This window comes from Thalassophryne amazonica, chromosome 4, assembly GCF_902500255.1.
Source record: "Thalassophryne amazonica chromosome 4, fThaAma1.1, whole genome shotgun sequence".
In the NCBI taxonomy this organism is placed as follows: Eukaryota; Metazoa; Chordata; class Actinopteri; order Batrachoidiformes; family Batrachoididae; genus Thalassophryne; species Thalassophryne amazonica.
In genome coordinates, this window is record NC_047106.1 from 118,637,561 (window position 1) to 118,709,649 (window position 72,089).

The window sequence follows — 72,089 nt, forward strand, 5'->3', positions numbered from 1 at the left end:
ATTTACACCTACTGAAACCTGAAACTCCTCCACGGGTGTCATGGGTGTCTTAGTGCCTTCACTCAGAAATCTGCATCATGCACAGTCAAGTTTATACAGAGAGCCTCCTCTAGGCTGCTTTACAATACAAAGCCGCACTCTTTCCATTCTTAAAACTGACTGAAACTCGACTCTAAAAGCAACTCTGACTCTGAATATGTTCAGTGATCCATCCCCCGAGCTGACTAATGTAATTAGTTGTAACAGGAATTATTTAGGTTGCGTTACACAGAAAAATTAAGGAATTACAAGCCGGCATTTGTGTTATATGTTTATTTAATTTAGGTAATGCTGTAGAGAGTTTCAGTATATAAAGGGGATATTTTTGAATTTGCTCTATAAAGGTTTTATGATTTTGATTTGCTGTTCACTAAAATAACATATTCTAGAGCACAATATTACACACAGAAAACAAACAGATATTATTGTTCTTTCCAAATGTTACGAAAATGAAAATTCCGATTAACCGATATTTGCTGATGATGTTCTGACACTACAGATGTACTTCATGTGTGCTCTCCAATCTGTGAGCACGGCAGCTCCCAAACATGTCAGACAGGACCTGTCACGTTCTATCTTCATCTTACCTCACCTAGGGCAAATTCCAACTGCATGGACAGAACTCAGACACACAGAGTCTCAGTGACATGTAAGAACTAGACTTGACTGCTCTGACATTTACTGTATCACTGAAATTCTACTGTATGCTGTGTGAAACTCAGAACCAGATTCTGAGCCCAAATGTTCGACCTGACTAAATTAAACACATGGTTTACTCATGGAAAAGTATCTACATTATGAAATTACTTGAAATACAGGCTTGGGGGTTCTTGATACTAAGAATGTAATGAACGAAATCAACAGTACACACCACTTGCAGGATTCATAAGGTTTGTTGCTGGACTGGCACAGTACTGGCCGGTGCGCTCTGGTTCATCTGGAGTAGGGTCTTGCGAGGATCCTGCCAAGTGGTGGTCTGATCAATGTGGCTGTGAAGAGACAATATAAACCAACAAGTTAGAAAAAGCATCAATGTACATACGTCAGGAAATGTTTGAAAATTCAAAACCTTGGGGCCATACTGTGGAAAACAACAGGACATATATGAGATGATCAGTGTTTTAATCGATGTGCGTTGTTTCCATAATTGGTACGAGAGGTTATATTACTTTAGGTCACACAGGCATTTATTTTATTGGTAAAGATTCAAAATGTAGTGCCTACGTTTTAAACAAGGGTGCATTTACTTGGATTTAAAAGACAATGGCACTCACTGGAGTCTGTATGGTACAAGGCCAGTACCTCCCCATCTTCAGCCCTGCTGACTATACAGACTCCAGGGTTCTCTCTGCTGGGGTTGAAAAACCTTGTCAGCTGTGTCAAAAGTGTCAGTTAGCCGCAATGGAATGAATAATTAACAACACATTGATTCAAAAGAACAAATGGAAATACGAGGTCTGTTAGAAAAGTATCCGACCTTTTTATTTTTTGCAAAAACCTGATGGATTTTGAATCATGTGTGCTTGCATCAGCCAACCTTGAACCTTCCGTGCGCATGCGTGAATTTTTTCATGCCTGTCGATTGCGTCAGTTGCTGGTAAGCAGACTTTGTGTGAGGACGTGTGCTGTGTGGTTGGCGGATTTTCATTGCAAGGAAAATGACGGAACAACTGGAGCAGCGCTACTGCATCAAATTTTGCCAGAAACTGGGTGACAGCCAGGTAGAACCCATTCAGAAGATTCAGACGGCTTTCGGTGGCTTTTCAGTCGTGTGACTATCCGAGAAATTGTGGAAGAGGTGGGCATCATTTTTCGGAGTCCAGCATGTCCTGAGAGACTTCAACACGAAGGCACTGTTGTATGGCTGGGGGGCCTGGCTGCCTTTTTGTTTCTGTCTTTTGTTTTTCCTTCCAGGTGGCTTGCATTTGGGACTGAGTGGCTGTGTTGCTGAGGTTATCAGGACCTCACCCTGATCACCTGCGGCTCGTCAGGACTCACAGCTGAGGTGCATCTATATGGATTGGAACATGGTGGCATTTAAGACTGGAGTATACAGTGTGTATTTGCCAGAGACTCGACCTTGTGACCAGACGGGTGAGATCGTCGTCTCGGGAGCCATCTCATCATCAGTGGATGCAGAGAACGTCCAGGGTTTGATGCACAGTCTGTGAAAGAGGAGGGGGTGAGGTCTCACGCTCGTCAGCACACTTCCTGAGGTACGTTAGATTTTGTGACTAACATTTATACAGTCAGTAAATGTGGTGTCCCTCACACCTTTTTATATTGAGCTGTATGTTAGTCATGTATCGGCTTCCACTGCAGTGGAGTTATGTGAACTGGATGTTCCATGCCTGCAGGTTGGGAAGTTGATTAGTAATCAAGCCAGGAAGTGTTTGCTGTTTGTACACCTTTAAGTGTTCTCTCTGTGTGTAGAGTGTGGACTCACATAATGGTTCCTTCTTTCACAGACTCGGTTTGTTGCGGCCACCTGGGGGGTGTCGGCGGGGTCCTTGGGTCCGAACAGCTTCTGGCTCCGGACCATTAGCGCTGCTGGGAGCGCACCACGCCAGACCGCACTTTCTGTTATTTTTGTATCACTGTTATGTATCAGTTAGCCTTTGTACCGTGCTCTGCTTATTTCATACTGGGTCCTTCAAACGCTGGTCGGTTCTCCGAGCTGCGTCCGACACATAACAGGCACTTTTGCTCCGCCGTCAGCAGCTTCGGCATGAATTTCACCGCCACTCTTTTCATGGCCAAATCTTCTGTCACAGTGGAATGTGCCAAAAAAGTGCTGATGTCCATCTCTTCCGCAATTTCTCGGATAGTCACACAGCGTTCACTTTGGAAATGATCTGGTCATTTCGGCATGCTGATGGCCGACTGGAGCGTGGCTCGCTCTCCACCGTTGTGCGGACATCTTAAACTGGTTGTCCGCTCCTTAATCTGTGTGATGCCATAGGATCATCACCGAAAGCCGTCTGAATCTTCCGAATGGTTTCCACCTGGCTGTCGCCCAGTTTCTGGCAAAATTTGATGCAGTAGCGCTGCTCCAGTCGTTCCGCCATTTTCCTTGCAATGAAAATCCGCTAAGAGCACTACACACACCTCACACAAAGGCTGCTTGCCAGCAAATGACGCAATCGACAGGCATGAAAAAATTCACGCATGCGCACGAAGGTTCAAGGTTGGCTCATGCAAGCACACATGATTCAAATCCATCAGGTTTTTGCAAAAAATAAAAAGGTCAGATACTTTTCTAACAGACCTCGTATGCACAGTCAAAATTTAACAATCCACAAATTCAAATGTAATCCACTTTAAAAAACAAAAAAACAACACTACAGCTGAAACACAGGTCTATTCTGTTTTCAGTACGGGATCAAACAGTATTGCCTGGTGTCTGCAGGCTACGCTCCACCTCTCTGTGACTGTCTGAACTCTGCTTTGCTTTAATACAGTCTATGTGGTAGGTGGACATTTATAATTGTTCATGTGGAGTTGTCAGGGGGCAGATTAAAGTGACCATCAATAGGACCTGGGCTCAAACTCTGTGTGGGCCGTTAAACCCCATTACAATCACAGAATGTAGGTAAACAGTGCTTGTTTAAATTGTTGCAAAGAGGACTTCCGACCATTTTTTATTTCTCCAAGTATGTTAAATCTCAATTGTATAAAGCACTGTTTTAAGGAGAGCCACAAAACATTGTGCATGATTTAAAAATTCTGCTTTAATAAAATATTAAAATAAAATAAAATACTGTCACATCTCGTGGTACATCGGATCCCATAATCCAGTCAGGCAGGATTCTGTGTTATTCATTGCGAGTGTAGGTATTTATTATTGTGTTATTTGTGTTCAAGTTATTATCCGTGTTTCTACAAAACATTTGCTGGACAATAACGTGGGACCTCATGTGATTTTGGGAAACTGGGAAGCCAGCAGAGGAAGATGGCGGGAGCTATGCAGCAGGTTCTCCCATCTGTGCTCCATGCAGAGGTCCGGAGTGAGTGAGAAAATATCAATATAACACGATTACTATGCGTGGACGAGATTTAATTTATTACATATTTATTTTATTGTTTATTTCTTTATTTTGAGCAGTTCATTAAATTACTTCCCACATTTGATTAGGTGGCGTACTGTGCTGAGTTGAGCACACACACTAACTGAGAATGACAGAGTGAAGACCTTTATTAATGTGTATGTGGACAATAACAAACACTGAAATACAATTTATTGAGCATAGAACAGATTTGTTTGCTCTGACAGATTTGTTTGCTCTGACGTATGTGTCAACAAAATTTTTGATTTATTCAGCGAAGAATTGACCAATCAAAGTACAATGTGGGAAGGGATTATATACAATACACACACAATAACATATCACACATATAACACATAAGTGCTTGAGGTTTTTCCCCTCTCCCTTTCCACTCCAGTGATCTTTGGTCCCTTAAAGACAAATATTTTCTGGTTTTGACTGCTCCTTGTCGAGGTTTCAATAACGGAAACATTCATCTCTGCCTCACACAAATTCATGAAGGAAGCTGGTAAGCCCCCTTTACACGGACAAAGGCCGTTGTGAGTCTGTCGTGAACATGCCCAATCCGCGGAGGTAAACAAAAAAAACACCTTTCTGTGTAACTGCTGTAGCGGCCCTTGTGCATGTTATTGTCCCACGTGGAGATTGAGTGTCAAAGATGGCATCATATTTCCACAAAGAACTGTTGCTTTTTTACATATATGCTGGATTTGGAGTGGGAGAGAGAGATGGATGTTTTGTCGTATGTTGTAATCATAACACTGATTGCTTGTCTGACATGTCTGACGTGATGTGCGCTTGCTTGTCTGACATGTCTGACGTGATGTGCGCTTTGATGACAGCTGAGCTCCATGTCCGCTTGTGCTGGATTGACAATGGAGCTTTCATAAGCTCAGAATGAACCATCAGCTGGAGGAAAACATAAGACAAATCTCTCCGCCTGATCTCTGCTCAGATTTGAACACGCACAAACGTTTCTGACAAACTCCACAGACATCATCTGACAAGGAAATCATTTTGTGCTTTATAAAATGAACTTTATTCATAAAAATCATGGCACACAGACCTGATCATTGCCCGCCTGTTGGCTGTGATATTGAAATGATATTGAGGTTTTTTTTCCAAGTCCAAACTCACATTACGCCGATTACGTTACAGCAGACGATCTGCTGTTGCCTCAGTCATTGGGTGCCCGTCTGGCAGTCATGGGGTGCTCTGTGAGCTTTTTGCATGGCCTGTGTGGTATTTGTGCATCTTCCAGGTTTTGCACTCTCCTGCTGAAATCAGCTGCAGCTTCATGGTTCACGGCGACCATTACAATCATGGAGGTTTGTGAGAGGATACCGAGAGGACCCTCTGAGGTCCTAGCAGCAGCTGAGCACCGCTTTGGCATCATACGGCATTCAACAGGATTTCATGACCACGCAAGGATGACTGGACAGATCTCGTCCCTGTGTAAAGGGAGTTGTAGACTTTTGCCACAGATGAATGTGATGAATGGTACTATTTTTACATTGTCACATATCATTAATGTAAAAACTACCAATGAAATATCATGATATCATTTTCAGTCTATATCACCGACACATAATGTAGATGTAAAAACACAACAGCTTAAAATAGTTGTTTTGGCTTCTCCCTTTTTGCTTGGGGTCACCACAGTAGATGTGATATGAATCTGCATGTTGATTAGGCAAATGTTTCAGACCGGATGCTCTTCCTGATGCACTTCAAAATTATATGGAGAACGGGCACGTACGCTCTTGAACAGGGAACTTTTTGTTCTGAGAACTAGTCGTTCAATCTTTTGTTGCAGAGCCACAAAAATTCTTGTTAATTCCACACTACACCCAACATTCTCACCACATTCAGTGTAAAACAGCTCATTAATCTAATTATAATAGTTCTTACAAGACAACTGACAAAGAGACGCAAGCAAAAACATAACCAACTTGACAGAGGTAATAATCAGTAAATAGCTAATTAGATTAAAATAAATTGGTCACATCTACCTGTATAACTTTTTAAAGTCTTGTTCCTGAAAGATGACTGCTTGCAAAACAACTATTGTAACATCAGACAATGTTGGTCCATCTATTTTATGGATCGTCTTTGCCGAGACGGGAGTGGAGAACAGGGGAGGGAGCATTGTGTTCCATTCTGTGAAGGCATTGATAATTAGTGCTTTGTTGGTACTTGTTGCTTGATTAAGATGGAAAGCTAATACAGGAAGCCCTCCTCTCCCAAGGAGGACCCTTTCTATTGAGGGAGGGTCAGTCCCAGGGCTCAATGCAGGGGGTCCTTTTTCCTGGAAGCAGCTCGGACACTGTGGAGTGTCAGGGGCTTTAACAATCTGGCGCCACATTTACAAAGCTTTCACCTGCTTGACAAAGGCACAGACTGAGCTACGACCTAAACTCCACAATTCAATTGTTCTTTTTTCCCAAGCCATCCATTTTCAGACACCCCCCCTCACCTCACACAAACACTAATCCGGGCATGTTTTTATGCAAAAATGTAACTTTAGATGTATGTTGTGTTATGTCATTTCATTATCTCATGCTGTTCACATTGGAGTCAATGTTTCGGACGTGCTGTATGGTAAAGTCGTCCAAACTTTGACTGGTATATATATTCTCTACCTGTTTTGCCATTTCCCTTTCAACACTGTATTGTATTTACCCATTTGTTGTAAATTCAATAAAATCATGAGCCCCCCACCCCCCCCGAAAAATACAATAATAATAATATAATAAAGGAGTTTGCATATTCACCCCGTGTTTGCGTGGGTTATCTCCAGGTGCTCCGGCTTCCTCCCACATCCAAAGACATGCAGATTAGGTGAACTGGCAACTTTTCATTGTCCGTAGGTGTGCATGCGGGTGTGAATGTGTGTGTTTGTCTATATGTGTCCCTGAAACAGACTGGTGTCCTGTCCAGGGTGTACCCCACCTCATGCCCCAAGACTGCTGAAATAGGTTCCAGCCCCCTTGTGACCCTTGACTGGAGTATCAGGAATAGAAAATGGATGGATGGACAATAATAAGAATAGAATACAGCTTTTATTATCATTGTACATACATACAACAACATTTGTCCTCTGCACTTAACCCATCCTAATTACAGTTAGACACAATCCAACCACTAGGAGCAGTGGGCAGCCACAGTCCAGTGCCTGGAGACCAACTCTAGATGTAGAGACCCTTCCTCGGTCAGGGGCAGAGAAAGGAGCAGACCCTAAATCAGGGGTGGGCATTGAGGGCTGAGACACTGCAGGTTTTCCATGCAACCATTCACCTCAGCAGGTGGGTTGCTGATGAGCTTCTCCTCTGAACATAAACACATGGTTGTCAATGAAATCACCTGCTGAGACACCTGATCATTAATGAAATCACCTGCTGAGGTGACTGGTTGCACGGAAAACCTGCAGTGTCTCGGCCCTTTATGGCACATGATTGCCCACCCCTGCCCTAAATAAATAAGCATGCTTTTTTTGCTTTTGCTTGTGGGAGGAAATCGGAGTGCCTGAAGGAAACCCATGCAAACACGGGGAGAACATGCAAACTCCACAAACAAAGGGCGGGAAGCGATCCCACGACTTTCTTGCTGTGAGGCACCAGTGCTAACCTCTAAGCCACCGTGCCGCTGATAATAATACAAGGGCTGTTGTGTCTGTCAGTTCTGCTGTACAGTAATCATGTTCTTCAGCATCCCAGCCACTGCACTTCTTCATAGCATGCTGTTAATTTGATCCCAAAGTGCCATGAGGCCATATTTTGGAACAGCTGGGTGAAGCGAGAGATTCGGCGAGTTTCTCTTGGCCTCTGCGGTAATCCCAGCCTGCCCGTCTGCACTGTGTCCCAGGCCGAAGAGCGAGAGGGCCTGACTCAGCACTCCCCCCTCCCACACAATGCGACCCATTTTGAAACCCCCTCTTGTTTATGCTTTACTGATCAAAGGAGCTGCCAAATCCCCCCCATCGACCCCTCCTCCTCGCCCCCCCTGCGCCCCCCCCAGCCCTCACACAAACACCACAAACCCAGCAAAATAGCTGGAACTGCTCAGACTGGAGTAGCCCCCTTAAGAAAGAGGGTCACAGGGAGCGGGGTGAGACAACGACAGAAAAGGAAAAAAGAGTGAAAGAGGAAAAAAAACAACTACGGAAGCAATCCCTCTTTATTTCATTGGCTGCCTGAGTTGCTGTGGTCCTGCTCCGCTCTGAACGCCCGCCCTGCCCCCTCTGCGGCCTTCTTCCCACTCTGGAAACTATGACATTTATTATAAAGGGGAGGGGAGAACAGGGGAGGAGAGACGTAACGGGGAGATGGAGAGAAGCACAGGGAGGGCTTATCGTAAATGAGAGGCCTGCACATCCCGGTACACCAAAACTGAACACAAACGCTTGTACTGGAGTACAGGAGTGGAAAGATACAACCTCAAAACGCCCACAGAGAGCTGATTATGAATACTTTACTTTCCACACCTTCATGTTTTAATGTTCAGAAAGAAGGACTATTGATTCTTGTGCCTCAGATTAAATACAAATATTGAATTTTCTAGCAAACACACCAAGAAAGGAAACTCTTCAGTTTAAAGAAACAACTGAGAATAATCAACAATGCGATAAGATCAGGTCTACGCCGCACTGTATTCAAAGTTAACTTTCATGGCTTTATGTGGGAAAACTGAGTGAACTGGTAAATGAGTTACCCAGAGCCAGTAATTAATCACCAGCTTTTAAAACTAAAAGATCATCCATTCCCTTATCCCCAAACGCTCTGTGGCCACAGCTATATAACCCCTCACGTAGGCCAAACATACAACACAATGTCATGGCAACTGTTGGGATGGCTGGGGGGCCACCAGTTGCTGTAAGGAACTGCTGATGATCTGTAACCTCCAGTCACAACTGCTTGGTGTTGTCTTTACATGTCTTTAACACCACAGCAAGCTCAGCAGGGCGATCACCTCACCCTCCCCCAACGCCCAATTTATGCTACTCTGTATCCGCAACTCCATATCCACATAGAGCCCTCGCGTCGTTGTGAAACCCCTCCGAGCCTCTCTTGTAGCATAATACGCACCTCCCACATCAAGATGAGGGTGACAGCAAGGGCTGTGATTGGTCCACTAACTGCATCATTTCCGGAATCTCACTTTACCAGTATCACAATCAACAACTTTCACGACCATAGACGTCACGGGATAGTAGGCCAGTCTCCATGAAAAACATCAAGCCCCTACTGTTCTGGTGGTGGATTGCATTGTGACACCAGCCAATACGTTAACCCTGACAAACATCTTCGAAAAGGTTTACAACTGCGTAGAAACCAAAATGTTGCTTCTTCAACAGCTTTCAATTCATCTGATGTTTATGTGTAGTATTGTCATTCAGAAAACATTATATAACAGCTGAGTAGATCCATGTCATTTGATTGGTGCTTTGTATTCTTAGGGGTGGTGATGGTCTAGTGGTTAAGGTGTTGGGCTTGAGACCAGAAGATCCTCAGTTCAAATCTTGGGCAAGGTCTTTAATCCCCTATTGCTCCCGGTGTGTAGTGGGCGCCTTGCATGGCAGCACCCTCACATGTGAGGGCATTATTTGTAAAGCGCTTTGAGCGTCTGATGCAGATGGAAAAGCGCTATATAAATGCAGTCCATTATTTGTAGGTCACATGACATGGATTATTCGTCCCAATGTGTTGCGTTGCATTTAGTGTGCAATTTAGTTCCATTTACTCCATACGTCCATATGTTTTATACCATTACACGTTGTGACCACCGCCCAATAGTGGGGGCAGCGTTTAGCTAAACACGGCGGAGTTTGTTTTGCTGACGGACGACAATTTGACTGACGGCGCTAATTCTTTTAACACATACAAAATAAATAAAGAAATTTGATATGCTGTAAGCTGTCTGGAGGCATGAGGAGCTGTTAGGATGAAAGCTGGACTAATTTCTGACATGATTTTCTCTGGACAGAAGAAATACACACAGTCTTTTTTTATTTTCGTTTGAAGTACACGAAGTCAGTGCACGACATCACGGACAACATCGGAATTATTTTTGAACTATCTAACTGTTTTTCCAAGTTGACTGAGAACAATTTTGGACTCCTATTTAAAAGTTCATATTGGATTGTTGACGTCACAACACCAGTGATGAACACCAAAATGTAAGTCCTTTTCTGTTGTTTATAAAATATCAAATGACAAGGATCTATTTAGCCGTTATATAAAACAAATAATGAATGTTTTTTTCATTCTTTCAATGGTACGAATATTTCATGAGCTGACAGCTGGAATGTTCCATTCAACGAGGCAATATTAATATTTCTTGAGCATGTTGCACTGAATTTAGTTATATTGTGCCAATTGTGAGTGTTTGAAAGATCTAAACATACATGCCAGGTGCATAATGCTGCATCCATCACCTCTCAAAACAGCTTTGGGTCTTTGTTGCCAATTACACAGGTCAACCTAGCTGCCAAAATAAAGTCCTGCATTCACTTTCTTGGATGTACATCCGGGAAGCTCACAGTGTGGATCTTTTCTTTTACAATAGAAAACTTAAGAAGTTCCATAAGGAGGCCCATGGTAAGCCAGGATATTCTGACACTGTATGTTTAACTGGTGCTGAATTTTCATCATATTCAAAAACCTTTTTTTGTTTTATTTTGTTTTTACACATGACCTTTCACATGCTTTAGTTATCCTTGTATTTTCATTGAGCCCATAACATTATTATATAGGCAGTGACATCATCGGGAGGTTTTCCATAGGTGTTATAGTTGTTCTAAAGCTATCATATGGCTGTGCTACTTTTACTTTAGAACAAATCACATGCTACAAGCCTGGCAAATTTCAATCTCAATCTGTGGAAAACTGTGACCTTCATACGCTGGTTTGTCATAGTTATAGACGATGACTTTCTAGGATGCAGGTTCATGACAACAAGAATGGTGTTTCAATGTCTCCCTGCCACAGCCAGGTCTTACAGGGATGTGACCTGGTCCAGTCACCTACATGAAGGAAAAAATGCCACATGGCTGTTGTGTTTTTCACTGTGCATGTAATTAGCCTCACCCTGCCATTCGTAAGTAACCACAAAGTGATTTCAGCAATATATAAGGATTCTAAGACATCCAGTCAACATCTTAGATCACTGTGTTAGCACGATATAAGACGATCACATTTAGACCTACGACTAGCATAATGTGAGGTGACGAGCATGCATATGGATGGAAAAAAAGGCCTGACAAGTTCCAATAGCACTTATCACAGTAGAGGTGCCTTGCATGAATTTGACCCACACACTTGCACACAATCTGCCGTGCAGGACAGTAAACTCATTGCAAACTGTTGTGAACCATTGTTAACTGTGCACAGCTTTGTGCAAGTGGGCAAAGAAAATTTTGAAATGTTAAAAATCTCTGTCAGGCATTAATTATGTGAACTTCACGTGAACATTGCGCAAAAATTTTTAAAAAACACTGTGTGAATGCGAGTGATTGCGTCAGCGCACCGCATCACAGCGCAGCTCATCTGATCGATTATAACAAAATGTTAAATCTATCATAAACATAGTTTTGCAGCTACTCATAAGAAGGAATTAACATGCAACTGTTTTACCAAGCCATGACAAATAATTACTTATCAGCAAGGTTGGGTAGGATTACTTTGAAATGTAATCCAAAAATAATCAGATTACAAGTAATCCAAATGTATGTACATACATACATGTAATCCACATGTATTCTTTCAAAATAATCCTACCCAACCTTGCCTATTAGACTATTCCAAGTGCATTCTCCACCTCATGAAGAGCAGGAAAGAGAGAGAGAAAAAAGTTGCTGTTGAAACAGTCCTCTGTGATTCTGGAAGTGATTAGAGGTGTTTTCATCAGCCAAATTTTGAGATAAAATGATTAATCCACTGCGAAATAATTATTTTATATACACATCATCCAGCAGCACAAAGCGCGGCATCCAGCTGGAAACACAGTGGGTGGCATTGTCACGACAAATTGTGCGGAAGTGCGGAGCCAAATGTGTGCAAGTGTCAAGGCACCTTTAGGGTCACAATGTGTTATGCGCATGCACTAACCTGGATATACGCGGATGTATAACAAGGAAGTCTGTTAATTTCATCATTAGCCAATCACAGTTTGTTTGTGAAAGGTCAGGTTTGCACACATTTGTGGCACAGAGGCAGCCACTGAAAGACATTCGCAGGTATGTGAATGACAGAATGATCATAGTAAGTCCCTTCGGCTGCTCCCTTGTTTGCACTCGGGGTCGCCACAGCAAATCCAAGGTGGATCTGCATGTTGATTTGGCACAGGTTTTACGCCGGATGCCCTTCCTGACGCAACTCCACATTACATGGAGAAATGTGGCAGGGGTAGGATTTGAACCCAGAACCTTCCGAACTGAAACCAAGCGCATTAACTACTTGGCCACCACCCCTGCTGAATGAAAGAATGATCATGACAAGTAAAAATAAAAATCTAATTTTTGCATGCCACTCATACATATAAGGCATTAGGTACTATCATCTCAGACAAAAGTATGCTAAGACAAAGTATTCTCAGACAAAAGCATGCTAAGTAGCCACAATACTTTTGCATTACGCCACCATCTGGCCGGGAGTCAACACTGAATCCATGTACCCAGTGTCACATACTGAGATGACCCCATACCAGATTTGTATATTCACTAGCTGCTCCTGCATGAAAACCGGGGAGTTTGTTTTCTGTGCACGGACAAAAATCAGGCTTACAGGCGGGTTATTTTTCTCCATAAATTGAAACCAGCTCTCAGTCCTTTCCACACACAGAAAGGGTAAACTCAGTACAGAACAAACTTCCTGTTTTTCATGCATGCGCAGATAGCATGTACATGTGCAGAAGCGAATGTGCAAATCTGGTATGAGGGTCATCTCAGTCCGTTTCAAGTAAACGGACTGAGACTATAAAAAAGTTCGGGAGTGTTAATAGCAGAGGTGGGACGAAGTCATTGTCAAGTCATTCTCAAATCATCAATCTGCAAATCCCAGTCCAGGCTCAAGTCAGCTTGCAAACAACTGGTGCTCATTATGACTTGACTTGAGACTTGCTAATTCATGACTTGAGAGTGACTTGATGGTGACTTCGTCCCACCTCTGGTTAATAGATACTGAACCTAAATACACAGCATTTCTCACAGTGAACAGACCGTTCAGCCGGGGCTGTGAGCATATAAAAATCTTTGTGAAGAACCGTAAAGACAAAGAGGAAATTTTATCAACAGCGTTGTGAACCCGGAGGTTCTGTGATCAGAGAGTGGAGTGTGGTAGAAGTGATAATAATATGGAAATAGCTGCATCAAAATGTATTACTTTTATATCACTGCATAAACATCAGTGATCAGTTCATGCTTTTAGAAAAGTTTAAAAAAAAAGAAACTTTGAAGTTTCAACAGATTTTTAGGTTCTTGAGCAGTTTATGGTTGATGAAAGGCCAGTCAAATAGAAATTAACAACTACTTTTCAAGGCTGTCCGCATTAACGTGCACACAAAATACAACCCAGCACTATCTTGTAAGATACTAGAAATTGCAAGATGGTTGAATAAATTAGAGCTTGTGATCCAAATGTAAGTTATTATATATATATATTACATTGTCTGCTGGGATATGGGGTTGAACATGGTTATTTTTTGCTAAGGCTGCCACCATAATTGACTGTGGTGCAGCAGAGCAGGACTCTCGATCCACCCACACCATGGCATCTCCTTGACTGATGGCCCAGTAATGAAGGTGGCGTTTATTGTGCCACTGTTATTTATAATGCTTCTTGCTGGGCGACAGAAGGAGTGGCTAAACTTGACTTTGCGTAAACATTTGAGGATACAATGTCTCAGTGTACGGTTAATCCCATGCAAGCTGGACCTTTCTGGCTACTTTTAAAGTAAGCATTCAAGATGCCACATGTGTAAATGACAAATATCTATTTTTAAAAGGCTTTGGCACAATCAAAATATTATTAGTCATGAACATCTGAGCAGAGTTTCTCCACCCTTCAGAATAAGTTATGCATTTAGTTCACAGGCCTCCTCTGATTGCACTTCTGTGACAAATTTTCTAATGTCGACACAGATTGTACAGGGCCTGTTTTCGGCAGCATTAACATCTGGTTTTGAGGAGAATGTTCCTGCCAAATCTGTGTCAGTTCTTTGCTTTTACGGTCTCTGAATAACCTCGACTACCTGCCAAAACAGCAGATCAAAGCAAGATGTGAGGCCAGCCTGACATTTAACCCACTGCAGTTGTCTCACTTCAAAGCCAGATGTCAAAACCTAAATCTCACTGATTTAAAACAGGGAAGTGAAGCTATGGTAGTGCAGAAATGAAACACACCCCACAGCTGAGTTGTAGAATGTTAAAGATGGGATCCTGAGGCCACAGGGGCTCCACCCTCGGAGTATATGCTTGAAAGGTGGTTGACGTCAATTACTAAAGAGTGCACTGAGGGAGGCCAGATGCAATCAGGCCTCTAAGATGAGGATGACCACCTCCACTTTGACTGAGTGGGGATGCCTGTCTGCCTCTCTATCAGCAGGACATCATCAAGAGAGATTATTGGGGTAACCTTTATGACCTCATTGTGGCTTTAGGTTTCTCTTTGATGGAGAATTCATATCACCATGCTTTCTATCTCAGCAGCAAATTTACAAACTTCCACTGGTCAATCCAACTACGCAGGTTCTAGATTACTTTTTCGATGGATTTCTTTTTTTGTTTGTTTTTTAAAGGAATGTTGATTCTTTTAATCCATCCATTTTCTATACCCGCTTACAGCAATTAAGGGTTATGGGGTGCTGTGATCCCTTTAATCGTCAAAGCTAATACATCCTTTTCTGGAATACTTTGGCGAAGAAGAGTTGAAACCATGACTTGATTTACACATTCAGAAATCAGCAACAAATTGGCTAGTGATTCTAGATTTTTGAATATGGAGATTTGCTGCCTTTCTTTTGTAATGTATATACTGACCAAAACATCCAGTGGAACACTAAGTCAATATTGGGTCAGGTGTATAATACATTGATTTGGGGTAGTTAAAGTTGTAATGTGTATTGACCAACCTGTTGTACAAAGAAGATACTCGTCACTAGACATGGGCCGATAACCGGTTTCACGGTATACCACGGTATGAAAAGCCACGGTATCAAAACCACTAAAATTTTCCGTTATACCGTTCCTACAGTATGAGCGGGTTATGAGAATTCTTGACAGGTAGAGTGGAGGCAACCGCTGCCACCCTTCCCTCTGGTGCGCACCTCTGTCTCTGTTTACAAACAGGCAGCTAACATTAGCTAGCTCTGCTTCATGGCTGAAGGAGGCGAAACCTGTACTGAACATTTCCCTCCATCTAAAAGTAAAAAGTTACCTTCTTTTTAGATTTTTTTTCCACAGAAAAGCCCTTCAAACCAAAAACAGTGGCAACAAATCACCGTAGCTATGGCCTGTGTCGGACTCGGAGCGATTCAAGAATCCCGCAAAGGATTACATGGAAGGAGTAAACTCTATCCCATCTTTGAAACCACTGAGAAGTACAAGCGGGGGCTCAAGCCGTGCTTGTGGTTGACTAAATTTCTCCCACAAACATGTCAAGAAGGACAAATACATCTATTCCAAGCACTTTGTTGGTGAAGTATTGAGCATCCGGAGTTCCGGACCTTATTCCAGCCACATTTCTCCCTAAGCAAGTAAGTCATGTTTCCCACGGGGCAGAAGCTACACGTCTAAAAGAGAGACTATCATTTTCGTATTTTCTCTAAAGTTATCAGTGGTATAGTGCTCGTAGTGGTAGAATCGCGTCAATCAGTGCACCTGAATCACGTGCACGTCATATGCAAATAGCCATAATGTTGTTAAAGCACATTTTAAAGCTATACATAATACCGTAAAACTGCGGTATTTTTGTCCACGGTTATCATACCGTCCAAATCTTATACCGGCCCATGCCTACTCATCACTATAGATTTGGCAATGCGCAAAACTTTTAGTTTTGTACATTGTAAGTTCAATCATTCAGTCATTCATTTTCTATACCTGCTTACTCCAATCAAGGATCACGGGGACTGGAACCTATCCCAGCAGTCATAGGACGTGAGGCGGGGTACACCCTAGCCAGGACGCTAGTCTATGTCAGGGCTATACACAGATGTACAAACACACTCACAATCGCATGCACACCTAGGGGCAATTTAGACTCACCAATTCACCTGACCTGCATCTCTTTGGAAGTGTGACGAAGCCAGACCACCCGGAGAAAACCCACGCAAACACAGGAAGGACATGCAAACACCACATAGAAAGGACCAGGTGGGACGGGATTCCATGACCTTCTTGCTGTGAGGCGACAGTGCTAACCACTAAACCACCATGTCACCGACACTGCAAGTTGTCCAAGCTTTTCAAATCTAGAAGATAAATAGTATCTATTTGCATCATCTTGATGCAAAAGTCTGATGATGGCACAGTTACATCCAAATAAATGAAAAAGAACAAATGTTTTGCTCATTGTTGGAATGTCACTTCACCAGGTTGCACAACCACTTGATGTTACTGTTTGGACTATTTCTCAGTTGTCACAGGCAGCAACATTAGAGCATGTGGACCTCAAACATGCGCACGTATGCCTCAACAACACCACCTGTTTCTGTCCTGCTGTGACTTCAGCACAAACCAGAGGAACCAAGTGACGTTGTTGATCCATAAGGATAGTTTAAGTTTGTGACTATGAAAACAGTCTGTGCAACAGTCATGTTCCTTCTCACAGGCTTTAGATTTGCAGTGAACAGTTGTGCTAGTTATACAAGTGACACGCACGTACATAAAGATGATAAAAATCACATCTTAGTCTTGTGTTGGACATTCTGCTCAGTATAATTATAACATGGGTGCATTCAGGTTTTGGTCACACAAAATAAGCAATATGAAAGTATCACCTTGGAGACATCAACCCACACAGTAAATTTTGCAGACTAAAATTTACTCTTTTGAGATAACATTTGGCCCCAGTCTAAATAGAGTTAAAAAAAAAACACTATTATAGAGTGAAATCAGCTCTACCGTTGTCACCGACCAAACGGCCCCCGCCTAAAAATTGGCCCACCCTGCCTCCACTGTGCATGCGTCATTTCGGAGCTCAGTAGCTCCTGTGGATGGACTCTCTTCACCCAAAGTGATCAAATGGATTAATGGGCTTATTAACCATCAGATGACAAGGTAAAACCTCTTAAATCATTCTAAAGTCAGTTTTAAGCAGGAACGAGGCGTTAATCCGTGACACTTTGAAATGGCAGATGCTCTGTGAATGCAACAGCTAGCAGCCAGTGTGGCTGTGGCTCTCTGTTCGCTTCCTCCGCCTTTTCTGATGAAATAATGCTGAATTTATGTGGAAGTGATTGTTGTACAAAAGCTTCAGATATCTATCGTTGAGATAGATGATGACTGGAGTGCAGTTTCAAGCAGAAATGAGATGATAATCGGTGAACCGTGGTTGATGACGCATGCGCAGTGAAGGAAGGGCAGACAGATCTTTTGGGGGGGACCATTCGGTCGGCGACACTGTCTAGTCAATGCAAGTGGTTCTATTCCAATAAGAGTTGATTTTACACCATGTTAAGTTGATTTAGCCCTGTGGTAGAGTATATTTAACTCTATTTAGACTGGGACCAAATGTTGTCCCAGCAGAGTAAATTTTACTCAGCAAAATTTACTGCACATCACTGAGCTATATATCCTTTAGCTGTTGAGGACTACAGCATCTAATTAAAGGATCAGATAAGAATGAAAATAAAGCATTTGTTAGTTTCAGACCTTCGGTATAACTACACTGACAACAATTTAGTTAAACCCCTCAGTATTGTCATGGTTTTTTAAATACAGACACAGAATAAACTATGAATTCTGCTGAGTGAAGCATCGCACAAATGTTTCTTTGTGTTGTTATCCATGTATTTAGTTGCTATGAGACAAGAGGATTTGAGCAGTTTTGGGAACTTTAAACCCCACCGGAGAAGATCCAATAGTCAGATACCACATGCCTGTGGAGATGCCCTCAGTGACAGTGGAGGCATTGTCGTCTGGAACAGAGGTGTTACATCAAGACTTTGGTAAACACTATGCTGACTTTCTCACAGTCCCATTTGTATTCTGAACTGACAGACCCCAGCAGGAAGGGTCTTTTCTGTGTGTGGTCAACAAACCAAAAGTTTGTCAAACACAAAGTTTCTCCAAATGAAGGCTTCACGCACACTTATAAATCAACCCTCCCAGCACCACATATGAAGCACCCAATGACCGCAATTCAAAACTGTTGAGTAAAAAATCTAATTTGTGTGCACATTACTTCACCTGATGATGATGTAAGAAACTTAGATAACATATGACGCACACAATAATAATGTATTAAGCAGGATGTTCACATAGAAAAATGAGTATGAAGTTAGTGTGCAATGCAAATGAATTTTTGAGAAAAGAGAAACTGTGTCACAAAATGTTTCACATGAATCTATGGGTTTAGGTGCAAAATCACTTCAGGATATAATCACACATGTATATAAATAATTACATTTAACATTGTGATATTATGTCCAGAATGTCACTATGACACAACTGCAAAGTACAACTAAACCATAGACAATTTTAAGTGTACACAAACATCCGCATCCAGATTAATGCAAATAAAGTAATTTTAACGACTGCTTTAAAAACACTGTTAATAACTACTGATAAAATAATACTCACCAAAAGCAATGAAATGAAAGTCTACTTTATCATGCTTGAATTGTACAGCTAACTAGCAGTATTGGTATATATATTTTTTTTCCATGGCTTTATCAAATGACTGTCTTTAGGAAAAAACACCAATAAATAAACAAAATTAAAAAAATAAATTAAAATGTAATTAAAGATTGTTTTTCCAATGTGGAAAAAAAAAATCAGATTTAATTATTTTTTTATTTTATTTTCTATTTTTAATTACTTAAAGAGGGCAACTCCGATTGGTTTTTCACTCATCTTTTTTTTTTTTGGTCATACTCTTGACAGAGCTCACCCTACAGCTCAGGAGTATATGTTGTACTGTCGTAAAAACTCAGGACCAGCTCTCCTCCCTCCCATCTTCCCGTCTGTTTTCATCGGAGCTGGTGAATGCAATCTGTGGAGCGATGCCAAGTAAGTGACAATACACAGAGAACAGAGAATTTATCTCAATATACTTACAAGTGCAACAGCAACAACACCAGGTCTGAATCTGTATTATACTCTTCTTTATGTTTTAGCTCTTACTATTCTGATAAAGCCCGAGCGAGGTTAGCTGTGTGTGACCCTTCCTCGGACAGCGAGGTTTTTTTTTTGTTTGTTTTTTTGCTTTTCCATCAGCTCTGCCACGACGATGAACATGTAAGAAATAAAGCCTTTGTTGCCAAGTTGTAAAAGCTGCTAGCTCTCTGGTGCCTTGAGAGGGGGTCGTGTATGTATTTTTGTAGTGCCGTAAAGTAGTTAGTGTTTGAGAGACCCAAAACTTTCATTCATAGGACACCGGATTGGCAGCCCTGAAGTTCTGAGCCACTTGAGAGAGCCCCCGTTATTCCAAAAACAAGTCATTTAGAGATTACAATTAGAAACTGTAAAATTAAAGTAAAAACAGTGCATAGTTCCTCTTTAAACATGGATCTGTTGATGAATCCAGTCAAACCAAAATCAACTTCCCATCATATAAAACCAGTTGGAACACTGAAGTCCAAGCATATGTGCTTTTTAATATCCATCGCCACATGGAATCGCGAGTATTTCACACAGACAGTAATTAGGTTGCAGGTTGTGTGTTGTATGCAGGTGGTGCTATTTAATTTTTCAAACTGTTGGGGCTGCAGGCCTAAAGTGGCTAAATTTCTTTATGTCATGATAGTTATTCCGAGAACATTGATGAGTGTTAAGTATGGGTGGGTACTATCCATCTTTGAATCTTTCCCTGACCTTTCCAAGGCTGCTCCATTTTCAAAATATCACCTCAAACCAGTTCCACATGTTCTCACCATGACTTCACAGAACCAACAAGCACCGCGTCTGCCATTTCCACAAACTTCACAAAGACCAATTTTGCATTTATAAATTAGGTAAACCCAGTGAGATGAAGTTACACAGCAGTGAAGTTTCAGTCTATATTTCAAAATATAAATGTAATAATGAACCAGTCTGATTTACAGGTAAACAGTATGAACTCCAACCGGCTGTTGGAAATACATAACCTCAAAGTCCAAATCTGCATCACGGATCTGATAACATAGATTTAGCCAAAAAGAGATGAAAATAAATATTTTTCCTTGCTCTAACGGGCAGCCTATTGGATTTCTATTAAGCACAAAAGATTTTCAGTAAACCACAAATATTGCCGTCAAACTAGCTATTAGACTATTTAGATCTCAGATTTACCACTGGAAAAAACATAAGAGGACAGCTGGAAGAATTATCCCATCTACTCATTTCAAGGAACAACTTTACATTTCGTAAAAAAAAAAAAAGTTGGTGAAATGGTTACGGGAGAGCAAGTAAATCAAAGCTCTTTAAAATCCATTGAGTAAAGACAAAGTGTGGATCAGCACCCACTCTACCTGCCCCTGAGGGCACACAATGACTGCACCCCCGAAGCTTTCCTCCGCTTCCCACGACTAAAAGACTTCCCACGGACTAAAAGCTCATTCAAAGCTGAATTTAATAAGTGCCCGGCGGAAACTGTGATTACCCCTCTGAGTTCACCGGTGTGTCTAAATTAGAAACCTTCATTAGTTTACGACTCAACCCCGGAGACCGCCCTGCCCCCACTGCTGCACCAAGCAAGGTGACCCAACCTCCTCGCCCCAGCTGTCATAAATCAAAGACCCACACGCAAACTGCTGGAAAAAAAAAGAGGAGGAAAGGTCAACACACTCTGTTGACATTCTTCCGTTTTCTCACAGCTTTATGGTTTTCGTTACTTTAGAAACAGGTAAATATGAAGACATTTGTTTTGTTTTTTGTTGTTTTTTATGCAGACAATTTTCTAGTATCTACCAAAAAGGGGCACCGTGGACCGCAGTCGTGACGTCAGGGTGTTCTTCCACTGAACCTTCATATTTTTTGCCAGAAAATTAACTGTCCAAAACTGTCACACTCTATAAGGGATTTTTAAGATAATAATGTTAAAGAATCCCTTTACTTTTGTACAATTATTTTATTTTCTATCTCTTTCTATTAACTGTCCATTTAATATTTGTTATAATATCTTTTTAAATAAAGTTTGAAAAAAAAATTGAGGGAGAGGCAAAAAAGTGAGTAAAACCACCTTTAAAATATTTAGAACCACAAATAAACTTGATTCTTGGTTTGTTTATTTATTTTACCATTAAAATTGAACATAGGCACTGGTATTTCCAGCCTATGTTGATTTTTGGAAAAGTGTTCTATTCAGCTGACTGAACTGCTCTCTGGGTATCTTGAGAATCTGTCAGATCCGCAACAAGTTGCTGAACATCAGAGCTAGCTTATACACAGATACGGTTTGTATGGACGGACCTGGAGGCCGTAAGAATGGTGTTCATCTGGGACGGAGGTGTTCGGCAATGGTGATACCTTTACAGAAGAAAGAAGGTCCAAGTCTTTTCACTCCTGGCACTTCCTGTCTTACTGTATGGTTGTAAGACATAGACACTAATCAGGGGCCTAAGGCAACCGAAGTCATCCGGAATCCAGGTGCCACCCATGAACATCCAACACCACTCGCAGGCACTTAGAAAAGGTGGGGAAAGCAGAGAGCAGGCAGACCACTTTCGGGCTGGCTGTGCGAATGACCCACATTTCAAGTGTGCCGTTACTGAGCAACACAAATGGCGTAAGAGTGGGAGTGCACTGACTTGCGCTGAAACCACTTAATTTCTGCACAAGGCACAAAAAAAATTAAACATGTTTAATTTTTGGCATCCGATTCGCTTCGTCCTTTGCGTCCCTTGCGCTGATCTGGCGTATGAGCTACATCGTCTTGGCACTGGGTTGCTTCCCGTGGCGTCGTCATGATGCCGCATGACGCAACTGGAAGCGGGCCCGGTGTAGAAGGGGCTTTAGGAGCTCAACTCATATAAACAACCACTACTCTCAATGTAACGAAGAACTTTCTAGAGCATCCCATTACTCTTTGTGCAAATGCAGACAAAACAAAAGAATGAAAAGTGGATCACAACGAGGGGAAACTGACAACATGCTGCTATTGTCCTCAAGTCACATGGCTTCTTCTCTGAAGAGTGGCTGTGTTGTCCCTTCCCTGAATACAGGCTGTTGAGAGAAAACACACAATTTTTGAATCTGGTTTTACGGTTACATGTGAACTCACTAAGTGTTCTGGTGCCTTAATGGGTGTCCAGAAAAAAAATGAGGGCTCAATGATCAGATTTAAACTGTAAATTCTGATTTGATTACATTCTTCTTCTTCTAAGTTTAACATCTGAGGTGTGAAGATAATGTTGAGTCATACTCAAAAGGAAGGCACAGCCGTCTCTCAGCACGGTGTTCTATTTTTGGAAGCCTCACGAGTCTCAACAAGTCCGTGGTGGTCTGAATAAAGAGGACTGTTTCAGTGCTTTGACAAAAGGAGGGCCGGCGTTTTCTTTGGTCCTTCTTCCACTCATCTCCACATGGCTGCCATTTAACTCTATGAACACAAAAGGAGCAGCATCGCAGCACCATCGCTCCATTCACATCACAACAGAGCCAGGCTTAAAAAAAAAAAAATGGAACGCTGGCGTCCATGAAGCTGCTGTGACTCATGTAGGCTGATCAGCGCCTTCAGTCACAAACAGAGACGGCGATAAAAACAAGATTCATTAACGAACTTTCACCCTGGATTGATCTCTGAGGGAAATACAGTGGTCACCTGAGTGAAATGTGAGCACCCGCCTTCTGGTGTGCTGGCTGCTGACTGACACTCCACCCCCACACATACACCCACCCACACCGTCTCTCTCTCTCTCTCTCTCTTTCTGCTACACTCTTCTGTCAGACAACTTTTATGAACAGGGGTGTGTCTTTTCCTGCAGCTCTGCCCAGGATGACTTTATTCCAGATCAAATATCTGTACTTGGATGTGTCGTGTATGAGCAGGTCTCCTCCCACTTTTCTATCCACTGACTACTGTTGTCACTATACTGGAATTTCTTACTTCGATACAACAGAAATCGGGCAGTGACGTCACGACGCATTACATTCTGGGGTTGCCATGTCATGTTCATGCTCGCCATAAACAAACAGCAGCAGCTGAGGGTGTGTTTGTGTTTTTGCATCTTCGTGTTATTAGTTCATTTTTCTGTTTGTGCACACCGTAGTTCCGTGTGGTAACGTTGGGCAAGTTACAGTACAGAAAGAAGCTCAACAAGAAGACAAAGGAGCATAATTTTGCCAAAATAGAGACCATTAAAGAGTTGATTTGCATGAACAACGAATGGCGTGCTGAATTTGTTGAGCTACCAATGCTAACATTCCCCAACGTTTTCTCCTATGTCATTTATACTTTGGAATTATAAATCAGTTGATCGGTTCACCAGCGGTTGGGTGCAGGATCTGCAGATTTTTAAATGAAGCAATAAGAAGACCACTGTGCACACAAATGTAGGTCACCACTCACTTTGTGTCTCGCACTGTCACGTATAAACATGTGGTTGTTGCAACCACATTAAACACCACAAAGCAACATATTTTAATGATTATTTCTATGTTGTTGTTTCGATGGTTTCTACTCTTTGTTCGCTCAGAGGTCTGAGCAGCCCAGCCTCACACTATGAGTTCATGATACCATCACAAATTGTAGTAGATTTTCATGATGGGCAGTCTAACCCTAAAGTAGATTTGCCACCCAACCCTTAAATACAGAATTGTCCTTTATTTGACAATTAATTGTTGCCTCCTGTATTGAATCAATTTGGGACATAAATTGTTCTGTATTTCCATTAATGTCCCACACACACTCACACACTCATCAAAAATGAATAATAAACAAGATAAAACACTGGAAATATTAAGGGCTTGCCAATGTCATCTCTGTACCTTCCGTCAGGTCCTGTAGCGAGCACTCAAAAAAAAACTTGCTCAGTGAACATAAAAAAATTATGTAAAGTATTTACAACAATTTTGCTGAGTGACCTAAGTGTAAATTGTTGGGTCAACATGATGAATTTGTGTTACTGTTACCTAATTCACATGGTTTAGGCCAACTAGAATTGTAAGGGTAAATGTAACAAAAATAAAAGTAAGTCCCTAAAGCTTCTCCCTTTTTTTGCACTCGGTCACTACAGCAAATCTGAAGTGGATGTGCATGTTGAATTGGCACAGGTTTTATGCTGGATGCCCTTCGTGATGCAACTCCATGTTACATGGAGAAATGTGGCAGGGGTGGGGTTTGAACCAGGAACCTTTCATACTGAAACTGAAGTGCACTAACCACTTGCCTACCACCTCTGCCCTGTAAGTAGCTACAACTACTTTTAAAATAGTACAGTTACATGTCAACTTAACTTTGCTGTGTTGGAACAGCACAATTTCTGCAGATCCACCTTGGGTTTGCTGTGGTGACCCCGAGTGCAAACAAGCAAGCAGCCAAAGGAACTTACTGTTTTTGTTACATTTACCCTTAGCTGGCCTGACCCATGGTAATTAAGTAACAGTAACGCAAAGTCACCATGTTGACCAACAAATACTCAGCAAAATTGTTTCTACCTATGTTAATGCATTTTACTATCCATAATTATGTTCACTGAGCAAGTTAGATTTTAAGTTGTTGCAGATTATGTTAAACCTACATGATTTGAATATGTTCACCCATAAAACTTATATATCGTAGAAGCTGCATATTAGATTTATGTTCCTGTAACATAAAAACCAACAACACCTATGTTGTTTTTTTTGAGTGAGGACCCGACATGAGGTACACCGGACAGACCTCAGACTTTCACGTCTGCATCTCCGTGTGCCCATATTTCTGCTCCTGTCACTGGTTGCCTGGCATGTCCACATCTGAAACTCCACCATATCCAAAGAAGCAAAAATGTTTGCAAATGTACAGATGTGAGAGAGAAGAGTCAAACTCCTGGCTTGACAGGGTTAGTGGCAATGGGTAGAAGACAAACTGTAGGCAAACAAGTATTTTATTTTCATCTCCTCTTAAAAAAATGTCCTCACTTTAAAGATTAAAATTATTGGTCTGTTTTCCTTAACATTTATGTTTATTACTACATACTTCAGTGACTGCACAGTTTATTATTAACAGTTTCGTGTTAATAAAGCACTTAAAGCTTTAAGTATGACTAAATGCTTTTTGCAAAATTAAATATACCACTCCTTGGGTGGTGGTAGTGATCCTGAGGAGCCATGGTGGATGTCCTTTATTTTCATATTTGAAAGATGGCAACCTTACCCTAAAGGTACGTTGACACTTGCATGCATTTTAACCCCTGCACTGTGTTATGCTGGATGCTGCACTTTGTGTTGCTGGATGCTGTGTTATAAAAAATAATTATTTCACAGTGGAATAAACATTTGGTCTTAGAGTTTGGCTGATGAAACCACCTGTAATCACTCCAAAATCACAGAGGAATTTTCTACAGCTGCAGCTGTTCCCGTGCACTTCATGACATGGAGAACGCATTTGGAATCATCTCAAAGGTAATTATTTGCAATATTTATATTGTAGTGTCTTGGTAAAACAGTTATATTTCCTTTCCTTCTCATGAGTATCTGTAAAAATGGTTTATTATAGATTTAACATCTCGTTATAATCGTTGAGATGAGCTGCGCTGTGTCACACAGTGTTTTTGAATTGTTTGCGCAATGTTTCATGTTTAGTTCACAAAATTAATGTGTGCCAGCAATTTTGAACATTTCAAAATGTTCTTTGTGCACTTGCACACAGACGTGCATAGTTTACAACAGTTTACAACAAGTTTACAATGAGTTTACTCTCTGGCATGGCAGATTGTGTACCAGTGGAGAGATCAAATTCGTGCAAGTGTCAAGTTATCTTAAACCGAACACCCCGCAGCTGGTCTGCAAAACAGCCCAATCTCACAGCAGTTCATGATCTATTAGATCGTGATACTCTCACAAAAATCTACTACATTCCATGAGGAATCACTTTACGTGATGCCATCACAAACTGCTATGAGACCACGTTGATCTGAGCAATTTGGTGCCCTTTTCAAGCAAAAAAGCAGAAAACTCTGTGTTCCATAATAGTTTTCCATCGTGATCATGTGAACTATTGTAGTATTTTAAAACACAACAGTTTACCATTATGACAAGTTCTCAGTTTCGAAATGTAACCCATCACAATTTTTACCTCCAGTACTACTCGCAATAATTAATAGCTAGTGTGGGAAAAAAACAGCTGCAATGCACTATGCTGCTGATGTCACGATCCCGTGCTTTATAACTTGAAAATATTGATACTCTAGAGGTTTTTTGATACCTCAGTGAAAAACTGCAGAAAATTTTAGTTTTTTATTAAAAGACAAGCATAAGGCAGATATAACTCGACAAAAGGATGTGACTTGTCTTGGCTTGTAGCAGAGAATATGAGACAGACTGTATTAATCATTAACAATAATTTTACATTTTACATTTACATTTTACATTAAAGACTGCATTGTTCTTTAGTGGACATGTTTAAAAGCCCCTGAGATTGTCACACATTCAAAAGTCAAAGTACAGGTAAAATGAAAATCTGTGTAATCATGTATTTTCAAGTGATAAGTGTATATTGTTTAAATTTATAACATAACATTTTTTGTTTTGTTTCTGTTTTTCAATAAAATACTATGTTTAATTTTAGTTTGCATCAAGTTCAAATCTGCTACTGCAAAAAAGAAAAAGAAAATCACGTGTTTAGAAATATTATTTTTTATTTTTAAAAATCATAACTACATTATCCAATTAACAACCTCTGCAGTTAACAGTACAGTGCGTTAAGTTACAAGTTTTAATTATTGTCAAAGCAATTTCTTATCAGCTAAAATGCAGCTATGCATTTTAGATTAACGGTTGTCTGATTGTCCAGAGCAGGTAGAAAATGTGATTGGACAACAGAGATCCCCTATAACGTTGCCTGAATTGGACAAGTTTGATTTTCTTCGGTGTGAACTGCGGAATAATTGCACAATAACTGCAAAATTGTGGAATTTCCTGGGTGGCCCCCGTCTGAGACAGGGAAAAATTTATTCGACTGCTTCCAAGCATGTGCTCATCAGGACCACTGATCTGAATGAATTCTGATCAGTGAAAGTATTTATCCAGAACAGGATAGAAATAAAATTGTTCTTGTCACCTTCTCCAAAGACAATGTGAACATACATCCTCATCTCTTGTTTGAAAAAAAAAAAAGTTAAAACACGGGTCAGTTTTACTCCTTTTCTCTCTTTTGTACTTGTGTCTTGTGTCATGGTTTTGACAATGGCATTTTTTTAAATTCACTGATACTGTTCAGGTGGCAGTTTAAGCCAACAATTAAGTATTTTAAAATCATAATAATAATTTCTGTAAAACAATGGACATTTTGTTCTCACGTAGGACCACAGAAAAAGTTCATTATTTTCATTATTCATTAAGCTATTGTTAATGGGCTTCTTTATTTTTGGTACAGTATATCAGAATAACTAACTTGAACTGATAGTATTTCATAGCCTGTAATTCTAAGATGGATGTCGGCTTTATGACTTTATTTCTCTATTCAAATACTGAACATTACTACAGATACATGACTTACTATAATCCTTTTAATTGCAAAGTCAAGCCACAAAGATTTCCTATTAACAAAGGTTACGCAACAAAACGCAATGTTGTTTCTTAAGCTGTCGCCAAACCCGCTGACATGGGACAAGTCAGAATAGCTACAAGACAAGTGGGTCTCTCATTCTACGTGTCCTATAGGACAAATCCCTGAAAATGCTTAGTGTCTATGCCTGTGTGTGCTTCCATACTTGAGGACCGTTTGCTCTGTGGATGATTAGCTTAGTTTTGTACTTTTGTACATTCTCTCAGCTTTACTGATTAGACTTCCTTTTCATTTGTCAAAACACAAATAACAGCTCCCAGAGTTGATGACGGTAGAAAAGCCCCTGTTAAAGCAGATTTATTGTTGTTGGCAGAATTTACTTATTTGAAGGGCACAAGAGTTTTAGTGCCCGTCGGCACGGAGCCGCTCATTGCGCGCAACAAAAAAAACACCTACGTGTTGGAAATCTCACAGGACATGTTGTGGCATGTCCAGCTGTTACACAATTTCTCGGATACTCATTCGACTGAAAAGCCATCGAAAGCCGTCTGAATCGACGCGCGAAATCCTCCGCAGGTCTTTCATTACAAAATCTCCTGTAACAGTGGAATGTGCCGCAAAAGTGCTATGTCCAGCTCTCTTGCCATTTCTGTGGTAGTCACACGATGTCCCGGATCAACACAGCGTTCAGATTAGAAATGATCTGGTCGTTCCAGCCTGTCGATGGCCGCTCGGTGCGCCGCGCGCCCTCCGCCGCTGTGGGCCATCTTTAAAAAGGTTTGAACACTCCTTAATCCGTGTGACGCCGACAGAATCTTCACCAAAATCCATCTGAATCTTTCGAATGGTTTCCAACTGGCTGTCTCTAACAGTTTCTGAAAAAAATTTCATGGAGCAAAGCGGCAGTCTTTCAGCCATTTCCCTGACAATAAAAATCCGACAAGGGGGGTGGACCAGTGCTCACTCAAAGCCTGCCCACAGGCGAATGACGCAACTGACAGGCGTGAAAAAACTCACGCATGCGCACGAAGGTTCAAGCTTGGCTGATGCAATCACACGTGAGTCAAATCCATATAGTTTTTGAAAAAAATAAAAAGGTCCGTTACTTTTTGGACAGACCACGTATTCGGCCATGGAAGACTTCATTAAATTTTGGAGATGATCCCAGATAAAGACTTCACTTTATATATGATTTGAAGGATTACGTCAAAACGACATCACAGATTTTGACAAAATTTTCAAAACAGATACATATTAGGCCATTGACGACTCCATTAAATTTTGGAAGTGATCTGGATCCGGATTGGTGGATGTCAGAAATCTCTGATTGCTCTTGTTAAAGATAAAACAATATTTATCCTTGTCGCCACGATAAGTCAACAATTAGTGCAGCGGTGGTACACAGTCACTGTGCTCTCAGACAGTTTATTTCCTGCAACTTTTACAAAATATAACAGAATAAAATGCTAAATATATTAGACTAATGCGTAGTTCACATGGCAAGATTTTAAAATTGTCAGTAGGTTTTCAATACTTGAAAGACGCCACACATGGCGATAAAAAAGAATAATTTTAATTCATGTTATTAGTAATTGGAGCGGGCCGTGGCCTCAACTTCACCTAAATTCTGGGTCTTTTAGTGAAGCTTAGGGCTAGCAGCCGGCAATCACCTTAGTATTTCTTCTGTTTTTCTTGTTGATTAATGCTGGCAAATTATACAGTATTTCTTGTCTTTCTGATGCCTGATTCTGTTTTTTCTCTGTTTAAGGTGCAGCTCCATCCAGAGATGGGAGTTGTATTTGTGTTGGCGACCCTCCTGTCCTGTGCACCAACAGCAATTCTTGTATATTCGTCCGTCAATTGTTCTGTGAATTATTTCTGTAATTTATGTTTGTAGCATGGCCCAAGCAGAGGGTCACCCCTTTGAGTCTGGTCTGCTTGAGGTTTCTTCCTCAGAGGGAGTTTTTCCTTACCACTGTTGCTCTGGGGGTTGGTGAGGTTAGATCTTACCTGTGTGAAGCGCCTTGAGGCAACTCTGTTGTGATTTGGCACTATATAAAGGAAAATAAATTGAAATTGAATTGAAATCATAAATATAACAGTTTTGGTCGTACAGCGTGTTTTGTGCAGCCACACAGTAAAGACAACCCACCACACACCAAAGGATTTCACTCGCAAACACTCCCAGAGATCAAACGTAACTTTGGAGTAAACAAACATGGTGGACGAGGATGAAGCAATAGCGATAGTTTGTGGACTATTTCTAACTGAGAAGAAAACAGTACAAAAGAAATAGAAAAGGTGGTGGCTAAAGGAGTGGAGACAGCGTGAGCCGTCATGGTGCACCATGACAGCTGTTTTGATTTTGGATTCCCCTCAGTGCTTCCGTCACCTCGCTTTCTGATTTGTGTCACGTCACGTTCAACAGGCTGCGTGCTTGTTTGTGCTCGGGGTTGGGATATCGGGCCAAGACAATCCAACATGTTGAATATTCACGATTTGAGCTCTGAGTGATCCCGACGTCCTTCTGAGCAGACTACAGCACTCTTAACACACCACACACAGCAGGAACATCTGATAAGATTATCTTTCGAGCCGTTATGACAGTCGGTGCGTCCTTAAGATTGTCAGAAGGGGAGATCGGGTCCGAAATCAGCATAATTATCTTGCTGTGTGAACCAGGCATTATGCAGACAAACAGCTGTTTCACAGCTGATCGTCATGTTGCCTTCACTTGGGTTGGTACCCGCCATGTTGCGCCGCCCAATATTTGCATAAAATTGATTTCTCTTCTACTTTAGCCCCCCTAGCTGGTGGCTACAAGAGACAAGTGGTCACATTTGTCACATTTGGACTGATAATTATATTCTGGAATCACATGGACTCCAGCAGGGGGCGGTAAATCATCTATAGAGGGTTTTCATGTGACGTATCGGTCACGTCATTTTGTGTTCCCCGGTCATTCTGGATTGCGACGCGGTGGCTGCTGTGATACGCTACGTGCATTTGGCGAACAACTGCAGAAGCTTCAACGTCGGTGTGAAGAAGCCTCACGGCACCGTGGCGCTGAGAGAGATCTGCTGCTAACAGAAATCCACTGTTACCAGAATTTTATCTTATTTTATTTCGCAATAAAATTGTATAAGAATACATAAAAATACCGCTGAGGATAACACAAGAACGCTTCCAATACGGATGCTTATTTACATTGTGGTCCTGGAGCACAGAGCTGCTGATCCACAAGCTGCCCTTCTAGCGCCTGGTGAGAGAAATCGCTCAGGACTTCAAGACGACCTCCGCTTTCAGAGCTCCACTGTGATGCTCTGCAGGAGGCCGGCGAGGCTGACCTGGTCGGCAGCTTCCTAGTTCACAATATCGCAGTGTGACTCTGTCGGCCAGTTCGTTACATCAACACTAAATTCACTATCTGGTACAAGATACGGATCCACTGAACCAACTGCTACACATCTATCATGATAAATAGCTTTATCTCGAGGATTTAAAGCATCGTAATAACTGTACAATCTCTCCATTTTTCTATCACGTGCCAGCCTCCTTGTAATCCAGAATGGAGACGGCACCTGTCCTGCAACAAATCGGTCACGTGATTGAAAACCCTCTATATTAAAAGCAAAGTGGCCTCTGTGTAGGTGTATGCGTGTGTGTATGCGCATTTGCGTTTGGTATGCTTATGTATTTTGGGTCAAGGATGAATGCCAAAACAGAATGTTGACAGGACTAATATCTTCGGAGAAATTACGGCTATTATGCAACAATAGTGAATAATAAACAGTGATAATTACATTCTGAACTCACACTTCATTCTCAATCACCACAGAAACTTTGGATAATTTATTACCACCCTTCAAAAATGTCAGCTACCTATTTTATAAACGCTACCCAACCTAGAGCCTGTGGATCCCCACCAGCAATGCGCTAGTAGGTCTAGTATACTTGAATACCTGTGCGATTGTTTTGGCTGTTCCCTTTTTGCTTAGGGTTGTCAAAGTGAATCGGATATGGATCAATATCTTGATCTGGCAAAAACTGCACAATTTCTAAGAACATATTGGGGGCTGAAGTCTGGACCTTCTCACTGCTACTGTTCTCTTGCTTTATTTTAACAATGAATAAATAATTCCTTAAAATTTAATTGAAAAATTACCTGCAACTGTCTTAAATTTGGGACAGATAGAATTGATAATCCACCCATTTTCAAACACCACTTATTACAGTTGAGGGTCACAGTTGAGGCAGAGAAGGATTTTCATACAACAAAATATACCAAATCTAGGGCACCTCCCACATGCCTTCTGGGAAAATGTAACTGAATTTTCAAGTCTTCATTTTAGAAAATTCTTCTCTACACCACTTCATCATGAAGCTGGTGCCCCAAAATGCAAAACTTGCACAATGCACAAATCCTCCAACTACAGCCAACCTCTTCTAATAGAGGGCCCATTGAACAGCAGTGAAAATGTTGTTGTGTGGGCCGCTGAAGAGGAGGTACTGCTGGCCCACCACCACCAGATGGAGCCCTGGGAGTGACAGCTGTCACTTATCATCAGCACCAGCTGTCACTCATACAACTCATCACCATCACCATAAAGGCCGGACTGCAACTCCACCTCCTCGCCGAGAAATCAGCTACCACTCAAGGTAGCTTTCTCTGCGGTAATTGTCTGTGACTAAATGTTCTGTGTGCAGCCGTTTTCCTGTGGCTACAGTCTGAAGCTGGATTGGCGGAAAGCGTGTCTTCGCCTCTCACTCCTTCCGGGGAAGTGACTGACAGGAGCTGCACGGGTGACTTTGTTTCTGGAGGAGGAGGTTCTCCCTCCCGGAGGAACTGAGCAAGGAAGGATTACTGGGTGTGTCTTCACACAGCCACCATTAACTGTTTCTGTTTCTGCCAGCAGTAACAGGTCTGACAGCTGGAGACGGTGGCCACCTGGGACTCGGGACTTGGCGGCTCCGGTGTTCTTCAGATCCGCTGGCGGTGGAAGCCAGGAGGATCCGGCTCTTCTCCGGACAGACGTCTTCTATCCTCGAGCCTGCCCACACGTCACCTTGTGTATGATTGACTGTACTCCTCAATTGTTATTGTCTGTATTCCGTTGTGCAATTCACAACATTAAATTGTTACTTTTTGGCTTATCCATTGTCCGTTCATTAACACCCCCTGTTGTGGGTCCGTGTCACTACACTTTCACAACAAATGTGCTTCCAAGCCACATACGAGGTCTGTCCATAAAGTATAGGTCCTTTTTATTTTTTTCAAAAACTATATGGATTTCATTCATATGTTTTTATGTCAGACATGCTTGAACCCTCGTGCGCATGCGTGAGTTTTTCCACGCCTGTCGGTGACGTCATTCGCCTGTGAGCACTCCTTGTGGGAGGAGTCGTCCAGCCCCTCGTCGGAATTCCTTTGTCTGAGAACCCGTCTGAGAAGACGGGTCCGCGCGTCGGCTCGCAGCCGCTGCGATGCTCCGCCACAGGAAAAACACCTCCATTGGAAGCCTTAAGGACAAGTTGGAACATGTCCAGCTGTTAAACAATTTCTCATATACTCACTCCACTGAAAGCCATCAAAAGCCGCCTGGATTTTACAAATGGTTATCAACACGGAGGTGTTTTTCCTGTGCCGCCGCACCGCGTCGGCTGCGTCCCGACGCGCGGACCCGTCCGCACGTCTTTCATTAAAAAAATCTCCTTTAACAGTGGAATATCCGGATAAAATGCTGAAACCGACTTCTTCTGAAACTTCTCTGTTCTCTCACGACGTCCTGGATCAATAGAGCCTGAAATGTGGAGGTTTTAAGCTTGAAACAGGCTGATGACGCCGCCTGAGAGCGCTGCGCGACGTCTCGCACTGTGGGAAGTCCTTAAAGCGACAGTGTCACCTCAAAATCTCTCATCAGCCGTTAAAATTTTCACTGAAAACCAGCTTAATTTTTCGAACCATGTCCACTTCGATGTGTCTCACAGGTTTAGAAAAAATTTTGATCAAACAAAGCGCCAGTCTCTCAGCAACTTCTCAGACAAAGGAATTCCGACGAGGGGCTGGACGACTCCTCCCACAAGGAGTGCTCACAGGCGAATGACGTCACCGACAGGCGTGGAAAAACTCACGCATGCGCACGAGGGTTCAAGCATGTCTGATGTAAAAACATATGAATGAAATCCATATAGTTTTTGAAAAAAATTAAAAGGACCTATACTTTATGGACAGCCCTCGTACACTGACTATGTGGGGGCTACCAAATGGACACATGACACTTGTTTTGTTAAATGCAACCCTCTTCTACGACTGCATTGCTGAGCACAGGTGCAACACCGACTGCATAAAAAAATAAAAAAAATAAAAGTGTTTGTGAAGGTCACTATCCACGCCCACTAGTCTCACATTCTTACAACCAAATCATCCTTTGGACTACAGGTGGAGCAGCTATGTAAATCAACAATTTATTTTCCATTTGTCTCTGATATTTCAGCTATTGCAGACAGTTTCTTCTATCATTTCAAAAAACACAATCGTGCAACTATCATTTGTTTGTTTTTTTTACTTACATTAAACACAGATCTTAATTGGATTCCAAGTGGTCAATGCAGATACATACTAATACCAGGTGGAAATGCAATCAGGTTAAAAACATATCTAGGTCCAATCTGGATACAAGACACATTTTAATGCCAGCTATAAATATAAGGACACCTTCATACATAACACAAAGTTGGATGAAAAAAGCAGAAACCGGCCAAAAAAAGGCGATAAAAACTGAACTGGCAAACCGCGAAAAATCCCACCCGGTGTCGGGAGGGACACATGGTCGGACAGGCATGAACTATCACGCGGCGATGGTTTCATGTATGCTCATGTGCGCGTGCACGAACACAGTACGAGGAGGTGAGAGGTGTGATACCACGTCGTACTCACACAGCAGCAGCAGTCACATGCTGGACATATGTGCACTAAATCAACAAAAATGTGTAAGGACAAAATAATGACAGCACACAGAACATTATAAGAGCAATGAATGTACTGTTTAAATGCAAGACAATCATGTTACTGGTAATGATTCTGTTCTCACTGTAAAAAAACAAACACACAGACAAAACAAACAATGTTTAATATTTAATTCCTCTTATAAAAAGCAGACCATACAAGAATTATTCTCCCCCTGTTCCATTATGTACATCATGTACATAATGGAACAGGAAGAGGAAGTAATGAACTGACATGAATGAAGCCATGCGCTCATATCATGAACACATCAGACTACTGTGCATGTCCAGCATGCACTGAGGTGCTGGTGTCCACGTTGCAAAGGTGATTATTATTTATTACCATGTGAGGAGAGCATTGCAGTGGCGTGTTGTGAGGTGATATTCTGCATGGCATGATATGTGTTCACCAGCTATGCATAGTGATGATGCAGCAGTCAGGTGCAGCTTTGGCTGCATGGTCATCGCAATGTGTGCTGAGAAGTGGTTGGGGCGATCCAATTTATTTTTATTTTTCCCCGTCGTCATTGTTTGCAGACACATGTGCAGCACCGTGCCTTGCACATGGGTGATTGGCGCACATGTGATAATATGTGTTCCCAGCTTTGCGTTGCACTGACGCTGTGGCTGTGATGTGTACCGGCGCAAGCTGCAGGAATGGCAGTCGCATCCAATTTGTGTTGTGGAGTGGGGGGGACAGCACACTCAGACACCATTTGTGTTGCTCAGTAACGGCACACTTGCAGAGCACTTAGAAAATGCGCGGCCATTTGCACAGTCAGCTCAAAAGTGGTCGGCCTGCTCTCCACTTTCGTGCTGGCTGTGCGAATGGCCAAGTGTCCTGCAAGGGGTGTTGAATGTTCGTGGGTGGCATGTGGATTCTGGCCATCTCCGGCCAAGAGTGGATCGAATGGCTACTCGTCTGGCATTTTCTGTCATTTGGCCGCTGGTGTAAATGCTGCTTTGAGCGCGCCATTCAGCCACGGTTCGACGTGGCTGATGATTTCGTGCAGCCCCTCAGCCACAGCATGATATGTCCGACCTGCATTCGACATCCCATGCAAATGTTGCGAGCATGATGAGATGGCAGTGCGACCTCATCTTAAAATGATTATGTTATTAAAATTCTAGCATAGCAAAATTTGGGTGTTGGTTTAATGTAATAATTACTTAATGTATAAACCCCTAACAAAACAAGTACAAGAACATTTGCTTTATGTTTTAGAACTTTTCTGCTCATACTTTGATTTTCAAAGTTGCTTCATCGTCTGCAGAGTTACAAGATCAATCAGTCTCTAAACAAATGCAGTCATCCTAGAAGAAGGCTGTGAGAAGTGCCTTTTCTCTCTCCACCCCCCCCCCCCCCCCCGTTCTTTTGTACAATTTTAGCAGAGGGTCCTCTAAATGGACCAGATGTTCTCCAGATGTGAGCTCTTCACACATCTGGTACTGAAAGCTGTTTTTTTTAATCCGAGTAAATTTGAGGCTATCGTGTTTGTTCAAGGACGGCACGGTGACTTAGCGGTTAGCACTGTTGCCTCAGCGCTAGAAGGTCATAGGATCGATTCCCACCTGTGGCCTTTCTGTGTGGAGTTTGCATGTTCTCCCCATGTTTGCGTGGGTTCCCTCCAGGTGCTCTGGCATCCTCCCACATGCAAAAACACGTAGGTTAGATGGATTGAAAATTTTAAATTGTCCATAGGTGTGTGTGTACAGGTGTGAATGTGTTTGTTTGTCTGTATGTGGCCCTGTAACAGACTGGCGTCCCCTGTCCAAGGTGTACCCTACCTCATGCCCTATGACTGCTGGGATAGGCTCCAGCCCCCCGTGACCCTTAATTGGAATAAGCGGTTGAAGATGAGTGAGTGAATGTTTGTTCAGACCCCGCTGATCAGAGAACACTTTGTATTTGAATCAAGGGGGAATGTAATGTTTCAGTGTCAGCTTTGTCAGCTAGGTATGTTGAAAACTGGAACATTTCACAATGAGAAGATTATTTTAACATAAATTGTTCATGCGTATGCCTCTACTTTGAATAATTGTATTTGTCTGTTCGGAGATCACAGAGAAGCACAGTGTCAAAAGAAACCTAGCACACACTGAAATGATACTGATACTCTCTGGTATACCTGTTACTATGTTCAAATTTGACTTTGGTTACCATATGAGCTTTGCTGAACAGTCTGTCCTTTCCAGGGTTTGGCAGCTTGTTTCTACACTGAAACCTGAGCCCAAGAAAAGACGACCACATACAGCAACAGTGCCTCAAGACTTCTCTTGTTTGCAGAGGCCACCAAATTTAATAACTACAATTTAGCTATTGAAATTGTCTCTTTCCAAGCACACTGCCTACCATTGTGCACTGTAGCAGATTTGCAATTCGTAGGCAGAATAAAGCACAGTGAACAGAGCCGAAGTACGAGTCCGGGCATAAGACCACCTCTCTGGTATCTTGAACTGTTTCTGCCATCACCCAATGCTGATTCAGTTTTTTCTTCCTATCTACAAGTTCAGCTTTTAAACTCTGTGCATAAATGTTTCTCAAACAATACTTTTGACAAACTGTGCATCAAAGAAACTTTCCAATTTATTACTCGTATATCGATGGGTATCCATTTCTATTTTTGCCACAGCCCCTTTGGCAACAATCACTTCCCCAAATGGAAAGATTACAGCTGATCTTCTGAACTCAGTTGTTGTCCAAGATGATCTAAGTTAGGTGAAAGTGAAGGACTTTTACTTGTTTGTTTAAATTAAAGAGACTCAGTATTGCCACAAATCAACATAACCAGTTAGTATTGCCCAATTGTTTAGACAATTTGCTGGTCAATCACAAATATCACAGATGCAACTTCCGAGATTCCTACCGAACTGTTTGCATCAGCAAGTACAGACTTTGTCAGAAAAAGTATACTCTTGTTTCCTGACAGGTGGGATAAATGCTTAAAAGGGGACATCCTGCATTTTTTCAACCTGGGGTCTATTTTTTAGATGATTTTGGGTTCACATTTTAATTTTAACCAGTACTATATTGATTGAGAATTCAAACAGTCTACATACGTATATAATTGGTCTTTTAGAGAAAGATTATTTACATTTAGTGAAGTAAACATGCACATTTACTCTTAGAAACATGGTGTCTAACCAGATCCTTACTCTGGATGGCATTACCCTGACCTCTAGTAATACTGTGAGAAATCTTGGAGTCATTTTTGATCAGGATATGTCATTCAATGCGCATATTAAACAAATATGTAGGACTGCTTTTTTGCATTTGCGCAATATCTCTAAAATTAGAAAGGTCTTGTCTCAGAGTGATGCTGAAAAACTAGTTCATGCATTTATTTCCTCTAGGCTGGACTATTGTAATTCATTATTATCAGGTTGTCCTAAAAGTTCCCTGAAAAGCCTTCAGTTAATTCAAAATGCTGCAGCTAGAGTACTGACAGGGACTAGAAAGAGAGAGCATATCTCACCCATATTGGCTTCTCTTCATTGGCTTCCTGTTAATTCTAGAATAGAATTTAAAATTCTTCTTCTTACTTATAAGGTTTTGAATAATCAGGTCCCATCTTATCTTAGGGACCTCATAGTACCATATCACCCCAATAGAGTGCTTCGCTCTCAGACTGCAGGCTTACTTGTAGTTCCTAGGGTTTGTAAGAGTAGAATGGGAGGCAGAGCCTTCAGCTTTCAGGCTCCTCTCCTGTGGAACCAGCTCCCAATTCAGATCAGGGAGAGAGACACCCTCTCTACTTTTAAGATTAGGCTTAAAACTTTCCTTTTTGCTAAAGCTTATAGTTAGGGCTGGATCAGGTGACCCTGAACCATCCCTTAGTTATGCTGCTATAGACTTAGCCTGCTGGGGGGTTCCCATGATGCACTGAGTGTTTCTTTCTCTTTTTGCTCTGTATGCACCACTCTGCATTTAAGACTGATCTCTGCTCCCCTCCACAGCATGTCTTTTTCCTGGTTCTCTCCCTCAGCCCCAACCAGTCCCAGCAGAAGACTGCCCCTCCCTGAGCCTGGTTCTGCTGGAGGTTTCTTCCTGTTAAAAGGGAGTTTTTCCTTCCCACTGTTGCCAAGTGCTTGCTCACAGGGGGTCGTTTTGACCGTTGGGGTTTTTCCGTAATTATTGTATGGCTTTGCCTTACAATATAAAGCGCCTTGGGGCAACTGTTTGTTGTGATTTGGCGCTATATAAATAAAATTGATTTGATTTGATTTACGAGCGTAAGGATTTTCTTCATACCACCAGACACTTCAGTGCTTGCGTTCAAAATTAACACTGTACCAATTAAACTCATTTTGTGATGATCTCCAGAACATCTAATAATAGACTTGAGGTTGAAAACTGCCAAATTTAAAGTAGTAATAAAGCTCATAGACACTAACAACCACAGAGCCAAAAACAAAATACTGTAAAGGCACCTTGACACTTGCACAAATTTGAACCCTGCACTGCCGCACAACTCGTTGTGCCAATGTATACCGCTTTGTCCCGATTGACACCATGCTATATAAATGAAAGCCTATGCCATACCGCCTTGTAGTCGGTGACACATTTGGTCTCAGAACTTGGCTGATGAAACCATTCCCTCATCGCTCCCAGAATCACAGAGAAATTATCTACAGCTACAGGTTGTCTCGTGTGCATTGTGTGGTACAGAAAGCATTTGGAATCTTGTCTCAAAGCTATTATATTATAAATGCTATTAAAGCATTTAGAATATATTTTAAAAAATGGATTGGTAAAACAGTTGCATTTTCATTCCGTCTCATGAGTTAGATAACCTAGCAGTAAAGTTATGTTTATTATGGCCCCTTCACACATAGTGTGAAGTTTCGATGCCATTTGGATTAAAACTGTGAAACAGTGTGAAACAGTTCGAAATTAGCACACAAAACATCGCACCAACGGGCAGGCATGCAGGAACCTGGTGCGAGAGTTCGTGCATGCACCGGTATCCATCGAGCAGGAACAGTGCCAGGTGCACCACATGTTGCTGATTATGTGGAAGAAATAAAAACCAGCTGGTACGTGTGGAACCACATCACGCCGCTTATGTGGAATAAATAAAAAAAAATAAAAACCAGCCTGTACCTGTGGGACCACATGAGAAGCAGTGTGCTCTGATCATGTCTACATCTACTGGTCAGGTGCATCCAGTCGGCCGCGTGCGTGATCTGCCCAACACGCGTGCCTTGTGGATGGCAAACCGCAGCACAGACACTGCATCATGTGGAACAGAGCTCACGTGGGTGACGTGATAGTCAGATCACCCGCTGCGTGTTCTGATCTGGTGGTCTGTTTCAAACTGGGGGGCTGTCAGTGTCCGCTCCGTGCGCGCTCGCTCGCTGCAGCTTGTCGCCACCATGGCGATATGTTTTTTTTATGTCCACGTAAATACAGCAATCAGACACATGCACTTCACAGTGGACACTTGTTATTCCATAACTGTCCAAACACAGTAGGTGTTGTGTTGCTGGAATGTCCAGAATGACAGATCACCACAGCTGCTTCTGTCGGAAGCCACACCTCCCGTGAGTGGAGTGCACACACCCATGTCTCAGTGTGTGTGTTTGCACAGTCACACTTGTGGGGAACTTAGGCAAATTTCACAGCAGTACGGCAGTGATTGTCTGCAGTCTGTTATCGTGCCAAGAGTGCGACTGGCCACACATTTTCTAAGTGCCATGCGAGTGGTGTTAGATGTTCGTGTGTGTCACCTGGAATTTGTCCGATACCTGCCACGAGAGGGTGTGATGGGTTTGCACAGCGCGCACTTTGTCTTTCAGACACTTATACACAAATAGTTGTAGCAACAGGTGTACAAGGCGTTGGCAACAGGGACAACATTACACAGTTTGCACACGATTCCTGCATCATGCGCACTAAGTGTGCACTTTGTCCAAACTTCGCACTATGTGTGAAGTGGCCCTTAGAGATGTAATCGTAATCAAATTTCAGGTTCAGATGCCCTGCGCCCAATGACACACAGTGTTTTTGAATAGGTTGTGCAATGTTCATAACTAGTTTATGCAAGTGGCATGAAATTTATGCTTGTCAGAAAATTTGAACATTTCAAAATGTTCTTTGCGCACTGGTATGCAGCCGCGCACAGTTTACACATAGTTTACAATGAGTTTACTCATTGGCATGCAAGACTGCATTGGTACGCAAGATTGCGTGCCAATGTGGGGATCAAATTTGTGAACATGTCAAGGTGCCTTAAACAACAAACCCAGAAAAAAGAATCTTCTGCAGCACTCTCAAAACATGAGTTTATCTTCTATTCTTATTTTTTGTGTGACATGGAGGTTATATTTCCACCTCTTCTGTTTATTAGTATTAAAGAAATACTAATTTGCCTAAAACATAAGCCTACCATGATACAAGCATCTCCTTTGTCACACACTTTGGGGTTGAAGGAGGTAATATGCAGGTGAAGAAATTCAGGAATTCAGTCTGTCACTCAAGGAAGCTTCAATGGTCGGCCACGTGTAGTTAATGAACATGGCAACTCTTCAAATAGCAAACAGCCCCGTCCACCAACTGAGCAACAGTGAGGTCCAACAGGACATTTCAATCACCTCACAACTTCACACAAAATCTCTGCACCAGCGGTTGAGTGTGAGCTGTTTTGTCGGCGCTGGAAGAGAGGACTGAAGCGATCAAAATGTTTCTAACTTCTCGTGCTGCATAATTCTCTCATCTGTGCAGTGATTTGTTTGCTGTGGTGGATAATCTTCAAATTCAAGTTGCAGTACAGTACAGACAAATAAACAACCTCCAAAAGGGGGCTGGGTTGCTGTTAACTGTTGCATTTAGCAAGCTTGCTACAAGTGAGCAGTCTCTGCAACCACACTGTGTCTCTTTCCTCACTGAATATGTCCTGGACTTCATTTACATGTCATTCAGAATTACAAACAGTAGTGCTGTAGCATAAATCTGTGTCGAGTAGAGAATGATCAAAAACTGAGTGGCCATGCTGGAATGAGACCAGTGAGGGAAGCCACCAAGACATCCAGGAAACTCCGAAGGTATTACAGGGTTTGGTGTTTGAAAGTGTGCAAAGTGCAACTTTTGTCTGTTGCATCATCACCTGTACAGCTTTATGATGAAGTGGTAGAGAAGAGGATTTTCTTAATAACACATGAAATTTCAGATGCAGTTTGCGTATATTTTTCGTATAGTTTATATACAGTATAGTATATAAAGTACTGTATATTCGTATAGTAATATACAGTTTTCATATATTACACAATTCCTAGTTTCTCCACTCCCATCCACAGAAACCTAAAAATTTTTCAGAGCTATCTTGGGTATCTTGGTGGTTTCCCTTGTCTCCTTCCAGCATGGTCACTAAAATTTTTGGAGAACAGCCTACATGACATAGATTGACCATGCAATACCCTACTGTCTCTGTTTATTAATGATGGGTGCAAATGAAGTCCAAGACATATTTGGTGACTTGAAAAATGTTCATTTATCCATCCTCTAATCTGTCTCAAGAAAACTGGCTGTAAAAGTGATGATTTAAGCCTTATATTTAAAATAAATTGTCCCCATCCCAACTTTTTTTTTTGGAATGTGTTACAGGCCTTAAATGTAGAAAAAAATGTGGACATAAAGTAATGAAAAAGAAGAAAGGAACACACAAAACATGAAATATCTTGAGTTCATACTATCTGTAATTTTCCCTATCGTCTCATCTCTCTATTGAGGGTCATGAAACATGTATTTTATATGTATTAAATTGGTAAATAATCATGAAAATAACAGTTACAGGCAGCATTTTAATTTGGACTACAGGAGTTGAGAGGTGCTGTTGTCACTTGTAGCAGGCAGACTTACTTGAGGAAGTATCTCTGGCCAGAAGCGGTCTTGGCCATCTCCCACCCCGGGGGCAATGGCACATCATCTGGAATCTCATAGGAGGACTGGCGAAGGTGTTGAGGGGAAGCACCTGCTGAGGCTATGCCAGACAGGGAGCCAGGGGAAACAGCTCCCATCTGCAGGGAGGCCGGGGAGGAGTGTGCACGGACATGGTGGGGAGTGAGCGCGCCGCCTGTTCCAGCGTCAGTACTGGCCTGTGTTGTGGTCAAAAAGAGACAGATGCAATGTCAAATAGGTCATGTGAATTCAGGTAAGAAACAATGTATCTCATAAACTGTTTTGATTGAGGCTTTAAGTTCATCTTCTAAGATTATGAAGTTAAATACAATTCATGTGTGTCTGACTATCCATCATGCAAAATAATTACATTTACGCTACAATAAGTGATCACAAAGAGAAAAGTATTAAAATTAATTCTACTATAAAGAGTAATACGTGTTTGTTTGACTTTTTGCCAGGCTTCTTTAATTCATGCAAAGCAAACAAAAGAAAGGAAAACGAAACTCAGTCACTATGTTCAATCATACACAGTAAACTCACCAGTGTTAAATTAACACTGACAGTGACCATATGGTCCCACTCTGACTAGAGTAAGACCATATGTACACTGGCAGTGTTATTTCAACACTGTCAGTGTTAGTTTTACACTGGTGAATTTACTGTGTACTTTCTAATTGACATGCAACTTAAAGGTTGACAAAATGTGACTGTAAAAAAATCACGAGAAAACAGAGTTGGGACCTGTTTGATTAAAGAATGCTACAAGTAAAATCACAACCCTTACTATACAATAATTTTTATATGAATCTTTTAAAATTTTTAAAAAGACATCTGGCCAACGCTCTGACAGAGTAGTTCCATATAGTTTGTTTGTTTGCACTTTTTAGAAAAGTGTGATTCTTAAAAAACAAATTAATTTTAAAAAGTCAATCATTTTAAATGTGTTGGCTCCTCCCCATTTTTTAGATCCACTGCAAAATGTATGGGTTTCTATTCCAGGCAAGGCCCAATAATCCAAGTTGGGATTTTGAGCGCGCACTGCATTATTCAACACAACTAATACAAACAACCCGTTACAATGTGGTGTTTGGTGATTTGTTTGGTGATTTTGGTGTCACTGGGAACAGACTGGCTCAATACGCGCGTAACTAAGGTATCACAATGGTAAGGAAGAAAAAATTAGCTAGTTGTGCTCACATATGGTGCTCTCTCAGGTTAACAGCCAAAAGCTGAGGCTAATTTATTGATAACAGGCTGGACAGACTAAGGTTTCTGGTGAGGGTGACTGCATTTATCAGCTGCTTAGAAACAAATGTTTGTTTGCAAATGACCACTAAAAATATGACGATTAATGAATTTAACATTATACAGTACATTCATTTTCTACACCCGCTTATTCCACTTAAGGGTCATGAGTGAACTGAAGCCCATCCCAGCACTCACTGGACTAGAGGCAGGGTACACCCAGGGGGATGCTAGTCTATCGCACAGACATACAGACAAACTCATTCACACTCTCACTCAATTTAAAGTCTCCAATTCACCTAATCTGCAATGTCTTTGGACACCCAGAGGGAATCCACGTGAACATGGGGAGAACATGCAAACCCGACACAGAAAGGACCAGGCGGGAAGACATCACAGGACCTTCTTGCTGTGAGTCAACATTGCTAACTACCAAGTCACCAAATATTGCACATACATATACTGCTATAATAATGCATGCACTATACATATGCATATATCTTTTTATCAGTCTCATTTATTAAGCATGACAAATAAAGATTGCTAAATATTAAAGATGAAAAAGAAAAAGTATATCACATACCTTGTGACTACGACTACTACTACCACGAAAACTGTATTATGTGTAAACTACAGTATCTGATGGTTTAGGTATGGTCGGACATCATGGTCCTTGATGCGCGCGCACATAGCAATGCGCATAGTAACCAGCGAGCCACTGAAAACAAACCGCTGCCGCGCTCATTTCCTACTTGAGGTGCATCGCGCTAGCATCGTTCGGCCACATTTTTTTCTACTTAACATACACCAGTTTTCACAGAGAATGCCACAATTGTGTGTTGCAGTCGGCTGTACCAACCACGAGAAGTTAAAAGATCGAAAAGTGCGTTTTTTTGAGCTCCCAAAGCACCACAAAAGTCCAGACAGAAGGGATAAATGGCTGGCTGCTATCAGCCGAGTAAACAAGGATGGTCATGGGAATAACACCGCCAGATTGCTAGTTGGCATTGTTTATGGTCGGCAATACCACGGTATCTGATCGTCATTGAATCTCCGACTTTCGTTCTTGATTAATGAAAACATTCTTGGCAAATGCTTTCACTTTCATCTGTCTTGCACTGTTCCAAGAATTTCACCTCTAGCAGCACAATATGAATGCCAACGGCCGTCCCTCTTAATCATGGCCCCAGTTCAGAGAAAAAAGAATAAACACAAAATAGAACCACAGTCCTATTCCATTATTCCTAGCTGGGGTATTCAGGTGACTTTGAACACTCTAATTTTTTCAAAGTAAACACTTCAGTCCCCGCGGGACACTCAGCTAAAAGCATGGAGGTGGCGCCGAGAGGCAGGGGCTGGGACAGAGGGTAGCTCACCTCACGGCGGGCCATCAGCTCAATCCTGAAATCCAACTACGAGCTTTTTAACTGCAGCAACTTTAACTTTAACTGCACCAACTTTTGTACACCTACCAAGGCTCCCCACCTACTCATACGCTATTTGGCACGACCAAATCGGCAGGCCTTTGCAAATAAACATCGGTAAAGACGACTATATCAACAACTGTTGTCAGTACGCATACAGTTTGTTTTCAGCGGCGATACAAAATGGCAGCAGAAGTGACGTAGGCCCAAGCGTACCTATTACAAGAACATAATTTTGATCAATTCATTGATTATTAATCCCGTATTTGTTGTCCATGTGGAATCATTTCAGTAGTAAACTCATCATCAGACATTTTTTTAATCTGACTCAAAATTCTGTTTAATTTTTTTTTCTTTTCAGTTACATAAATGCCACTCACTGGAAAACAATAGGCATTTTGTGTGTTACAGTATGCTCAATATTGAAAACTTGTGAAATTGTTCATGAAATCCACAAACCATTGAATGTCTTATTCAAATTTTGAAGAATAAATCCTAGTTTGCTCAACATCACGCCTGTTTAGTTTCATTTGCCTAGACTATGTAGTTACTGAGATATTTACATTTGAAATATAATTTTTTTTTAAAAATCCTGTATTAATGTTTAAAATAAGGCCGTGGCCATTCGCACGGCGGCCGTGTCCATAACCCTCATTTGGCTATTTGCATGGCAAGACTCTCTGGTACGTATATTCGCACGGCAAGACGCTGGTGGTAAAACTTGGAAGTACTTGTATATATTGCATTCAAGATGTCATAACTCCTTTAATATTTTCGATTTAGATTTTTTTATTCGGCCGTGTCCACATTTCACTATTCGCACGGCAAGACTCTGGTGGTCAAACTTGGAACTACTTGTATAAACAAACATACTGCATTCAAGATGTCATAACTCCTTTAATATTTTTCGATTTGGATGATTTTTTTTTTTATTCGGCCGTGTCCACATTTCACTATTCGCATGGCAAGACTCTGGTACGTATATTCGCACAGCAAGACTCTGGTGGAAAAACTTCGAACTACTTGTACAAACAAACATACTGCATTCAAGATGTCTTAACTGCTTTAATATTTTTCGATTTTGATGATTTTTTTTTAATTCGGCCGTGTCCATAACTCTCATTTCACTATTCGCACGGCAAAACTCTGGTGGCAAAAGGCCGACCCTCATTTAATGCAGTATGTTTGTTTATACAAGTAGTTCCAAGTTTTACCACCAGAGTCTTGCCGTGCGAATAGTGAAATGAGAGTTATGGACACGGAGGCCGTGTGAATAGCCACTGCCTTAAAATAAAATGAAACTTGATAAACTTCATATAAAACTTAAAACATGCATTTTGATGATGTGCTCATTGTATATACAGTATATAGTGACACAATATCATACACTTGAAATCACTTTTAGTGTGTCAGACTTTAATGAGTTGCAGTGTGTGTGTGTGTGTGTGTGTGTGTGCAGGCAACAAAGCAGCCCGTCGCAACAGCGCATGTGCGAAACTCAACAACTTGTGGGGGCTGCGTGCGTGTTAAACGGGACCGATTCAACTCCCTTATTAAATCCATTGAGAACAGCAGGCAGTGTGACTGTCGTTTCGTCATATGTTCACCTGCGATCAAAGATCAAAGCTGCAAACGTCACAAACTATGTTCAAGGGGATGATCAGCCACGTATAACTTATCAGATTTTGTTGGTGTTCAGGTTTAAAAAAAAACAAAACAAAACTGGTTGACAGTTTTCTTTGCAGAGGCCCTGCAGGCCGCCCTGTGCGCGCGCGCGTGCGTGTGTTTGTACTGATTGTCTGGAGGAACAGATTTATTCCAGCAGCTTGTGAGGTACACGGTAATAAACTGTGTGTGTGTGTGTGTGTGTGTGTGTGTTTGGAGGCCTAGTGTGTGTTTGCGGGTAGAGGACACAGGAGACAGGGCGGGCATACTTGTCTGGAGTGAGACTTTGGTTCTGGAGGTTTGAAGAAGGAGTCCGGCAGCTTCCTCAGTCTCATGGGCACGGACGGAGGAACAGTGGAGTTTTTGGGGTTCATCACGGCGTTGAACAGCGCCTCCAGGTCTGTGTTCGAGTCCCCCCGTACGTGGACGATCTGGTGTCCGGCGGGAGGGGTGTGCTGGATCGGATCCATTTTTAACCACCCCAATAAACCAGACTGACAACTTTATGTTCGAATAAAGAAAAGTTAAGTTCAGTGACTCACGGAAAAGCAATCCGTTGCCAATCCCGAATTTTTCCACACGCAGCAGGAATTCTGGAATTCTTGACGTCGGGTCAGTCAGTGGAAATTCTCCGGAGTCATTCTAAAAGTTTTCTGGCTGTGTTTTCTCAGTTAGCTGTCGAAGTCTGAGGTGAAAGACAGCCTTTTCCTGACGTTTCTTGCTGGCATACTTGAGAATATAACAAAGCGCATATCGACTCCACAGTTGGAATCTGTTGTCGTCCAGCCCCAACTTAAAAAAAAAAAAAAAAAAAAAACCCCGCAGGAACGAAAGAGCAAAAAGCTTCAAACGGTCTCTGTTTGTATTTAAGCAAACTCTAAGTTGTTTGTGCAAAAAAGAGACATAGTTCTCAAAACAAATCACCGCAGCTCACTTTGCAGAAGGAAAAAAAGTTTGCTCCACTCGGATCTGAACTTTGGGCAGGACATCAAACTTTATGACTCATGGGACGGCGGCTCCTGGGGGCGGGGCTTACATTTACTGGGACAGGAGTCTTTAAAGGGACAGTCAGTATACTGCCCGGCCGGCAGGGGGCTCCACTCTTCTTTCTGCTACTTCTCCCACTGGAATATTATGCCCACATTTAACTCTCACAACTTCTTGTGAGACACAAAACTAACTGGATTTAGTCTCAGCAGTCTCCCCATGACTTTTTCATTTATATATATATATATACAAATAATGGATGTGGTGATTCAGAAAAGTTATATTGGACACGCATCATCCAATATAACTTTTCTTCATCCAATATTTCTCTATGTTGGACGACTTGCCATCCATCAATTATGTTCTCAACCCCTCCCAAATAAAGCAAACAACAAAGAGTCAAGTAAATTAGATCAATTTATTTTATTGTAAACAGCATATGAATGCTTCTAAAACATCAGTAGCGTGCTTGTCTACCTTCTTAGTGTTTTTGGCATCCTTATTCAATATTTCCACCAGTTCCTTCTCTGTGAACTCAGCAAACCTCGTTGGCAGACGATTTTCTGCTGTTGTTGACATGTTTGTTGCCATTTTTTCAACCAGCGTCTGTCAGCAAGTTCCTGACCTCCGCTATGTCATTAGTGATGTCATCTCATCAATAATTGTATGCCACGCTCTGATTGGCTAGCTGTTGGCAGTAAGCTCTAATGCTACTGGTCAGTGGGAACTGATCCAATATAACTTTTGGTCCTAGCCTTTTTGGATCCCTTTGGTCCCATTGCTACGCCTCGTCCAATATAACTTTTCTTCATCCAGTATTTCTCTATGCTGGAGGACTTGCCATCCATCAATTGTTATGTTCTCCACCCCCCTCCCAAATTAAGCAAACAAGGAAGAGTCAAGCAAATTAGATCAATTAATTTTTTTGTGAACAGCATATGAATGCTTCTAAAACGTCAGTACCCTGCTTGTCTGGCGCCAAGCATGCTGAAATACAGGTAAATTATGGACAGAAAGGCTAATCTGCAATTGGCTATTGCAATCTGAGTGGAGAACATATATATATATATATATATATATATATATATATATATATATATATATATATATATATATATATATATACGAGGGCTGTCAATAAAGTAATGGTCCTTTTTATTTTTTTCAAAAACTATATGGATTTCATTCATATGTTTTTACGTCAGACATGCTTGAACCCTCGTGTGCATGCATGAGTTTTTCCACGCCTGTCGGTGACGTCATTCGCCTGTGAGCACTCCTTGTGGGAGGAGTTGTCCAGCCCCTCGTCAGAATTCCTTTGTCTGAGAAGTTACTGAGAGACTGGCGCGTTGTTTGATCAAAATTTTTTCTAAACCTGTGAGACACATCGAAGTGGACACGGTTCGAAAAATTAAGCTGGTTTTCAGTGAAAATTTTAACGGCTGATGAGAGATTTTGAGGTGATTCTGTCACTTTAAGGACTTCCCACGGTGAGAGACGTCGCGCAGCGCTCTCAGCTGCCGTCGTCAGCCTGTTCAAGCTGAAAACCTCCACATTTCAGGCTCTATTGATCCAGGACGTCGTGAGAGAACAGAGAAGTTTCAGAAGAAGTCGGTTTCAGCATTTTATCCGGATATTCCGCTGTTAAAGGAGATTTTTTTAATGAAAGACGTGCGGACGGGTCCGCGCGTCGGGACGCAGCCGACGCGGTGCGGCGGCACAGGAAAAACACCTCCGTGTTGATAACCATTTGTAAAATCCAGGCGGCTTTTGATGGCTTTCAGTGGAGTGAGTATATGAGAAATTGAGGTGTTTTTCCTGTGGCGGAGCGTCGCGGCGGCTGCGTCCCGTCGCGCTGACCCGTCCGCACGTCTTTCATTAAAAAATCTCCTTTAACAGTGGAATATCCGGATAAAATGCTGAAACCGACTTCTTCTGAAACTTCTCTGTTCTCTCACGACGTCCTGGATCAATAGAGCCTGAAATGTGGAGGTTTTCAGCTTGAACAGGCTGACGGCGGCGGCTGAGAGCGCTGAGCAACGTCTCGCACTGTGGGAAGTCCTTAAAGCGACAGAATCACCTCAAAATCTCTCATCAGCCGTTAAAATTTTCACTGAAAACCAGCTTAATTTTTCGAACCGTGTCCACTTCGATGTGTCTCACAGGTTTAGAAAAAATTTTGATCAAAGAACGCGCCAGTCTCTCAGCAACTTCTCAGACAAAGGAATTCCGACGAGGGGCTGGACGACTCCTCCCACAAGGAGTGCTCACAGGCGAATGACGTCACCGACAGGCGTGGAAAAACTCACGCATGCGCACGAGGGTTCAAGCATGTCTGACGTAAAAACATATGAATGAAATCCATATAGTTTTTGAAAAAAATAAAAAGGACCGTTACTTTATTGACAGCCCTCGTATATATATATATATATATATATATATATATATATATACCGTGCATCCAGAAAGTATTCACAGCACTTCACTTTTTCCAGATTTTGTTACAGCCTTACAAAATTGATTAAATTTTTTTTCCTCAAAATTCTACACACAATACCCCATAATGACAATGTGAAAAAGTTCGTTTTGTTTTTAGATTTTTTTAAATTAAAAATAACAATCTAAGAAATCACATGTACATAATATTAGTATTCACAGCCTTTGTCATAAAGTTCAAAATTGAGCTCAGGTGCATCCTGTTTCCACTGATCATCCTTGAGATGTTGCTACAACTTAATTGGTTTCTACAACTTAATACCTCCACTTGGGGTAATTTCAGTTAATTGGACATGATTTGGAAAGGCACACACCTGTCTACATATAAGGTCCCACAGTTGACAGTACACGTCAGAGCACAAATCAAGCCTGAAGTAAAAGGAATTGTCTGTAGACCTCAGAAACAGGATTATTTTGAGGCACAAAGGGTACAGTGGTCCCAGTGAGCACAGTGGCCCCCTTCATCTGTAAATGGAAGAAGTTTGAATCCACCTGGCCTCTTCCTAGAGTTGGCCACCCCTCTAAACTGAACGATCAGGGGAGAAGGGGCCTTAGTCAGGGAGGTGACCAACAACCCAGTGGTCAATCTGTCAGAGCTCCAGCATTTCTCTGTGGAGAGAGGAGAACCTTCCAGAAGGTCAGCCATCTCTGCAGTAATCCACCAATCAGGCCTGTATGGTAGAGTGGCCAGATGGAAGACACTCCTTAGTAAAAGGCAGGCAGGGCTAGAGTTTGCCAAAAGGCACCTGAAGGACTCTCAGACCATGAGAAACAAAATTTTCTGGTCTGATTAGACAAAGCTTGAACGCTTTGGTGTGAATGCCAGGCCTCATGTTTGGAGGAAACCAGTCACCATCCCGACAGTGAAGCATGGTGGTGGTGGTATCATCATGTTGTGGGGATGTTTTTAAGTGCCAGGAACTGGGAGACAAGTCAGGATTGAGGGAAAGATGAATGCAGCAATGTACAGAGACATCCTGGATGAAAACCTGCTCCACAGCACTCTTGACGTCAGGCTGGGCCGACGGTTCATCTTTCAGCAGGACAATGACCCTAAACACACAGCCAAGATATCAAAGGAGTGGCTTCAGGACAACTCTGTGAATGTCCTTGAGTGGTCCAGCCAGAGCCCAGACCTAAATCCGATTGAACATCTGTGCACCGATACTCCACATCCAACCTGATGGAGGTTGAGAGGTGCTGCAAAGAGGAATGGGCAAAACTGTCCACCAAGCTTGTGGCATCATATTCAAGAAGACTTGAGGCTGTAATTGCTGCCAAAGGTGCATCAACAATGTATTGAGCAAAGGGTGTGAATACGTATATACACGTGATGTCTTAGTTTTTTATTTTTAATGAATTTGCAAAAATAAAAAAATATATATATTTTTTCATGATGTCATTATAGGGTGCTGTGAGTAGAATTTTGAAGGAAAAAAAAATGACTTTACTCCATTTTGGAAAAAGTCTGTACCATAACAAAATGTGGAAAAACTGAAGCACTGTGAATACGTTCCAGATGCACGACAGACAGACAGACAGACAGACAGATAGATAGACAGACAGATAGATCGATAGATAGGTGTGTGTGTGTGTGTGTACAGTCACTGGGTTGGACCCCTTTTGCCTTAAGAACTGCCTTAATTCTTCATGGCTTAGTTTCAGCAAGGTGTTCCTCGGAGATGTTGGTCCGTACTGACATGACAGCATCATGCAATTCCCCATTCAACTAGCGGGCCTTAACTGAGACAGTGGCGACATGACTAGTTGGAAAAAAAAAAGAAAAAAAAACGGTCACATGACTCATGGTGCAATCATGGGTTCAAAATAGCGTTTGCTGTTAATCTGTCTGCATGGAACTCCAAGTATTTTATTTATTCACTGAAAATGCCGGGTTGCTGTGTATTTGGATGCACAAATAGACACAACGAGGGCTTCAAGATCTACAGATTCCCTTCAGATCTGAACAGAAGAAACATTTGGGAAAATAAAGTCAGCTGTGTGGGATGGAAGCGACTTCATCGTCAAAGCTATGAGAGGTAAATTTATTATTCAGTCCCATATACAGTAAAACTCACCTAAACAGACATCGTATAAATCGGATATTCACAGTTGCCGGACAAAAAAGTCCCAAAGTTTTTGTATTGTTTTCCATGTAATACAAGTAAACACCGTATATAACGGATTTTGTACACTGGATCTCACATCGGATAAAATGTCCTGTCCGATCGCAATGTATTTCCATTAAAAACCCTGAGTAGTCTGGATGTGCACAGTAGCAGAGGTACAAATTAAAGTTCAGCTTTGACACTCGGCGATTTGAGTAAAATGGGATCGGAGTAATTTCTGTGATTAAATGCCCAACCATTTATTTTTTTCACACCGTGCTCAGACTGAGACCACCAGCCTGAACGTGCACCTGTTAAATCAGACACAAAAGGCTGTGATTTGACACTTTTCTGCTTTGACTCCTTCATCTGCCATCATAACAATGTTCATCATCATCATAACAAGACGAAGGACAACATCTCTGCCAAAATAGCAGAGATGTCGGTCCAGTGAGAGCGGCACTCAGCAAGGTGCATTAAAGGTTCATTCAATAGTTCAGCACAGTTGGAACCAAAAGGCGCCATGTTCTGAGTTGACAGCACTCTCTCAGTTGAGACACCTGACATTCAATCAGTCTCCCCATTCTCCTCTGACATCAACATGGGATTTCCATCCACTCAACTACTGCTCACTGGATATATTCTCTTTTTTGGACCACTAGAGATGGTTGTGTGTGAAAATCCCAATCAATCAGCAGTTTCTAAAATATTTAGATCAGTCTGTCTGGCACCAATAACCTTGCCACGTTCAAAAACACATGAATCCTGTTTCCCCCCCCCCCCCATTCTGAAGCTTGATGTGTACTTTAGCAATTCGTGTTCACCACGGCAACATGCCTAAATGCATTGAGTTGCTGCCATGTGATTGGCTGATTAGCTGTTTGTGTTAACAAGCAACTGAACAGGTGTGCCTAATAAAGTGGCCAATTAGCATATGTACAGTGGGTACGATAAGTATTGAACACATCACCATTTTTCTCAGTCAGTATATTTCTGAATGTGCTATTTACATGAAATTTTCACTAGATGGCAGTAACAACCCAAGTAATACACACATATAAAGACATCAAAACAAATAAATAGAGAAATTAAGTTATGTGTAATAATGTGAAATGACACAGGAAAAAAAAAAATTATTGGACACATGAAGGGCGATGCAAAAAGGTATGGAAGACCAAGACACTAGCAGAAATTTACCAGTAATTAAAAAGCAGTCCTGCCCCTTGGCAGTACAAATTAATATTGGCTGGTTCAGCCCCAACTGTTGGCCTATAAAAAGGCTGTAATTGGGCAGCACAGTCTTGTTTGAGGGCGGGTGTGCGAAAGGTGTAATATATGAAGGATATAATGTAATTTCTCTACTTCCGGGGACAGAAACGCAGCACTTTCTCTGAGTTTTTGGGCAAATTACACGCAAACAAAGTGAAAACAAAATAAAGAAATGTGACAATGCGGTGGAAAGTGGACATGTGTTGTGGTTTGTTTATGACCCGGAGCTCAAATATGTCGAGGCGGTTGTGCAGGTTGTGTGTGTGTGTACTCTGGTTAGCTGTGTAGGCTAACCTGGTTAGCTGTGTAGGCTAACCAGACAACACTAACCAGTAACATTTATTGACATGACCTCTCCAATTTGCCTTGTCTTCCCTTCTCCACTGGGAACCGAAAAAACACACTTTTTGCGACTGCTTCCATGATTGCAGCCAAAAACAAAACAGTACACCATTTTCTCATTAGAACTGCTGCTGTTTGTGGGAAGAGACTAATCCCCAGGCAGAGTGTGGGAGTGTCAGTACAAACCATTCAGAGGATGAGGGTTTCAGTGGAAACCATTTTAAACCGGCACATCTTCAACTCGCAGGTCTGCTTGGTGACAGCAAGCAGTGGTGGGCACAGCTAACCAAAAAAGTTAGCTTCGATAACAGCTATTCAGCTAACTGAAAAGTTATCTTTTATGAAGCTAAACTGATAAACCACCCAAAAACTTATCAGAAGCTAGAGCTAACCGATAACTTTCAGTATTGTCTCCGGTACACTTGCAACTACTAACAAGTTGATTTTGAATTTTAACACCACGATCACTTCTGGTAGTGTCAAAGGTAACCACAAACCCAAACAATGAGTCAGCACTTCTGTCTTTGTGCGCCCTGCCCACTGCTGGAAGCTCCTGTTTACTACATATTTTGCAGCAGTGAAGCAGTTGAGAGGAGTTAAACGCAACTCTACACACAAAAGTAAGTTAAGGTTTGACTTATGGTTTTGATTTAAAATCAAATTAATCCGGATAGAATAACTCCATTAATGTAATTTCTGTTATTTGTACAAAGTTATAATATAACACATATGTTTTAATTTTAAATAATGCACTAATTCTGAAGTGTTGTAACAAACACAGACAGATGCCAAAGGGATTATGGGTAAAATGAGGCTCCGCTAACACTGATTGGTTGACTCATTCATTGTATGTAAAAACCAACATGTTAATGTGACATGATGTGTGTGTGTTGGTATTTACATATAAATGTGCTTTTGTAAAATTTGCCATTTTATTCATATGTAAAAAACAAGCCATTTGTAAAAGCCAAAAGTCAAGCTGTGATTAGACAACTGTCTGAAATAACTGGGGTCAAAATGCATAGAACACTACCATCTACTGGCGCCCAGACCCTAACCCATAATCCTTCGCGCACCAGAGTTTTTTGTTGTTGTTGTTTTTTTGTTTTTTTGCATCAGAGTTGCTGCGGTTTAAACAGCGCAGAGAGAATCCATGATGACAATTGTAAATGAACATTATACAACCAAAATGTACATTTTTTTTAGCTGCAGCAAGAGACTGCAACAACTCTCTGGAGCACAAAGGATTATGAGATATCTCAATATTTCGGGTGAATACTGCCATGAACACTACTGGCCAGTAGATTGCAGTAGAGACCATGAAAACTTGCAAAAACAAATATTCCAAAGAAATAATCTGAGTCTCACAGTGATTCCAATTGAAAATAATGGAGAAGCAACCTGAGTTTCTTCTGGTATTTTTACATAAAACAAACACAATAACAACATCTGTAAACCAGAATATATTCACAAGAGTTTTAGGCACAATATACAAAGAGTTTAATGCTGTTGTCCATGTGGAGCCTGATCAGAGCGTCTCAAATGCATTTCTGCTGCCGTAAACTTTTACCCATAATGCACTGGCACTGCCGAGGCATGTCCACACTAAAACCTTCAAAATTAGTGCAATACTTTATAACTAAAATATATAGCTGATATTTTCACTTTATAAAACTTCAGAAGTGACGTTAATTTAAATAACATGTCCGAAATTAGTTTGGTTAAAATTTTAAACATAAGTTAAAACTGTATGCCTCTGGATGACTTGGGTGATATTGCCGGTAAGTTAGTATGGTGTCAAGAGCAATTATTTTGTGACCAGTTCTTCTTAGAATGCAGAGAATAGAGTGGTTTCTCCTGAAACCAGCTCGCCTGTTTACAGAGAGTAGAACTGTTTATCTGCAACAAAACATTTACCAGATAAGCACTAAAATCTTTGATATCAGACTTAACAAACGTTTTTAACTGTTAAAGCTTTATTCACTACACATGCAAAAACATGTTAGCGATCTAAAAATGATCAAACCAAAGTTTATCGGAAGATAATTGGTCTGATGATGGTTTTCAAAGTAATTTGAACAGCTAATCTGATAATGAAAACATTAGCTTCAATGATTAGTGGTACTGTGCCCACCACTGACAGCGAGTATGCTTTTAAGTTTACGTTTTTAGTTTGAGCTGGGCTGATTGGTTTGTGTCGAAACTCCCACACTCCGCCTGGGGATTCTCTGCCGTGCTTGTGCCGGCTGTCCCCAGATGTGGTCAAATCCTGCGATATCGCAGGGGTTTAAACGAGACTACGCTGCCCTATTGCTGCCCAAGGTGCATTGATACACACAAGAAACACTGTGTGTGGCAAAGGTCTCATTACCACACACAAGAAACAGCTCATGATGGGTAAAAGCTGTATGCTCCAGTGAGCACTGTGGGGCCAAAATCTGGCAGTAAAAAAAACATAATTTCAACGACCAGGTGCTCCTCACAAGGTTTCTGACAAGAGAGTGAAACAAATTGTCAGAAGAGTTGTCCAAGAGCCAAGGACCACTTGTGGAGAGCAACTGAACAGTTGTTTCAAAGAAAACAATACTGTAAGTAATACACTTAAACGCCATGGCCTGTGTGCACGCTTACCACACAAGACTCTGAAGAAACAACATGTTGAAGCTCATTTTAAGTTTGCCAGGCCTGGATCCAGACCGGTTTGGACCGATGCAGTTGCATCAGTCAAATTTTTTTACGCATTGTTCGTCACCGGTAAAAAAAAACCCAAAAACTTGAATAATCCCAAATAGTGCCAAACATGTCCCCGCGGTGAATACAGCTTTGGTTTTCATGTCAACCTATAGTCCATAAATTATACAGATTTTCCGAGTTTCAGAGTCATACGGACATACAAATAAAGTCGGATATTCAGGGTTTGGTCTGCAGCGGCTCTGTAATCAACTGTTTCTGCAGCATGACTCCACTTTGAAGCCGTGAACCAATGAAGCAATGCTTCGATTCAATGGCTCGTGGCTCTTTGATTCGCTGCTCTTCAGAAGCAGTAAGTCCGCTTCTTAACCCCTCTCAAAGCCATTAAAATATCATGAGTCACGTTTGTGTGTATTAAAGTCACTAACTGGGACTCTTGTCTTGTTGCAGTCAAGAAACGAGAATCGTCCGTTCTTTTCACACAGCTCGAAACACTGCGCGGCTCTCTGCCGAGTCAAGAGTCCAGCCGGATTTAATAATGTCAAAATGAATTGCCGTTTTAAATAAAATGACACCTCTTTCCAAACGCTGTAATACAGACAAGAAACTACAATCGACTAAAACGTTTTTTTCCTCCAAAAATGAAACGTGCTGTATTTCTGTACAAATTACATCCTGAAGTGAAGCACAGCAGCTGTAAGAGCTCAGCTCAGATATATGGAAAGACATTCATGCCAATAATGTCTGAAAGGAAATGCTTTAGACAAAAACTACAGATTTTATTTATTCCTATTTATGTCCAGAGATCAAGGATCCACCATGTAGAGTTTATTATGTCCAAAGTTTAAGGATCCAGTGACCAGTTTCATATTTATTTACTTTAAGACTTAATAAAATGTTCAATTTCAATTCAGTTTCAATTTAATCAGCTTATAAAGTGCCAAATCACAACAAAATCTAAATATATAATATGTATTTGTATATGTATTTGTTTTAGTATATTTAGTCATGGACATGATGAATATTGTTACCTGCTGGACTGTTTCTAATTTTGATTGGTATCAATGTCTTCTGTGAACTGTCTGTATGTCAATATATTATTATTAAGAATATATGCAGTCATATTTTATTGATTTTATCAATAGAAAAAAATCATATACAGTATATATATATATATATATATATATATATATATATATATATATATATATATATATATGAGGTCTGTTAGAAAAGTATCAGACCTTTTTATTTTTTGCAATAACCTTATGCATTTGAATCACGTGTGATTGCATCAGCCGAGCTTGAACCTGCATGCCGTATATATATATATATATATATATATATATATATATATATATATATATGAGGTCTGTTAGAAAAGTATCAGACCTTTTTATTTTTTGCAATAACCTTATGCATTTGAATCACGTGTGATTGCATCAGCCAAGCTTGAACCTGCATGCCGTATATATATATATATATATATATATATATATATATATATATATATATATATATATATATATATATATATATATATATATATATATGAGGTCTGTTAGAAAAGTATCAGACCTTTTTATTTTTTGCAATAACCTTATGCATTTGAATCACGTGTGATTGCATCAGCCAAGCTTGAACCTGCATGCCATATATATATATATATATATATATATATATATATATATATATATATATATATATATATATATATATATATATACACACACACACACACACACACACACACACACACACACACACACACACACACACACACACCCAGTTGTATGTAAAAGTCACCCAGTTCTATGTAAAAGTTTGGGCACCCCTGATGATTTCCATGATTTTCCTTTATAAATCAATGGTTGTTTGGATCAGCAATTTCAGTTAAATATATCATATAGCAGACAAACACAGTGATATTTGAGAAGTGAAATGAAGTTATAGGGTTACAGAAAGTGTGCAGTAATTCTTTAAACAAAATTAGGCAGGTGCATAAATTTAGGCACCCCAATAGAAAAAATGCATAAATATTTAGTAGATCCAGTGGTGGGCACAGCTAACCAAAAAATTAGCTTCAATAACAGGTAATTAGCTAACTAAAAAGTTTTTTTTTATAAAGCTAAACCGATAAACCACCACAAAATTTATTGGAAGCCACAGATAACCACCAAATTCCAGTATTGTCTCCAGTACACTTGCAACTACTAACAAGCTGATTTTGAGTTTTAACACCACAATCTTCTGGGATCATCAAAGGGGACTACAGACCCAAACAATGAGCCAGCACTTGTGTCTTTGACTGCCCTGCCCACTGTTGAAAGCTCCTGTTTATATATATACCAGCACCGCAGAGAGGGCACCAGTGGACCTCAGTCTGCAGTTCATCTCCACCTTAAAGACACTAACCACCCGTTTGAGGACAAGGAAGTTAAAATCTTAGCCAGAGAGAAGAAATGGTTTGAGAGAGGGGTCAAGGAGGCATTCTTTGTGAAACAGTTGAAACACAGCCTTAACTGGGGAGGGGGTCTGAGACACGCTTTGTCCCCTGTTTACAATGGGGTACTCAGGTCAAAGCAGTTTCAGTCTTTTGTTCATGGTAATGAGTCATTCACGTCATCAGGAGAGTCGTCAAGGGAGCCATCAGGAGAGGCGTCTGTCCCATCATTAGGATGGACAGCTGCCCTGTCATTAGGAGGGTGCTAACTAGAGCACAATAGTTGGTAATTAGAGCTATTGTTTAGTCACTAGCCAATAGCAGTCTGCCTCTCGGTAGGAGGGGTCTGGTTAGGTTTAAAACTCCAGCTTTTGTGGCTTCTGTTTATTCTTCTCTACAAGAGTCAAGACAGAAGTCAGACTACCACAGCAAGAAATTTAGCTGAGGAAGCTTCTGCGATTTGAAGCAAAACATTCTCGCGTCAAGCAACCCAGTCCAGTCGAAGATTCAAGCTTCTCTACTCCTGTTTACTACATAGTTTATAGCAGTAAAGCTCAACTTTCTACTCAATAACAGCACTACCGGCAGGTGGAGGTCTTGGAAAATAAAGCAGTGCTGACTTATGGTTTGGTGTATAAATAAAATTAATATTGATAGAATATCTCCATTAATGTCAATTCTGTCATTTGTACAAAGTTAAAATATAACAGATATCTTTTAATGTTGAATAATGCACTAATTCTGAAGTTTTGTAACAAAAAGACAGATAGAAAAGGATTATGGGTAAAATGTTGTGAAAGTGGCGTGACACGGACCCACAACAGGGGGCAGTAATGAACGGACAATGGATAAGCCAAAAGTAACAATTTAATGTTGTGAATCGCACAACGACATACAGACAATAACAATATGGTGGACTGTCAATCATACACCAGGTGACGTGTGGGCAGGCTCAACGATAGAAGACGCCTGGCGAGAGAAGAGCTGGATCCCCACACAGCTTCCACCACCAACGGAGCTGAAGAACACCGGAGCCGCCAAGCCCTGCGCCCCAGGTGGCCGCTGTCTTCAGCAGTCAGACCCGGTACTGCTGGCAGAAAATAGAGACAGTCCAGATGAGTGTGAGTTCGCACACTCAGTACTCAGTCAGTGTTCAGTAAAGGAGGGAGAACCTCCACCTCCAATCACACACTCGTGCAGCTCCTGTTTAACCACTTATCTTGGTTTGGGGTGTGAGGCGAAGCCGTCGCTGATCACACCAAACGCCAATCCCACAGATAAGGCAGAACACCACAGGATAACGGCTGTAAAAGAAGTTCAGGTTATCACTCAATGATTTGAGTCAGCAGAGAAAGTTACTTGAATGGTAGCTGATTTCTCGGCGGGGAGGTGGAGTTGCAGTCCGGCCTTTATGGTGGTGGTGATGAGTAGTGGATGAGTGACAGCTGGTATGGATGATGAGTGACAGCTGTCACTCCTGGTTGCTCCGACGCCCTCTCGTGCTTGAAGGCCGCACTTCAAGCAGGGCGCCATCTTGTGGTGGTGGGCCAGCAGTACCTCCTCTTCAGCGGCCCACACAACATAAAATGTGCCTCCGCTAACACTGATTGGTTGACTCATTCATTCTATGTAAACACCAAGACGTGAATGTGAGGTGTGTCATGTGTTGGTGTTTACAGAAAAATGTGCTTTTGTAAAATCTATTTTTTATTTGTAAAAAAAAAAAAGGCATTTTCAAAAAAAAACCAACTTGGTGTCAAAATAAATAGAACACTGCCATGATCTACTGGTGCCAGATGCTAAGTGCTTAAGCTGGGGTTACACTGTGCGAGTTTTGGCCCTTTTTCAGCTGATTTTTTACTCGTGCGAGAATTTTTTGGATCGCGCCAAGTTTCAGGTTAATCCTGCGTCCTTCATCATGTAGTATACATGGAGTAATAAGCCACATTTCACAACCACCTCCTGATCAGCAATTGTATGGTTGGATGAAAATCAAACCTGTTTGATATTCAGGACGGCCGTCGTGAGTGTATCCCGCTGCTGAAGCGCTACAAGAGTCCAACCTCTCGCACTGTCCATGTGCAAACACCAGAGAGAGCATAAACAGTGATCATCTCTTTGGGAGAGCAGCTTCTGTTTCTTTTCCCCCCTTTCTTCAACTCGTAAAGTCTTGTAATGTCTTTTTTTTTTTAAACTTGATGTCTCCCATTGAGAGTTTTTGTAAAAATAAGAAATGTAAATAAAGTTTGGAAAAAAAACGCTTCTGTTTACATTTTGCTTGTGGAAACACGAGTCCGATGTGTGGTTTTTGAACGTACAATGTGTGTGAGAACATAAATCGTGCGCTCTGAACTTTTACACCATGCGGTTTTGTCATACGCTTTGAGCTGGAGCTGAGTACAATGATTGAAAATATTGTACAGTGTCTGCCCAGCTTTAGAGCAAATACTGCCATGAACACTACTGGCCAGTAGATGGCAGTAGAGACTGTGAAAACTTGCCAAAACAAAATTCCAGATAATCTGTGTCTGCTACATTTAAGATGCGTGGAATTTAATAAATGCAAGCACAAATGCAATAACAACGTCTATAAACTCAGTCAGAGAATATATTCACGAGAGTTTTAGGCACAATATAAAAAGAGGTTAATGCTGTTGTCCATGTGGAGCCTGATCAGAGCATCTCAAATGCATTTCTTCTGTCGTGAATGTACTGAGATACCCATAATGCACCTGGACACAGCATCTCCACACTAAAACCTTCAAAATTAGCACATTACTTTAAAACTAAAACATATATCTGATATTTTCATTTTATAAAACTTCAATCGTAATGTTAATTTAAATAACTTGTCCAAAATTAGTTTGTCTTCTTCTTCTTCTTCTTCTTCTTCTTCTGTCAGTTAGTTTTCTTCTGTTCACGGAGGGTAGAACTACACTTCTGCTACAAAACATTCCACAGGTAGGTACTCAACTGATTTTAAATTTTATAAATGTTTGTAGCTATTCAGCTTTTTATACCACATACGTTAGCGGTGTAAAAATTATCGGACTGAAACTTATCAGAAGATAATTAGTCAGATAATGGTTTTCATAGTTATCAGGAAAGCTAATCCGATAATGAAAACATTATCTTCGATAACTAGCGATTAGCAGAACTGTGCACACCACTGAGTAGATCCTCTTTTTGCAGAAATAAGTCTCTAAACACTTCCTATAGCTTCCACCGAGAGTCTGGATTCTGCTTGTCTTGTTGAAAGATCCTGATTCATGAACATTGTTCTCAAGAATCTGTTGATATTGACTGGAATCCATGGGACCCTCAACTTTAACAAGATTCCCAGTACCTGCACTGGCCACATAGCCTCACAGCATGATGGAACCACCTCCAAATTTTACTGTAGGTAGCAAGAGTTTTTCTTTGAATGCTGTGTTCTTTTTCAGCCATGCATGCCGCCCCTTGTTATGTCCAAATAACTCAATTTTAGTTCATCAGTCCACAGCACCATAGTCCAAAATGAAGCTGGCTTGTCCAAATGTGATTTAGCATACCTCAAGTGACTCTGTTTGTGGCGTGTATGCAGAAAAGGCTTCCTCTGCATTACTCTCTCATCCAGCATCCCCTTGTGCAAAGTGCGCTGTATAGTTGAACGATGCACAGAGACACGATCTGCAGCAAGATCATGTTGTAGGTCTTTGGAGCAGGTCTGTGGGTTGACTATGACTGTTCTCACCATCCTTCGCTTCAGCTTATCTGAGATTTTTCTTGGCCTGCCACTTCGAGCCTTAGCTAGTACTGTGCCTGTGGTCTTCCATTTCCTCACTATGTTCCTCACCGTGGAAACTGACAGCTGAAATCTCTGAGATAACTTTTTGTATCCTTCCCCTAAACCATGATGTTGAACAATCTTTGTTTTCAGGTCATTTGAGAGTTGTTTTGAACCTCCCATGTTGCCACTCATTAGAAGAGATGCAAAGAGGATTAACATTTGTAAATGGCCACCATAAATACCCTTTCTCATGATTAGATTCACCTGTGTAAGGAGGTCAAGGGTCAGTGAGCTTACCAAACCAATTTTGTGTTCCAATAATTAGTGCTAAATGTATTCAAATCAATAAAATGACAAGGGTGCCCAAATGTATGTGTTCGTCTGCTATATGATATATTTAACTGAAATTTCTGATCCAGACAACCAATGACTGATAAAGGAAAATCATGAAAATTATTAAGGGTGCCCAAATTTTTTCATACAACTTTATATAGGGGTGCATATAACTGGTACTCATCATGCTCATGCGTGCTAAAAATCATTGATGCACAGCAGACAACACACAGAGGGAAACACTTTACCTGCAATCTGTCATTGGTTTCCTTCTATGAAGTGCTTCCCTTGTGTTCCTACTGCGCATCATTTATACTAGCAAGCACAAGCGCCAGGACTACCAGATATGTGCATGCATGTTTATATATATATATATATAACTGTATATACAAGGTGTATTAGCTAAGAAACCGACACTTTTTTTTTTTTAACTATATGGATTTTGAATGACGTGCGATTACACCAATCATGCTTGAACCCTCGTGCGCATGCGTGATTTTTTTCACGCATGTCGGTGACGTCATTTCCCTGTGGGCAGGCCTTGAGTGACATGTGGTTCAGCCCTCTCGGCTGAATTCCTTTGTTTCACACACTGCTTGAGACGGTGCGCGTTGCTTTATCAAAATTTTTTCTGGACCTGTGAGGAATATCTGAGTGGACACTATTCGAGAAATTTAGCTGGTTTTCGGTGAAAAGTTTAACGGCTGATGAGAGATTATGGGGTGTTTCTGTCGCTGTAAGGACTTCCCACGGAGCGGGACGTCGTACAGCGCTTCCAGGCGCCATTGTCGGCCTGTTTCGACCTGAAAACATCCTAATTTAAGGCTTAATTTACCCAGGACATCGTGATGAGAACAGAGAAGATTCAGAAGAGGCCGGCATGAGGACTTTATGCGGACATTCCACTGTTTAAGGACATTTGTAATGAAAGACGTGCACGCAAATTCGCCGAGTTGTTTCTGTGAGGACTCGACGAATCTGTGTGCGCCGCGACAGGAAAAACACCTCCATGTTAAAAACCATTTGTAAAATTCAGGCGGCTTTTGATGGCTTACAACAAGTGAGTATCTCAGAAATTGTTTAACAGCTTGGGCATGTTCCAACTTGCCCGTCAAGGTTCCAACATGGAGGTGTTTTTCCTGTCACGACCCCCCCGCGGTCGGGTCCGGCCCGACATGCGACTCTGCCCGCACGTTCTTTCATTACAAAATGTCCGTTAACAATGGAATGTCCGAATAAACTCCTCATGCCGACTTCTTCTGAAAGTTCTCTGTTCTCTGATGACTTACTGGGTCAACAGAGCCTGAAATGTGGAAGTTTTCAACTTGAAACAGCGAGATGCTACCGCCTCGAAGCGCAGATCGCCGTCAGGCGCCGTGGGCCGGCCTTTAAAGCGACACTACCAGACCAAAATCTCTCATCAGCCGTTTAAAATTATTTACCGAAAACCAGCTGAATTTATGGAATGGTGTCCACTCAGTTGTGCCTTACAGTTTTTGAAAAAATTTTGATCAAACAAAGCAGCAGTCTCTGAGCCATTTCCTAAACAATGAAAAAATGACGAGACGGTGGACGACTCCTCACTCAAAGACTGCCCACAGGCGAATGACGTAACCAACAGGCGTGAAAAAAACTCTCGCATGCCCATGAGGGTTCAAGCATGTCTGATGTAATCACACGTGATTCAAATCCATATGGTTTTTGAAAAAAATAATAAGGTCGGATACTTTTCTAATAGACCTCGTATACAGTATATATACAAGGTTGGGTAGGATTACTTTGAAATGTAATCCAAAAGTAATCAGATTACAAGTAATCCAAATGTATGTACATACATACATGTATCCACATGTATTCTTTCAAAGTAATCCTACCCAACCTTGTAATATATATACACATATAAAACAACGAGGAAGAAGGGAAAACAACATTTCTTTCCATAAGTATGTGTTTTTGGTTATTCGTGTAACTTTGTCTGTGACATTTGGTTGATAAACAGGTGTATGTTGCCAGGTGTATGATTGTTGTACAAAAGTTTCAGATATTTGTCGCTGAGATAGTTGATGACTGAAGTGCAGTTTAAGCAGAAACCAGGAAATAATCAGTGAATTGCTGCTGACGTTCTGAAATGACGCAATGTACAGTGAAGGCAAAGAGAGAGACCGATTTTTAGGGAGGATCATTCGGTTTGTGACACCAGCTCAGCCTGTCCTTTTAACAAATGGAATTATGGAATATCTCATGTTTGGCATTGTGGGAGGTCTGTGTGGTTTTGTTTTGTGTTACTTCAATTTTGTCTGCAGCTGCTTGCATTGCTCCCCACCAAACAGTTGGTGCCAGTAGTGTACCAAGTTGGGTTAAAACGGTGGGGAGCAGAAGAAGAAGAGGGTGAGTCACCTGCAGCGGAAATGTTTAGAGAGCTGTGTTCTATTCTGGAAAAATAAAAGTTTGTGTTCACCAAGTGAATGTTACCAATACATGTAAATAAAATATATGTGTGATTGTAATAATACTCACTTTTATTTAATCAGGTTAGAAAACCCGTTGATATTGAAACGTCTTTTACAAGTTTATAACGTTAGTAGTTTATTGATTCATTACTTGTCTTAGATATGACCTATTGCATTGAGGTTTGGGGAAATGTGTAAAACAAGTATAAATCCAATATTTTTCATGACAAAAGAAAGCTATAAGAGTTATCAGTAATAATCCATATCATGAGCCAACAAACCCACTGTTGTTTATGTATTTTGAAATTCTGGGACATGGTTGATTCTGTCATGATATAAATCATGTATGAGTTAAAATAAACTTTTGCTCAACATGTCCAGGATCTGTTTAAAATGAGGAGTCCAACTATAATTTGATGAGGAACATTATTATTTGATTAAAGACTCGAACAACTGTAAAAGTCATGGGCTCATTATCAACGTTGCGTACGGCGATATTTGAGCGTCTATGGGGTGTACGCCCAAAACGGCTGCGCTACTTGCATTTATCAATGTGGTTGTTGGCGTACGCTGCGCTTGAAAATATACACCAGGTCGAGAGGTGTGCATAAATTATACACCAAAATGAACCAGCGCTGGAATCCACATAAAATGAAGATGATCAACATGATAAACAGTGCCATTATACAAATCAATGCATATGTTACATAAATAACACTTTCCTGATTATACTATATAATAATCAATACAAATCCCGCTTCTTGCGAGATTGCTGGTCTATCGAGACGATCCGTGGCCCACAGCGCTATCCGCAAAGAAAGCGCTGCTCGCCTTTTTCTCCAGACTTCGAGCTTGGAGCCAGGCAGCGCTGACCTTAACTTTATGTGGTGTGATCGTTTTAAACAATGAAATTGATAACTACACTGTAGTGTTGTCATTCCCCTTCGCCCGTGCGCAATCAGGTTTTGTCTTCTCCATTCATTTGTTACAATAAAAAATAAAGAAATACATTTTAAAAATAAAGAAATCTGAAAAATTAGGCGTGTCTTATAATGAGCAAGCAAATGAATGAATGAATGAATGAATGAAAACGTTTATTTCGAACATTTTGATACAACAACAAATCTATCCAAGATATCCAGGATAGTTGTGATGAACATGAAGCAGGATGCTGAGAGGCGAGAATTCTGAGACCTTTTTTTTAGCTCCTGATTATGCTGTTTCATTTGCCCATTGGCCTGTGGATGGTAGCTGATGTAAGCTGGAATATAGTGACCCCGGGAGGCGGCAGCAGAACTCCCTCCAAAAGTTTGAGACAAATTGTGGCCATGATCGGATACAATATCTTGCGGGAAACCCGTATACACTTACACACCTGTGCAAGCATCACCTTGCCGTCTCCTTAGCCAAGAGAAGACTAGGCAAGTGAATAAAATGTACCATTTTAGACAATCTATCCACAACTGTCAACACCACCGTATGACCCTTAGAGGGAGGAAGGCTGGTTACAAAGTCTAAAGTGATGTGTGACCACGGGTGAGTCGGAACAAGAAGTGGCATTAAAGTGCCTGCAGGCAGACGGTAGGATGATTTATGCATGGCACATATTTGGCAGGTATTTACATAGTCAGTCACATCTTTTAGTAGCCCTGGCCACCAGAATCTTTGCTGTACAACAAAAACAGTTTTCTTAATCCCCAGATGACAAGAGAACCAACTGTCACGGCACCATCAAATAACTTCCCCCCTGAGCACTGCAGGAATGAATAGCTTGCCCTGCGGCGCACTGGTGGGAACCAGAGGTATCACCCAATGCAGACCAGACCCTTGACTCTATTCCAAGTTAGAGGCAGGACACAAAGCAAGACACAGGTAAGATAGTCCCCAGATTGGCAGATCATCCACCGGGTTTACCTACTGAGGACAATGCATCAGGTTTACTGTTTTTGGAGCCCAGACGGTAGGACAGCACAAAGGTTAAAACAGTTGAAACAATATGGCCCACCTAGGCTGGTGAGCATTAAGGCATTTAGTGGTAGTAAATACGCTAATTTTTGTGGTCGGTGGTAAACTAGGAATGGTATTTGTGCCCCCTCTAACCAATGCGCCACTCCTCCAAGGCCACTTAAACCGTCAACAATTTTCGGTCGTGAATACTATAATCAAATACTATAGTTTCAAGTAGGCGTATGGGTGCTGTCTGTTGTCTGAGGGATTTTCTCTGCGATAAGACACGCCCACATTGGAAGCATCGACCTCGATCACAAACTAACGAGCGAGATCAGGAAGGAGCAGCACAGAGCCGCGTTAAAGTGATTCTTTACGACCCTAAACACCGTTGCACTCAGGCTGTCCAGATGAACGGACGGAGGGCTGACATAACTTCATGCAGTGGAGCTGCGACCATGCTGAACTTTTGTACAAACCTACGATAGAAATTTACAAAACCTAGAACCTGTACTTCTGATGTCATGAAGATACACAAAAACAAGCTTGTTAGGTAATCCCTGCAATACATCATTCACCAAATTTTGGCACACGGCAGGTGCATCGTTAAGCTCCAAAAGGCATGACCAAATATCGTAGCGCCCTGTAGGCATGTTAAAGGCGTCCTTCCACTCATCACCCTGTTTTAATTGGACTTAAATGGTACACATTGCATAAATCTAGTTTTGTGAAAATCTCTAGCTCCTTCCAGTACTCAAAGGCCGAAGAAAGGAAATAGAGGCAATGGATTAACGGTTCTTTACTGTGATGTCATTAAGCCCGCGATAATCAATATAGGGGGGAGGGACTGTCTTCTTTTCTATGAAAAAGAAACCCCCGCCCAATGATGGTGGTCTAATCAAACTGGCAGCAAATGATTCCTGGATGTAGTTGTTCATGGCGCTGCGTTCAGGTGCCGACAGAGAAAACTGTTTTCCCCGGGGCGAGTCCACCTCAGGGAGATGCTTGATAGCACAATCATATTCACGATGGGGGCAGTAACGATTTAGTCTTAGATTTGCTTAACATGGATGCAAGGTTGTGATAACATGTCAGCACACCTACGAGATCCGGGTTAGAATTCGGCTGTGTACATTCTGGTTTGATCAAACAAGCATTCTAACAGGGGCAGGTTCCCAGGTAATAATTCTCCCACTTAGACCAATCAAAATTGGGACTGTGACGTTGTAACCAGAGATGCCCCAGAATTGTCAGGTCATATGATATGAGTCATATGATCAAAGACATGAAGCTAGATTCTGAATGAGACCCAGAATTAATCATTCTGACCGACTCGGTGCAATAGGGTAATTTGACCTAATTCATGGCCATCCACAGCACGTATCACCAGAGGGTGTGATAGATTAAACAGCTTAAGGTGTAGAGACCTGGCAAGAGAAGACAAAACCAGATTGGCATCAGAACAGAAATCAACAAAAGCTGAAATGGTTACGGTTGAATGATCAGAAATTAATTTAGCCAGGATTACATTTGAGCCGAGGTAGACTCACCCGTAAATCCAACCTTGGCAACATGGTGGCACCCCCTGGCATGACAATGGAAAAACAATATGTCTGATTGTCCAAAGTAGTAACAGAGTCTATCCAACGCCGGTGCCGTCGCTCTGTTGAATCAGATGAGTGTGTCCTCGCTGCATGGGCCTCTACGGCGTGTGAGGAGGTGATCCGATCCGGAACGTGAATGGAGGAAGATGAGCGGTTCGGAGGGCCTGTTGCCTGACGGTGATCTGGCTGTCGACTTCCTCTTTGAGGCTGGTCCTACAGGCGACGGTCAGTGCGGACTGGCCAGCGCGTGAGCTCAACAAGTCCTCTGGGAGGTTGATAGTGATCAGCTGGTCCAGGACGTTGTCTGACAGCCCCTGGAAGAAAAGCGTCAGGAGCGTGGCTGCGTTCAATTCACTCTAGGCTGCCAGTTTACGGAAGTCTATGGCATAATCAGTGACTTGGCGGCTGCCGTGCTTGAGCCTCAGGAGGGCGGGTGTGCAGCTTCGCGTCCCGGAGCAGTGTGTTGAAACACTTGTTGGAGTGCCATTTTGTAGGCAGGAATGAAGTACAGGTGGAGATTGTCGATCCCATTCTGCTCTAGCCCACACTGCAGCTTGACAGGTCAGGTGAGTATCATATATGCTATCTTCGCCCAGTTGGACGGAAACATAGAGACATAGCTTGAAGGCAACTCACACGTGTAATAAATGGTCTGACGTCACACGTCTCTGTGTGATGGGTTGCAAACAACTGGTTGCAGACCACAGGTGCAGGTAAGGAAGCTGGTGAGGCTGCTGATGGTGGGTACACTGGTATTATCGGTGGCCGTGTCTGATGTAGCCTGAGGATTCAATCTTGCCAGTAGTGACTTATCTGTGCACTTACTGAGGACAATAAAAGTGTGCTGGCATTAGCTAGCTCACTAAATCCAGAGCTAAGCACAGTCTTAGCTGGTCTTCCTGCTGTGCAAGCTGCCGACTATGATGACCTGTACCACCAGCTGGAACAGGTCTGAGCTCTGCTGTCCATTGTTGGCCAGATTGATTCTGTCAGGCAGGTGGTCCACCCAGCTAGGACACAAATAGCAAGGCTCGAACAACCAGCTGTGATTAGTAAAAGGCTTTACTTGGGTGGATAGCAGAGGTCAGTACACGGGTAGGCAGTCCAAAAAACACAGCAGTACAAAAAACATCATGCTAAGGTGTGGTCGATCAAACAGGCAGGAGGTCATAAACACAATGAGGCAGGCGGGCCTATGGAACACGAAGAACAGAGCTGGAGAGAAGGCACAAGGCACATCAATCTGGTGCGGAACAACCTGCCCCCAGTGAGCTTATATAACCCAAGGTGATGAGCAGCAAATTAGGAACCAAGGTGTACGTGGGAAAACACCAGAACAAAGGTGTGGCCAGAGAGAGAGAGAAATGCCCACCACCAAGAAACCCACTGGACAGACAAGAGAGACACAGACAAAACCCAAGCAGAAACAAAAAACAACCCAGCAAGAGAATAAACACACAGAAAGCCAATGAAACAGCACAACAGAAAATAACAAAACGACCAACAAAAAAAAAAAAAAAAAAAAAAAAAAAACAGAAAACCAGACAAAATATCAAACCCTGACAAATACAGCACGTTTGAAAGAATCCGTTCAGTCTTAGATTTTCAAGGAGTAGGTAAATCTTAATTTTCTTACTTTTGATTCCACTGTTAATTGTTTGTTGGATTACATCCATTCACGGCCCAAAACATCAGGTTATGGGTAAGAAATTATTTTCATCTATTATTTTATTATGAATGGGCAGGGGTGGTGGCCAAGTGGTAGTGTGCTTGCTTTTGGTGCGGAAGGTCTGGTTCAACCCCACCCCTGCCCCGTTTCTCCATGCAATGTGGAGTTGTGATGAGAAGTCATCCAGTGGAAAAATTGTGCCAATCAACATGCAGGTCCACTTTGGATCTGCTCTGCTGACCCAGAGTGAAAACAAGGGAGCAGCTGAAGGGACTTTCATTATGAACGTGCATTTTATGAAATAGCATGGAAAGATGGACATGGTGGTGGATTCAATTTCTGAGTCACTCACCCTCATAAGTAAACTTAACGTTTAATGTATCACATTAAAAGTTCAAGTAAGCAGGCATTAAAGGGCATGTCACACTGAAATCATAACAATTGCAGAGGTGGACATTATAAGTGAATACGTGGCATGTGCAGTTCATGCCGGCAGGCTCTGCCATGCCCGATCCACCTTGAGGTTCCCTCATACGCACTCAGATTGTTTCGGATGCTGTTTATGCCGCCTTCAGAATATGTAAATTGCGGTCAGATGGCGCTCAGATAGCTGTCCCATCTCAATGGGGCCAGGAGGGTTTTGAACATGTGCATAACACTCTGAGCCACTAGCCAATTTTGACCAACTATGTGGACTCTCGCAGATGGCTGTCAGAGTGTTTTGGAACTGAACCCAACGCTTTTCGGTTGTGCGCCAATTTGCCATTCTGACGCCATTCTGTGTGATTCTGGCTATGTGGACGGGGGTATAACACGA

At 41.6% G+C, this 72,089-nt stretch overlaps 1 protein-coding gene across 2 annotated transcripts; it reads right to left on the bottom strand.

The window, feature by feature from the left end:
* Positions 1 to 908: 908 nt before the first annotated feature.
* Positions 909 to 52,038, bottom strand: LOC117508667 (transcriptional coactivator YAP1-like). Of its 2 annotated transcripts, XM_034168477.1 has the most exons (4): positions 52,018 to 52,038; positions 47,434 to 47,682; positions 42,789 to 43,024; positions 909 to 1,028 (listed from the first exon to the last, which is right to left on the bottom strand). In XM_034168477.1, the coding sequence occupies exons 2-4, from the start codon at positions 47,632 to 47,634 to the stop codon at positions 923 to 925; spliced, it is 543 nt and encodes a 180-aa protein (XP_034024368.1). In that variant the 5' UTR covers positions 47,635 to 47,682; positions 52,018 to 52,038; the 3' UTR covers positions 909 to 922. The 2 variants fall into 2 exon arrangements, with proteins under 2 accessions (XP_034024368.1, XP_034024367.1); XM_034168476.1 differs by lacking the exon at positions 52,018 to 52,038 and having other exon boundaries at positions 47,434 to 48,216.
* Positions 52,039 to 72,089: the final 20,051 nt, after the last annotated feature.

Coding starts and splice junctions, on each gene's coding strand:
- LOC117508667 (XM_034168477.1), bottom strand. CDS start 47,634: ATGGATCCGATCCAGCACACCCCTCCCGCCGGACACCAGATCGTCCAC. Junction 43,025..47,433: donor CAAAGTCTCACTCCAGACAA/GTATGCCCGCCC, acceptor ACCACAACACAG/GCCAGTACTGACGCTGGAAC. Junction 1,029..42,788: donor GGCCAGAGATACTTCCTCAA/GTAAGTCTGCCT, acceptor GTCTCTTCACAG/CCACATTGATCAGACCACCA.